At 42.3% G+C, this 72,089-nt stretch overlaps 3 protein-coding genes across 14 annotated transcripts in view; 2 read left to right on the top strand and 1 right to left on the bottom strand.

The window, feature by feature from the left end:
* Positions 1-10,880, top strand: part of ggt1a (gamma-glutamyltransferase 1a) — an 11,830-nt gene extending 950 nt beyond the window's left edge. For 4 of the 5 annotated variants that reach the window (XM_048243717.1, XM_048243716.1, XM_048243715.1 and 1 more), the window contains exons 3-14: positions 668-844; positions 1,329-1,459; positions 1,835-1,924; positions 3,294-3,486; positions 4,121-4,281; positions 5,041-5,190; positions 6,564-6,700; positions 7,748-7,935; positions 8,208-8,335; positions 8,678-8,790; positions 9,548-9,661; positions 9,951-10,880. In XM_048243717.1, the coding sequence (XP_048099674.1) occupies positions 668-844; positions 1,329-1,459; positions 1,835-1,924; positions 3,294-3,486; positions 4,121-4,281; positions 5,041-5,190; positions 6,564-6,700; positions 7,748-7,935; positions 8,208-8,335; positions 8,678-8,790; positions 9,548-9,661; positions 9,951-10,097 (1,729 nt within the window). In that variant the 3' untranslated portion in view covers positions 10,098-10,880. Of the gene's footprint in view, positions 1-667; positions 845-1,328; positions 1,460-1,834; positions 1,925-3,293; positions 3,487-4,120; positions 4,282-5,040; positions 5,191-6,563; positions 6,701-7,747; positions 7,936-8,207; positions 8,336-8,677; positions 8,791-9,547; positions 9,662-9,950 lie in introns of those variants that run through there. The other variant, XM_048243720.1, reaches the window with a different exon arrangement.
* Positions 10,881-12,971: 2,091 nt separating this feature from the next.
* On the bottom strand, positions 12,972-31,100 carry ggt5a (gamma-glutamyltransferase 5a). Of its 2 annotated transcripts, XM_048243555.1 has the most exons (12): positions 30,846-31,098; positions 30,134-30,261; positions 29,891-29,986; positions 28,931-29,117; positions 28,041-28,201; positions 27,002-27,148; positions 26,000-26,130; positions 22,358-22,542; positions 21,629-21,720; positions 19,329-19,441; positions 18,326-18,436; positions 12,972-15,059 (listed from the first exon to the last, which is right to left on the bottom strand). In XM_048243555.1, the coding sequence occupies exons 1-12, from the start codon at positions 31,013-31,015 to the stop codon at positions 14,913-14,915; spliced, it is 1,668 nt and encodes a 555-aa protein (XP_048099512.1). In that variant the 5' UTR covers positions 31,016-31,098; the 3' UTR covers positions 12,972-14,912. The 2 variants fall into 2 exon arrangements, with proteins under 2 accessions (XP_048099512.1, XP_048099513.1); XM_048243556.1 differs by lacking the exon at positions 18,326-18,436 and having other exon boundaries at positions 30,846-31,100.
* A 5,272-nt stretch (positions 31,101-36,372) lies between these two features.
* Positions 36,373-43,317, top strand: asphd2 (aspartate beta-hydroxylase domain containing 2). Of its 7 annotated transcripts, none has more exons than XM_048243563.1 (5): positions 37,164-37,607; positions 38,891-39,121; positions 39,402-40,576; positions 41,165-41,278; positions 41,957-43,317. In XM_048243563.1, the coding sequence occupies exons 3-5, from the start codon at positions 39,688-39,690 to the stop codon at positions 42,064-42,066; spliced, it is 1,113 nt and encodes a 370-aa protein (XP_048099520.1). In that variant the 5' UTR covers positions 37,164-37,607; positions 38,891-39,121; positions 39,402-39,687; the 3' UTR covers positions 42,067-43,317. The 7 variants fall into 7 exon arrangements, with proteins under 7 accessions (XP_048099515.1, XP_048099520.1, XP_048099519.1 ...); XM_048243562.1 differs by having other exon boundaries at positions 39,227-40,576; XM_048243558.1 differs by lacking the exon at positions 37,164-37,607 and adding an exon at positions 36,373-36,628 and having other exon boundaries at positions 38,891-40,576.
* Positions 43,318-72,089: the final 28,772 nt, after the last annotated feature.

The following is a 72,089-nucleotide window of genomic DNA, read 5'->3' as shown; positions in this document are numbered from 1 at the left end:
CAGAAAATTAATAATGTCTTGGACATTTCTTTGGCTCAGCACTCTGACGCACCAAACCATAATTTCCCTCTAAACGCATGTTATGACGCTGGTGGTGGTCATGTCTCTAATTTGTCTGACCGAGCGTAGACACCAGGTGTTCAGACTAAAAAACAGAGCTGTCAAGCTGTCACCATACACCCACACAAAAATGTTTGCATGCAGTTAGAAAGGTTGAAGTAGTGGCACCTTCATCGAAGAAGACAGTGATGGAAACTTTCTCAAGGTAGGAAGCCAAATTTCAACAGATTTCGAGGGTTTTTTTTTTTTAATTTGACCCTCTGTTCTCCTATTCTCACCATGACAGCGTAACAGAAAATGTATTTTCTCTGCAATCTGTTTGACTCTCATGAAGCTTTAATTTATTGCCAAACAAGATGGCAACAGATTGAGTGAAGAATAACAAAATGGGACTTTGTGTGCAAAGAATTCAGTCACAAAGTGAATTATAATTGCACACACTATAAGATACCACACACACACACACACACACACAGACGCACACATATTCACACATACATTCACACATACAAGGATGAGATTGACATAGTAAGAAAGGGGGAAAGGATGCTTCATAGACTGGCAGGCTATATTTTTCACCCATCTTCCTTCTATTCCTCTGTCACAGGAAAATGGTCAAGAAGTCCCTTGTTGCTGGACTGGTGGTCTTACTGGTGGCTGCAGTGGGGTTCTTCTTGGGCGTTTTTTTGGGGGTGGGGAACAAGCGGCCGACAGGCCCCTTGGACCATTTCTACTCCAAGGCAGCAGTGGCCGCAGACGCGGGGAAGTGCTCGGAAATCGGGAGGTGAGCAAAGATCGCAGGAATGTCTGTATAGAGAAAGTACGCTACACTGTAAACAATGGTTAGTAGTCACACTGATTAAATGGCTTGCCCTTGTGAAGCATAATTTTGAAAGAAAACATACAAGGTTTATGATTAGTGTCAATTTATTGTCACATCCAATTTATTCACGTTGAAATAAAAGCTGTTAGGCTATTATCACGTTTAACTGCCAGCGTTTATATCAAAGTGATGCATTGCTTCTCGTAAAAAAGTAAATAAATATTTACATAATAAATAATACATTTCGGTTTGAACTCGGTTTGAACACTTTGGTGCCTTGAGCTGTAAGATTATCTTCTCTCAGGATTGCCTCTACAGTATGTTCAATATGTTCCTTGTTTAGTCCCTCTTGTTTGTCCTATGCTGTATGTCATGTGATACCCTCCTTAATGTCTCTATCGGTCACTCCTAATCCATTGCCTCTGTAAATAATGCCGTTTGTCAGGGACATCCTGAAGCGTAACGGCTCGGCGGTGGATGCCTCGATCGCTGCCCTGCTCTGTGTGGGACTTCTTAATGCACACAGCATGGGTATCGGAGGCGGCCTCTTCTTCACCATCTACAATGCATCCACGGGTGAGTCTGATTGTGGTCCAATTAATCAATCAATCAATAAATCAATCAATCAGTCAATTAGTCAGTCAGTCAATCGATCACTTTAAAATCAGCCAAATAAATAAATAAATAAATACTTATTTATTCATTCATTCATTCATTCATAGACTCTTCCATTAATTTATTCAACCGATCAACTTATTAATCAATCAATCAATCCATAATTTAGTCAGCAAAATCCCTAAATACATTCATAGGCGTATCCTTGTGTGTTAACAGTGACATTGAATTACTGTGTCGACACATAAAATTATGCAATGGATTATCACTTGTAGTTAGTTACAGTGCCACGCCACTGTCATGCAATGAGTCAGTGAAGAATATTGTCTCTCATAGGAAAGGTGGAGACCATTGATGCAAGGGAGACTGCACCCATGAATGCAACAGAGGACATGTTCGGTAACAACACCCAGCTGTCTCGTAAAGGTATGGCCCCCATAAGCCTCATCTGGCCCTGAGTGACTGACTGAGCTCTGAATGTGTCTCCACTGATAAACAAAGGAGAGATTGATGCATGGCATAGTTGCTGTTGTCATTTGTAATCAACTCCAGATAAGAGCAGCGGGAATGATCTGCCAAGGAGGGCACTTCCTTTGCAGTCTGATAAAGAATGTAATTTAATAGATTCTCCTATGATAACAGAAATGCATTACCTCACAAAGTCTAAAGTCCTCACTGAGTATGTGACTAAAGCCTCATACTTATAGACCTGGAATGAAACTCTTGCAAAATAAGTGTGTATTAAGACAGTTATTGGATTTATGAATGTATTAGATCAGATTTAATTGCATTTGCAGTGGTTAGGATTGACAGTTTAATATATGATTTTGTAGGCCATTTAAGAGCTGCATTAAAGGAACATGCCAACTTTTTGGGAGCTTAATGGCTTGGTTTATTAGCTTATTTGCCGCCAACCCCAGAGTTAGATAAGATGATAGATATCCTTCTCTTCTCTGTGTGTGCAATAACTCAGTCTGACACGGTTAGCCTAGCTTAGCATAACTCACTTTAAGTGGGTTAGACCAGTTAGCCTATAGCTAAAAATGGTAAAGGTTACAAACATATTATTATTATTATTATTATTATTATTATTATTATTATTATTAAGCATGTGCATTTCAGCTGTTTCAGATGAGCCATGAAAAGGCACAGTGTGACTAGTCCCTAACATGAGTCCTGTTATCTGAGGCAAAGTAGTCACATGTGTAAGTACCACACTGGAACTAAAAAGGCTGGTTAAAGCGTAACTCTCGCCACAATGCATCCTAGGATGTTTTTGTGAATGTACAAAAAGTCAAACTTTTGTTTAAAAGCATAATTACATCCGAAGCGGCACTTTTAAGTCCGCATTGTTGTTTTCGGGTGAAATGGCCTTTTCAATTGGAATCCTAAGGGCACTTCTATTTTGATACATGAACGCGTCAAAATCACTATTTTAAAAACGCTAAGAAGGCTTGCCACAATATGATACTTTGATCAAAGTATCATCAGTGTCTCTACACATGAACTCGAGCATTGAGAATATTTTTCGTGTACACATAGTACAAAAGAAAGGTTTTGAAAAACTCTGCTCGCCGCCATCTTGCCAGTGAAGGAGTAAGTTGCCCAAAACCTTTCTTTTTAGTAAACTATGTGTACACGAACAATGTTCTCAATGCTGCTGCTTTCAACACACACACACATGCATGCACACACACACATACACATAGACACACACACACATATACACACGGAGACAACACACACACAGTCAGTGAAGCGGTGTGTACTGTACGGTGGGTTTGTTCGTGAACAGGTGGACTTTCCATTGCCATACCTGGGGAGATCCGGGGCTATGAGATGGCCCACCGGCGGCATGGACGGCTGCCCTGGCGGGAACTGTTTGAGCCCAGCATCGCGTTGGCACGTTACGGCTTCCCTGTGGGCACAGCCCTGGCCAACGCCATCGCCAAGAACGGGGACTCCATTCAGAGTGATGTGGCATTGTGGTGAGTCAGGCAAAAATTATCCAGCGGTGTCTCAAAACCTTTTGAAAGACGAATTAGTAATGTATGGGAAACGCTGGGAAAAAAACAGATCAATACTTTTTTTACATTCAGGTGGGATATTGAAAGAAACTCACTGCAAAAAATCCTAGAATTCAAAATCTGAGTGAAATAAATACAGTAAGCTTAAATCAAGGGAATATATCATTATTTTTCTAATATTTGCTTATAACAAGACACCGTTTTGACCTTGTTATAAGTGAAAATCTTTTTGTTCTGCTGGCAAATCTTGCAAGTGAAAGTTTTCTTGTTTTGTGGAAATACTACTTAAATAAGCATAATTATCTGGCAAGATTTGCCAATAGAACAAGAAGATGTTAGTACAAGTAAGGCAAAAAAAAAAAAATCAAGTGCAAAAATGTCTTGTATTAAGCAAATATTAGAAAAATAAGTACATATTTACTTGATTTAAGCTTATTTATCTCATTTAGATTTTGAATTCTAGGATTTTTTGCAGTGCTGTTTAACTGATTATAGGAGTCAAACTCAGTTCCTAAGTTATGATCTATTTCAAGGAAACTACTGGATTTCTGACATTCTTTCTCTCTGCTTTTCTCCATTTCCCTTCATGAACCAGTGAAGTGTTTTGTGACTCACAGCAAAACCTCCTGAAAGAAAATGATATCATAAAATTTCCTAAGCTCGCCGACACCTATGAAAGGATAGCTGAAGAGGGTCCTGATGTCTTCTACAATGGCTCCATGGCTCAGAGCATAGTGGACGACATTCAGACTGCAGGTCAGTCAGCTCACTGTGCCTCCCAGACATGTATAACCTTTAGAGAACCATAAACTAACATTCCCAAACGTTCCCTAAACGTTCTGTGTTAGTGGGGATCTGTAGTAGAGACTATGATAAAAGATGACAGATGATTTAAAAAGTGATTTTGTTAGTTAGTAAACTGCAAAAAGAACACAGAGGACAACATTTAAGGAGTTCATGTTAAGGTCAGTTCATTTGTGCTTCTCAGACATCTGCAGCAAAAACTGTGCAGCGCATGTTTGCCAGTGGCCTTCCCTAAGTTGATTATGATAATAATATATTGAAGTGTGTCTCCATTTTGTTTTGACTGAAGCTACCATTTCACTGATTGCAGTGAAGAGGGGACAAGCTACAGAACAACAGGCCATCTGCAATAGTTTTGAGCAAAAGCTGCTCTAAAATGTCAAGTGAAACATACCCTATGATGGCGGTGTAGTTACATCAATAATAATAATAATAATTAATTAATTATGATTATTATTATGATTATTATTATTATTATTATTATTATTAGTAGTAGTAGTAGTAGTAGTAGCCTAACCATAATAGCGCAAGATGAGACTCACGTTAAGGCCATGAGTTAAGGCCACGAGAGAACAGATATATTGCTGAAAATGTACTGTACTGAATTTTTTGTCCCTGTAGTTAGGTCACAGTTAAGTTGCTCTGGTCAGCTAACTGACAAATTATGTAACATCATGTAACTTAATGTAACGTCTTTCATGCCATGTCCAGGTGGGATCATCACTCTAGAGGATCTGCTGGAGTACCAACCGGTGCTGAACGAGAGTCCCCTGAGGCTGAGTGTGGGCGAGTACACCATGCATGTCCCCGACGCGCCCTCCAGTGGCCCTGTGCTGGCCCTCATACTCAACATCGTAGACGGTGAGGAGAGGGGAGGACTATAGGGGCACCCCCCTGGGGGTTATAGTGGCTAGTGGCTATGGGGGCACCCCCCTGGGGGTTATAGGGGCTATTGGGGCACCCACCTGGGGGTTATAGTGGCTATAGGGGCACCCCCCTGGGGGTTATATAAGTATAAGTATAACCCCCCTATATATACTCTTTTGATCCCGTGAGGGAAATTTGGTCTCTGCATGTATCCCAATCAATCAGCACACAGTAAGGTGAAGCACACACTAATCCCGGCACAGTGAGCTGCCTGCAACAACAGCGGCGCTTGGGGGGCAGTGAGGGGTTAGGTGCCTTGCTCAAGGGCACTTCAGCCGTGCCTACTGGTCGGGGTTCGAAGCGGCAACCCTCCGGTTACAAGTCCGAAGTGCTCACCAGTAGGCCACGGCTGCCCTAATAGTTCCTCATGTGCTCGGCAGAGCAACGCCCTCTCAATAGTGCTAAGGAGGGGATAATATATATAGGGGTTATAGGGGCTATGGGGGCACCCCCCTGGGGGTTCATCTCAGATGGTGAGACATGACAATAGGGTTCATCTCAGATGGCGAGACATGACAATAGGGTTCATCTCAGACAGAGAGACATGACAATAGGGTTTATCTCAGATGGCGAGACATGGCAATAGGGTTCACCTCAGATGGCGAGACATGACAATAACAGAGAAATGGTCATGTTTTTATTTACATTCACATTTATTCATTCATGCTTTTATCCCAAGTTCATTAGGATGGCCCCATTATACTTTAATTAAATCTCAGACCGTGCTCATTTCTTGAGAACCATGTGCTCTGAATAATGCACATCCATCCGTCCTCCTTTCTCTCAAGCGGTTTTCATGGCTACACACAACATTATTTATCCGGTTATCTGAGGCATTCAAATGCAAGCCTCTTGATTATTCAGGAAGGTTTTTGTGTTTTGATCTTCCACTAATTGGGCTGTAATGGTGGAGTGGGTATACTGGAGGACACCTGTCCTCTTCTACCAGAACCGAATGTCAATCCCTGTTTATCGACCAGACATTCTACCTCATGATGGGTTGGAGTGGGGAACACAATAGTGTTCATTTGAGAGATAAAACACCACGAAACAAATCTGTTCAGACCTCAAAGGAAAGAAGAGAAAATCATTGCTTGAGAACCCCTGAAAAGGGGGTTTACATTATTTCCTGTGTAGTGTTTGCTGACAACACACAACAAACAACAACAATAGCTTCTCTATCAAATAATACTGGTGATAAAACAATGTTTTTAAGTAAGACTGTTGTTTGTGTTTTTAAGTTCTAGACTACTCTAAACTATTTTCTTATTTTCAATGGAATCTACCTCTATTGCATTTACCTACAGGTTACAACTTCTCAGATACGAGCGTCTCCACATCTGAGAAGAAGACCCTGACCTATCACCGCATTGTGGAGGCTTTCCGCTTTGCCTATGCCAAAAGAAGCAGGCTTGGAGATCCACGCTACCTCAATATCACTGATGTGAGTCAGATCTATACTCTCCTCTCTTTATATCCTGTTTATTCTATTCTATTCTATATATGTTGTCTATTTTTATACTATTTTATATTCTGTCTATTTTCATTATTGATCATTGATATTGTATTGACATTATTGCTATTAAATGCTTTATCTCCCTTAAAGCGTAACTCGCCAAAATGCAACCTAGGGTCTTTTTGTGAATTTACCCGAGTCAAAGGTTCAGTAAAAGCAGTAATTAGGACGGAAGCGGCACTTTTAAGACTGACCATATTGTCGTTTTCGGGTTAAATGGACTATGGCGTTATTTTTAAAACACTAAGAAGGCTCAACACAACATGTTCTTCTGCTTTGTGATAGTGCTATGGAGTGGATGACAGTCATTGTCCAAAATGTTGATCAGTTTGTTCAGGGTCCTTTTACAAACCCTTTATTAAGTGATGCACTCCTGTCCAGTCGCCCAGCATCCCTCTTCTTAGTGCTTCCTCCCCGGCATACCACAGCATAGAAGAGGACGCTGGCAACAGACTGGTAAAACATCCAGAGGAGCTTGCTGGAGACATTAAAGGACTGCATCCTCCTCAGGAAGTACAACCGGATCTGCCCTTTCTTGTAGAGTGCTTCAGGGTTGGCTGACCAGTCCAGTTTAGGTGTATCCCCATATACTTGTAAGTGTTTACCACCTCCACATTGACCCCCTCAATAGAGACTGGCAGCAGAGCGGGCTTTGACCTCTTTTAAAACCTCTTTTTAGTAAACTCTGTGTACACAAACAATGTTCTCAATGCTCGAGCTCATGTGTAGACCCTGGTGATACTTCAAGCAAAGTTTCATGTTGTGTCGAGCCTTCTTAGTGGTTTAAAAATAACGATTTTGGTGCGATCATAATTCTTCTTCTCCACCCCTCTCTCCTCTGACATGTCCTGCTTATTTGTGTTGTCATTTCCCTTCCTACTTCTCTCTCACTTGTTCTTTCTTCCTCTCTCTACTGCTCACACCCTTTCTTCCTCTCTCTACTGCTCACACCCTTTCTTCATTTTGTTTCCTCAGCTTATCCATAACATGACCTCAGACTACTTTGCAGACGGGATCAGGAGTAAAATCACAGACGACACCACTCACCCCGACAGCTACTATGAGCCTGAGTACTTTGTCCCTGACAACCACGGGACTGCACACCTCTCAGTTATAGCTGAAGATGGCAGTGCAGTAGCTGCCACCAGCACCATCAACCTATAGTAAGGAAACATTGAGATTTATATGTGCCCTATTACAAATGTATAAAAAATAAATAATATTAGGCTACAGACTTCAAGTAGGTAGGACACATATTGTGACCATATATTTCTAACCTCAAACTAAATTTAACAGCCTATTTCATCCAAGATTTTCCCACTTTACGACAGGGATATCACACCAACCTACTGTATATCTTTACATTCTCCAGAATATATCTATATTTGAAACTACAGGCTATTGTAAATAAGGTCATGTTTAATGTTTCACCTAGCTTTGGCTCCAAGGTTATGTCCAGGTCGACTGGAATCATCTTCAACGATGAGATGGATGACTTCAGCTCCCCGCATATGACCAATGGCTTTGGTGTCCCTCCCTCTCCCAGTAACTTCATTCAGCCAGGTACACCTAATAGCCCAGTGACCCACTAACACAATAGTAGAAGGAACAAGGAATCCTGAACCTCAAGTGACTGTGCCGTGCTCCCATTCCAAGCCTCCTGAGATATAGGCTACACTGCAGGCTAATCCTGTATAAGCCGGCCTCTCTTTTAGTGAAGGAGTTTATTCGGCAAACTTGACCAGGAAGAGTTCAGGGCACCGGCTAATTTTGAATAAGAGATTTTCCTCCTGATTAGGACCACTTGTGACTAGTGTGATGGGTATGGCTGGCTGGTTATTTTTCCCCTTTGGACTAAACTGTATTTATGCAAAGTGCCTTTTCTCTCTTTTGTTTTTGAACCAGGCAAAAGGCCTCTGTCTTCAATGTGTCCCACAATCATCTTTGACAAACACAACAAAGTCAAAATGGTAGTTGGAGCCTCTGGTGGGACAAAGATCACAACAGCAACTGCCCTGGTAACCATGGATGACTGCAAAGACTTCGAGAAGCAAACTCGAGAATACCTCACGGAATCTCAAATTTGACATTTGCTTGATATCAATCCTTTTTTACTTCCATTTTTGCTCTAAATCTATATAAGCTGTGCAACTCCTTTATTAAAAGCTTAATCATTTTTGGCTGACACTCACTGCAAACATGGAATGTAGAATTCATCAAAAGATACATAACCTTTATTTTAATACACTGCTTGGTTGAATTTCCGATTGGCATGTGTTCTTTAGAACGTGAAATAGCCGTAGGTTATTTGCACACCTAATAAGTAGCTCCAGTTTTTTGGCCGTATCACACTTGTATATTAATTTGCCAAACTTGAAGTATAAAAATGAATTGTCACGTTGCATCAGAGCTTTAAAATACAGACATTCAGAACATAGCAACTTAATTCCCAATATATTATGTATTATTTTCTTAAATCCTAACAGCAACTCCTGCCCAGGGATGACCCATGTAAATTGGCTTGACCATATACTGTGTATTGTCTCTATAAAATAAATACTTTATGTAGATTTTTTTTTAAATGTCTGGAGAGCTGAACATTTTGTGTTCATATCCCATCTGTCTCTCCAAACTATGTTGACAACATCAACAACAGCAGTGTTCTGTGTCTGTTCATGGCCTGTGTCTGTTATTGTATCGAAACCCTTTCATTTAAAACTGAATGTGATGTATGGCTCTGATGTGTCTGTTTTTGTTCTTGTTGTCTCCCTGCAGGTAATTCTGAATTCTTTGTTTTTTAACTATGACCTGAAAAAAGCTGTTACAGAGCCGAGAGTTCATAACCAACTCAACCCTAATATGACAGTGGTGGAACAGAACTTTGAGAAGGTAGGACATTCTGAGTAGATTGTACAGTAGATTGAACGGTTAGGCTTCTTTCATTTTAGTTTGGTTCTTCATGTGTGTGTGTACTGTATGTGTGTGTGTGTGTGTGTGTGTGTGTGTGTGTGTGTGTATGTGTGTGGTTGTGTGTGTGTGTGTGTATGTGTGTGTGTGTGTGTGTGTGTGTGTATTTGTGTGTGTGTGAATGCACAACACACACTCAGGCATGTACGCATGCTGCTGTGTATCTAATATACCCTAAACATATTGTAAATGAACTCACAATGTATTGCAGAGTGTTCTTGATGGACTGGCCCAGAAGAACCATGTGACCGAGTTGCTCAGGACTCCGGGGGCAGTGGTCCAAGCCGTGGTACGTCAGGGAGACCGGATCTGTGCAGAGTCCGACCCCAGGAAAGGTGGCTATCCGGCCGGCTACTGATACTGCTCCTCCCCCCTCTCGTCACTTTTTTTTTTTTCTTCTTACTATCTGAATCGGCCTAGCCCAGCACCTCAGAGAGGAGAACAATATCTCAAATGGAATTTGGGCCAGGGATGACATTTCCAAACACCTTCAGGGGAGGATGATGAATCAGCCTTTTTAAACTCTGCATCTGCGAGTCTCCTCATCATTTGAATCTAATTTGTTTTGCTCCTAATGTTAGGAAATCAGCAATGGCCTTTGCAGGAACAAGTTGTTCTTCTTTGTGTTTATTTTTAGATTTATTTTGTATTTATTTTAATTCATTCCTCCTATATTGATAAATATTTATCAATAATTTTATTGACATTTATTTAATGTGTTTGGAAAAGAAGTGAAGTACTGGACGAACTGAGAGTGGTGTAGTGCGCGTCCTCTGTGACTGACGTGTTTGGGAGACCCTTATTTGTCTGTGTTGACCATTGTGACCATAGACATAGAATCACAATTCTATCTCTATAAATGTGACCCCCAACCCTCTGCAAGCCCTTGCTACATCGCGCAAGAAAAACGTCAGATCATCATGGAACAACACACATACGTTTAGTGTACACAAACAAGAGCAGAGAAAATAGAACAATAATGTTGCTGCAGAACTTTCAAAATTATTTGAATTACTTTTCAACTATGTATCACTCAACTCCAAAGTTATATGTTAAATAAGTGATTTACTGTATGCACAGGTAATGTTCATAAGAGGGCTCTTCACTGTTTTTGAATACATAGATACTTTTTGTACAGATTATGGGATTTAAATGAAAACAAATGCAACTTTTCTGTTTTGAGTTTGAATTTCTTCTCACTTGGACACCTCAAGCCCCTAGTTACACTTGCAAAATCTACCGGACCTCTGCTACTTCATTTCATTTGGCTTGAAAACGGGACCATAAACCACAGTTGCCTAATCTACCAAAGCTAATACAGAATGCTGCAGAGGCCAATTCTGCAAAACTATAATCCTGACACAACATATGGTGACCCAATAAACCCCCTCCTATTGAGGTACACTGCCGTTCAAAAGTTTGAAATTCCCTTGTCACTTTAAAATTTCCTCGTTTTCCATGAAAAGATGCATGAAACGAGTTTGAACAGAAAAGAGCTAAATGAATGGGAAACATAATAATCTATGAGACTAGAAATCACTTTCTTTTCACTGGAATAAGAACTGTGTCCTTCAAACTTTGCTTTTGTCAAAGAATCAACAATAAAACAATGAAATTTGACCCCAAACTTTTGAATGGTAGTACATATTGGTGTATTGTGATACATAGCCCCATGTTAGGGTCAAGCAATGATGGGGATCTTGAGGACTATTGCTGTTGTTGTGTCTTCAAGTACCTACCTGAGGCAAATCCTGTCTTTTTAGCTGATATTGTACATTTCTATGGAACACTAGTTATCTCCACCACAGTAATGGATTACCACTCAATCTTTGCAAGGCAACACGTCTCCCCTCCATGTCTGTTAGGTTTCTCTGTCAGGAAAGCCTCAATACCTTATATCTGCAATAACACGTTTTCTTCAAATGGGAATCGTCTGTTTCAGGTCACTTTGAATAGATCAGACCCTGATCTGGCATGGATCTATGATCTATCAGACCAGACCTGGAGTCATCTGAACATATACTGTATATGAGTATCTTATATGACTACATCTTTCACTGTACTCCTCACATCCCAATGACAACAGTGGCAGCATACGGTGCAAAGAGATCGATTTAGTTGTGTTCTTGTGTGCATTGCAGTTTGAGAAACATCCTGTGTCAATAGATGTTTTTTTTTTCTTAGGGGTTTGTGGGTGAGGGCAGAGGGTGGGCAATAAGAAATGCTTATTTCTCCACCCCATCCCCTACCTCGAATGTGACTGCCTCTGTCATGAAACATAATATGTGAAAGTGTTTCAACTCTCGAGAAGTGTGGTTAGACTGACGAGGTCTACCATCGACAATGTCACTCCTTGGAAAATACATTTTCTTTTTTAATGTGGGACTCGTGTGAGTATTAGTCTTATGCGCTAATAAGCTCCCTCGCTCTCCTCTTGGCTGGGAAACCCTTCGAGTCCTCAGACAGTACGTGGTGCATCTACCAAGGCAGCTGCAGAACTGACTCAATCACTCAGATCCTTTTTTTTTTTTAACCCATAGGAAGTACAACTCATGTTGACTCCAGGAGGTAATATGAGACATAAGCTGTCACGATACATTATGATTGGCTAGGACTTGATTTTAATGCATTCATGCAAGTTTCATGGCAGAGGGCATTGTTACGGAAGTTTCAGTGTTTAATATGGAGTAAGATGGGGGTGGTTCAGTAAATGTATAGTATCTTGGGAAAAATACATTTCCATATATATTTTTTTAAACATGCATTGTCTTTATGCTATGCTTGTTGCCATGCTTGTTATTAAACATTTTGAAACAAATCCTTTTTGTGTGTCCATATACTACAACAGCACACATAATGTTGCTCATCTGAGCAGGTTCTGTACACTACAATTCAGTTTTGTTTTGAGTAGAACTATCAGCCATTTCTGAGAAATACGCAGGAATTCTCATGGTAGTACAGATTTCAAAAAGAAAGAAACATTCATCGGTCTACTTTTACATTTTTAATGAATGAAGTAATAATATTAATAACAATATGATTAAGTCACAATAGGTATTGGCTTAAATAGATATTGTGCTACATATACATTTTCACATTCATCATATGTTCATGTTTAACAGCCGGCCATGGTGGCCTTAAAGAAAGACTTCCTTAAATACTGATTAAGTCCCATTATGAGAATATTTTATTTAAGAAAGAGAAAACCCCACACACATTCAAAACACCCCCATACACACACACAACCTTACTCACTCACAAGACGTAAGCAGAGGAGTGACAGTCACACTCTCCAGAAATCCACGAGTGGAGGAAACAGCTTGCAGCTAAGCCTGCAGTGGTGACTCACAGGCTAAATCCTGTTCTCCAGGCGTCTCGCAAACACATGGCACGACTTTCTCCCTCTCCCACTGTGTGTGTGCCTGCAGTTATACTATGAGCAAGTGATGGGACTGAATGCTGAGTAGAGTTTAAGAGCAAGAGAGCAAGCTGGTGTGTGTGTGTGTGTGTGTGTGTGTGTGTGTGTGTGTGTGTGTGTGTGGTGAGGAAGACAAGGATGGTGACAGATTTTTTTTCTTTTATTTTTTGTTTAAAACAAGGATGCCGCACAGGTGGCAGGCTGTGTTGATTTACTGCCTGCCTGTCAATCAGATTCTCATATTTCAGGTTTTTACACCTGCGCCCCCAACCCACACACACAGAAGGGGAGCGAGAGAGAGACAAGCTGAGGCCTATTCCGTGTGGCCCAAGGGTTAAGAGACAAGTTTGCCCCCACGCCCACCCCACAATATGGCAAACCATGTCTCCTCTCCCTCAAATGAAGGATCGGCAGTTTGAGCCTAAACATAGCTATGACTCAGTCAGGACAACATCCTGAGGGACGGAAAACCTCAAAAGACTTCACCTTCACACCCATGACTTTTCAGTCAACAGCCCAACACATTGGTCAAGCAATTTAAATACACAAATGTATCATCTCTCTATTCTCTGCATCTACAAGTAAAGGAGTATTTGTGTGCGGTTGAGATAAGAGTTGATTGCACAACTTACAATGATAGACTGCAATACATATAGATGTTTGCATCAAGGCAGTTCAGATATTTTACATACAGATCTGGACAGGCTTAATTACCTGCACTCACATACAGTACCTAGCCTTTTCTCCAAACGATCAATCATATTTCAGTTATTTCAGTTTCATGGCCTTACGATATATTTCACTCATTCACTGCATAATAAAAAAGGTACTTTTGTATCCCACGTTTACAAAACCAGTCATTCCACTGTCCTCTTCAAATCTGGAGTGGTTGTAATCTTTTCTTATGTCCTAACAGTGCATTGGTTCAGACAAATCATACATTAAACTATGGTTACAAGACAAAATGGCCGCATGGGTGCACACTAGAAACTTAAAATAATTTTTACCCTTGTCCGATAGTAATGCCACGATGATGAGGGATGTCTTGTCCTTTAAAGGATAATTCTGGCGATTTTTCATAGATCTCTGTTGTCAAGGTCACTGTTAGGCTGCTTTAGCTGTGACAAGGTCACAGCTAAAGCAGCCAGGCAGCTACAGTGCTACACTCTGCGGGCATCTTTAACATCATGTCTCAAGAGTATTTTCTTCCTTTTATTTCGTATCGACAGTACTCTGTGACCTCGAGAAACGGAGATCTATGTGAAAAATCGCTGGAGTTTTCCTTTAACTACAGGCTGGAATTTAGTGATCAGATATGATATAAACCTATTCTTTCTTTCCCACAGTGAAGGCACAACTGTTACTGCCAGCTGCTTCCCTCTCACAACCTCTCACTGTTAACAGGAATACAAGAGCATTCACTTTGTTCAAGAGCATTCACCTCACACAACCTTTCAAGCATTTACCAGGTTGGTGGTGGTGGTGGTCACTTGAAGTGATATGATCTTGAAATGGATTGAATCTGTAATCTGTGCCACGCGATTCCTGAGGTAAATTAATGTGCCGAGTGATTTTCTATCACGTTATTCTGCACCAAGGCTAGTCAGAGGACAGTAGTGTTTTGACTTGTGCGTTAAATCCCAGAAGCCTCCTTGGGTTTATCTTTTCCTGGTTGATAAATTTGCTCGCTTAACGAGAACGCTCAGCCCTTGGAATGTTTTTTCTTTTACTAATCCACGAGTGTGTTGAGAAGAATTAATATCCAGCCGCTTTTCCCTTCTTCCGATCGTCCGACACTGCAGTGATGCATCCATCCTTTTTGGATACAGCATTAATCACATTGAAGAACATCTCCCGCTTCTCCACCTTGTTGCCAAAAGATTTAAGTTTCTCCACAACAACCTGTCAAGGAACATGAAGGTACATGAGGAACATGTCAAAGAACATAAGGAATAATTTCATTTTTTCATTCACTGTTAGTGTTTATTACGGGTATATTACCAAATGAAATGTTTCTTTTGAACTACCAAATACTAAAGAACTACACTCTACATAACTTGTATTGTTTTTAACACATCTCTATGTCCAGATAGGGACGACACAGTTTGTGTTGTTTCCAACAGATTCGTTTAAAGAGTGTACATTAACCAAACAAAAGGATTTTGAGTGGGAATATGCAGTGTTAAGAAGGTCCAGTTCTTCTAAATGTCTTTGTCAAGGAGAGGACAGAACATAATGACAGCACATCATGCTCACTTGGGTGGGAACAACAACAACAGCAGAATTGTAAATCAGGCCATAGTATAAACCCATTTTCTTGACTAGTCATCCTGACATTGTGAAGTGATCAAGTGATAATGTGATCTGGACTATGTTTTTACATGCTCACTTGGCTGGGAACAATAGCAATAACAATCCCGACCTGGGTATGAACCAAATAGTCATCCTGACATTGCAAAGTGATCAAGTGATAATGTGATTTGGACTATGTTTTTACATAGCTGCTCACTTGGCTTGGAACAATAGCAAACAGCAGAATTGTAAATCAGGCCATAATATAAACCATTTTTCCTGACTAGTCATCCTGACATTGTGAAGTGATCAAGTGATAATGTGATCTGGGGCCTATTGCACAAAACTAGGATAAGGGATTAAGCCGGGATATCTTGGTTATCCTGGCTCAATTTATCCGTGATCTAGTTGCACAAAAGCGGGATAGGGGGCAGCAGGATATGTTATGGTATAAGTTACCATGGCGATTTATTCTGTGGAGCTAGCCTGCTCCAGACCAGGCTAAGTTCCAGGATCTATTTAATCTCATCCCTTATCTCAGTCAGCAGTCACCACAAACGGAAACCAATAGTTATTCCACTGCCCACTACACATTGTTATCACATATACCTAGACCCACTGTCATTATTTAAACGTTTGTGATCATTAATTAACTTTTACATACTCGCCATTCCCCGACCTGTCATGCGACAATGTGACGCCACGGAGTGCCTAACCATTTTCGCGGCGTGGTGGTCGCTGCACTAGTTGCAATATTCTCCTAAACAGAGGTGTTGCTGTTTGTTGCTGTGGTGAAAAGGCTGTCGCTACCTACTTCACACCGTGAGAAGAAGCAATGAAGCCCCTCTAGTTGCCATGGTGAATCAGTGAATCTGTGATCGGGTGGCGGGTCTATTTGAGGGAGCCGTGAGCGCGCACTTATCCAGGATAGGTTTCACCTGGCTTGGTGAGTCCATGGACTCGGGACCCAATCAGGGGGACGCTCAAGAAATCTGGTGACCTTTGACCTCTAGGGGGCACTGTAATTAAGAAACATGCCTTTTGGCTTTAAGGTCCTTAGGCCGACCCAAGCCAACTTGTGATGTCATAAGTAATTGATTAAGCCATACCATATTGGATTTAATCAAAAACATTACAAGTTTTCTTGAGGTCACAAATTTCAGCGGATCCTCACCAAAATTGGCAGAGACCATCTTCAGACCATGCCTTATCAGTGCATTGCTTTCTGGAACAATTGACAGAAGCATTCGGCTGTAACAGCCAATCGAAATTTGCGGTCAAGCCGCCAAACAGGAAGTGAGGTCATATCTCAGCAACCCTTGCATGTATCAAAGCCAAACTGGGTGCATGGACTCAGGACCCAATCAGGGGGACACTCAATAAATCTGTGACCTTTGACCTCTAGGGGGCGCTGTAATTAAGAAACATGCCTTTTGGCCTGTAGCTGCTGTTGTGTTTGGGAATTAAAATGTACTAGTAGTGTCTGGTAATACTGTTGGAGGTCCTTAGACCCGACCCAGGCCAATCCTCTAGGGGGCACTGTAATTAGAACCTTTTGGCCTGTAGCAGCAGTTGTGCTTAGAATTAAAATGCACTAGTGGTGTCTGGTACTACTGTTTAAGGTCCTTAGGCCGACCCAAGCCAACTTGTGATGTCATCGTAATTGATTCGCCCGCCATATTGGATTTAATCAAAAACACGTACAAGTTTTCGCAGGTCACAAATTTCAGCGGATCCTCACCAAAATTGGCAGAGACCATCTTCAGACCATGCCTTATCAGTGCATTGCTTTCTGGAACAATTGACAGAAGCATTCGGCTGTAACAGCCAATCGAAATTTGCGGTCAAGCCGCCAAACAGGAAGTGAGGTCATATCTCAGCAACCCTTGCATGTATCAAAGCCAAACTGGGTGCATGGACTCAGGACCCAATCAGGGGGACACTCAATAAATCTGTGACCTTTGACCTCTAGGGGGCGCTGTAATTAAGAAACATGCCTTTTGGCCTGTAGCTGCTGTTGTGTTTGGGAATTAAAATGTACTAGTAGTGTCTGGTAATACTGTTGGAGGTCCTTAGACCGACCCAGGCCAACTTGTGATGTCATCGTAATTGATTCGGCCGCCATGTTAGATTTAATCAAAAACATCAAAAAGTTATCACAGGTCGCAAATTTCATCTGATCTTCACCAACATTGGCACAGACCATCTTCAGACCATAACCTATCAATGTATTGCTCTCTGGAACAATTGACAAAAAGCATTCGCCCGTAACAATAATCGAAATTGGTGGCGAAGCCGCCAAACAGGAAGTGAGCTCATATCTCAGCAACCCTGCCATGTATCATAACCAAACTTACTACGTATATTCATGACCCCATTAGGAGGACGCTCAAACAATTTGGTGACCTTTGACCTATAGGGGGTGCTGCAATTAGCAATATTGCATTTTGATCTGTAGTTGCTTGTGTTTTATCAATCTTTTATTTTTTTATATGAAACTGATGACAACATGTTCCATCCAGTTAATTCTAATGCGTGCGTGCAAGGGCAGGGCAGGGCAGGACCAGTCATCGACTAGTCATCCTGACATTGTAAAGTGGAAAGGCGTGACCAGTAGTGTCTGAATTAACAGTCACAGTGTTATCACTGGTAGGACAACATTCTTTCATTCATGTGGAAAGAAGTTGACAGCTTAGAGCCTGGAGACTATTTGGCACCTAGACACTAATGCAGGGCTTTCCATCAAAGATTCTAGAGACCTGCGCTTTGTTGCGTTCTCAACGGCAAACTTTCTCAAAAGTTCTCGAAAAGGGAAAGCAGCAGACACACACAATCAGCATGAAAGAGCATGAAAGATCCATAGAACCTTTAATTACCTTGTCAAATGTTGGCTCAAAGCTTAGTTTATTTTTGGAGTCCACAAACACCACAGGAGCAGAAATAGCGTCCTTGAGGCTCTTTCCCATCCAGAGATGGTTCATGATTGTCTGGACAGCACAGAGAGCAAGCACGGGAACTAACTTTTCAGACATAAACCATTAAACATTACTCAAGTTACAAGTAAACATTACTCTCTAGATATGCACTGATCTAATAACACAAATACGATCTTGTCTAATGCTAGAAACATTATAGGCTGATCTAGTAATACTAAAGGTTAAAAGCTTTATCAAAAAAGCTTTTATACGGGTTCGAGTTCTAATCACTCTGTTGCCTTTGGGACTGCTTTGCACATTATTGGCATTATCATAACCAGCTTTGTGAGATGATCTAGAATTCTTCTCGGATAACATGAGTTAACGACATGTATGGGAACTTCTTCAGGACTCTTTGAAAACCATTCCCAGTGTCTAACTAAGTATAAGTATACTCTTTTGATCCCTGCATTTTAGTGAAACACACTCAGCACACAGTTAGGTGAAGCACACACTAATCCCGGTGCAGTGAGCTGCCTGCAACAACAGCGGCGCTCGGGGAGCAGTGAGGGGTTAGGTGCCTTGCTCAAGAGCACTTCAGCCGTGCCTACTGGTTCGGGGTTTGAACCGACAACCCTTCAGTTACAAGTCTGAAGCGCTAACCAGTAGGCCACGGCTGCCCTAACCTACGGTGGTTGAGAGAATGCCAAGAGTGTGAAATACTGTCATCACAGCAAATGTTCACTGATTTGAAGAGCTTAAAATATAAAACATGTAGCTGTGTGCACCCTTTCTTGTTTACTACATAACCCAAGGTGTGTTATTTCATAGCTCTGTGTGTTATTTTCAGTTTTGTTCTACAATGTAAAAAATAGTCAGAAATACAAAGACCGATAAAAGAGAAGCAGTCTCCAAACGTTTGACCTGTAGTGTACTTGTAATGTGGTGTTGATGAAGTACTCACCAGAGCCATACCAGTGATGATCATGCTACCCCCTGATCCCCCGACTACCATGGTGTGATTCTTAGACTTGGAGTAGAGGATGGTAGGGGACATGGAGGAGGGTGGCTGTTCACCTATGAAACAGGCACTAACACTAAATTATACCACACAACACACACAATATATATGCAAACTTACTTTGACAAAATAGTAAGTATATTCCACAGAGCAGATAATTTTTCATATGTCAAATAATGTATTGTCTTTCTCCAATGCACTACACTCAAGTGACACACACAAACACACATACACACACACAGACATAAGTAATATAATCTAGTAATAAGTACACGACTCCACACAACTGTATGATTGAAACATGGTACATCATTGGCACTTTATACACAAATAATGTGTTGTCTTTCTCCAATGCACTACACTCTGCTCTACACTGGTACTGTGCTGATTTCCAGGACCAAATTCCAAATTAAAGCAACACCAAAGAGTTTTTGTACCTTAAAATAATGTTTCCAAAATCATTTCAGTGGTTCATCACCTCGTAACTGGGTGAACGGCACTTCTGCATTCGCTTTGAGGCCCTCTATCGGCTATAACTGCGCTATGTAAGTTTGCCAGATCGGGTTGCGGATCTGTAGTTCGATGGAATGAGACATAAGAAACTACAAATTTGACTTGCTTCTGATGTCGCAATACATCATGCTTTAATAGCACGAAGTGTAGACATTCTATGTGTGTGTAGAGGTTAGTGCTGAAGTGTCAGCTTCAGCCACTGTGTTCAGTCCTTCTCATGTGAAAACGATATTGGGTCAAGACGTGTCTACCTGCGTGAGTCCACGGAGCAAGGCCACCGAATAAGGCAAACCGGTCCTATCTGCAAAAGCCCAGGTTCCCTCTCACTGTTCTGATAACTCTCACCTCATCGGGTAATTTACCTGATGAAGGTCTGAGACCGAAACATTGTGTTATATTCTAAGAAATGTTTGCATGCGGAATGGACAGTGTGCGGGATCTCTTCTAGAACTACTCAGAAAGGTTTAACATCCCAAAAGGCATCGTTAACCAGCCAACCTCTGCTCACTAAAGCTAGACCTCGCCTGGAGCAACAGGAGCCTCACAGTTGGGTTGTGGAACTTCCCATACACAGTAAAAAAGCTGATTTCATTGCTGCTCATGCTAACCACTTATCTCTGGAGATCTTGGCTCTCACTGAGACCTGGATTAAACCAGAACATACTGCTGCATTACCCACCAACTACACATTTTTCCTTACTTCCCATTTGCCTGGATGAGGAGGTTGGATGGGCCTGTTAATTTCCGGAAAATTAAAATTTACTCCGCTGCTAACCTCGAGAAAATATGATTGTCGAATGCCATGCCATCATGGTCACTGCTCCAGTCAAAGTCTATGTGGTTTGTCACTTAGCTTCCACTAGGAAAACTACATGACCTTGCTCACTTCCATCCCCACGCATGGCTGTCCCTGTCCTTGGTAATATGAACATCCACTTACTTATCACCTACTGCATCTCCATTTCATGAAATGTAATTTGTGTGTGTGTGTGTGTGTGTGTGTGTGTGTGGGTGTGGGTGTTTGCACGCCTGCATGTGCATGTGTGTGTGTGAGTGTGTACTGTGAGAGGAAAATCACAAAGGGGGACTCTTCTGAGTTTAGCCTAGCTTGTGATGTTCCGTATAATTGATACTTCTAATGCAGTGTGAATTCACTCTTTCTGTTTGACACTAATCTAGTTCTTAAAGTTCTTATTAGTTCTTATTTTTTGATTCAATAACTAATGGTCCGATGGCAAATCCTGTATTGTATGACGTTCTTACTGTCCTTGATTCTTAAATAACCCATTGTATTGACCAAGTCATGTGTATGTGCAGAGAGGGTGTAATGATACAATTATACAATGAGATTATGATACTGTGCGAGGTATAAATGTGTGTGTGAGAAAACAACTGTTTTGTTTCTTGTTTCATTGTTTCTTGGGTGCACAGACTTTGTCTCTGTATCCTGATAGCCTGATGCTTATGAGACCTCTCTGCGCAGAGATTAATAAACTACTAACGAGAAAGACAAACCTTATTTCAGACTCTCAGTATTTATACATCTTTAAGCTAAAAATTCTTCCACAGTACATGTGTGTATGTGTGTGTGTGTGTGTGTGTGTGGGGGGTTAGTTAAACTTGGGGAGTACTTGAAAATCAAAACAATGCTGAAATGGAGATGCTTTTTCGCTCAAGAACTAAAGAGGAAAAACATGGCAGTAGGATGAGTCAGCCTTTCAGCTCATTACCTGCCTGAATGCTGCTGGCCTTGCCACAGAAATCCGACAGCTCGTTATTCAGAATGATGCCAGTTTTGGGAGAGAAGACTTTGGACCCAAATCTGAATAGACACAAACAAAGGCACAGAAATTACAGTCTGCACGAGTTACAGAAGATGGGCATTGCTTGTTCTTTGTTCTGAAGTGCCAATGCACTTTTAGCTATTTGAAATGAAGTGCATTAGGCTCATATATGGCCCTAACAGTTAGTTAGGGAAAATCTTATCAGTCTGTCACATTGAAAATCCCAAAATCTAGTCTTTATTGTTAGGAAATAAAATACATTACAAGAAAATCCATATTGAAATAAACAACTAGCATTTTAGGTTAGGTCATAGGGCTAACCATCAACTTTAATGACTGCTATAATACAGATAACTATTAACCAATAAAAGCGATTACAATAAATATTTTAAAAGAGCTGCAGAAGTGCAATAAAAGTTGTTTCCTACAACAGATAAACTGAGCCACTTTACTGTTAATGGAATAACTTATAAGAGATTGACATTACATAACTAATTTCCTGTCAGCTAATGTTTAGGCAGACTAGACTAGCTGTTGGAGTACTGTTGGTAATGACCTTAGTATGAGTGTGATTACTCTATGAATAATTACACATAAGCTGTTGTTGTTAGTAGATATATGGTAGAACTAGGGCATAGTTGGCACTTTTGATCTAGCCTGGCTGCTTTGACTCACATGTGGTTGATGGTGCTAGTAACAGACACAGCTGTGCCATCCTCAGCCAGCACGGACACGTGAGTGGTGCCCATGGCATCCATAGAGGGCGTCACGTTGTAGTACTGGTCATCATGGGTGCGGTCATCATGGATCATCGCTCTTATTTTCTCCGCAAACTCTTCCTTACTTGCCGCCAATGCTGGCTGCACATCGAAACAGAAACCGCATGTACATATTTGATAGCAAATCAGCAGCATTATTGCACAAGTAATAACTCAATGTATCTCTATCAGTGGATTGCACAAGTAATGACTGATGTCAGCTAAGCATGTTGTGACCAACCCATTTAGAGTACATCTTTTGGCTCATTTAGGACATATTTCATAGCAAATCAGTAGCTAGCTACTACACGTGTAATTACTGGCTTATCACTGTCAGTTGCTATTACACAAGTCATAACTGAACAAATCTACTTGTTATTGACCCTAACCCACTTCTAGTGACCAATCAATTCAGAGTACAGTGTTTGGCTCATCAAAGTCAAACTAATGTCAAGTCAAGTCAAGTCAAATTGTATTTCTACAGTACATTTCCAGACGGCTGAGCCGCACCAAAGTGCTTCACAATAAAGTGCTAAGTGCAATAAACAAAAGAATGACCTAAGGCAGAAGGGACAAAAAATTAAAAGGGCAACAAGACAATGACTGAAGGAGTTAAAAGATGTCTTTGCGGGACTGGTGTCTCATAAGGAGTGTTGCAAGAGTCAGGGAGGCAATCATGAAACACATTTCCAACCAAACAGCAGACAGCCAAAATGATAGACTATGAATCAATGTTTCTTCTTAATCTAATGCTGGTTTGTGTCAACAGACTCTTCTTATGCTGGGAAATTATCTTCTTTACTGATCACATAGAGGTGAAACAAGATTTTGTTGACAAAAACACACTGTTTATTCTGATAAACAAATCTGCTTTCAGATGTATTGAGAGGTGAGGTGATTTTGATGGTATGATAACAAGACGGATATGCAACACCATGTGGTTTTTATCTTACAGGAAATTAAACACAGTTTCTTCTAGATTTCTTGCACTGATCTACATTATTTAAAAAACTAAATCTGAACTCTGAAGCTGAAAATAGACCACTGTAGGTATGGGTAGAAATTATCATTTCCTGAAGAACCGCTGGCTTCCATATGATTTGTCTAAACAGTGTTTTTTTTTGGCACTTTCAACATCTATGTTTTCCCTCGCCTGAGGGTTTTAGTTTCTGACACCAAAGCAGAAGATACATGCAACCTCTTTTAACATCCTCTTCCTGCAGCAAATTTGCACAACCACCACACTTAAGAGTAACAAATTCAACCCATCCTCCATTTTTTCTCCCGGACAGAAGCAAATTGCAATTGCATTGCAAACATCCTGGCTAAATGACAGGTGCCTTTGACAGGTGACAGGTGCCTTAGTGCCTTTGACTGGTGCACACTGCTAGAGAGTAAGTGTTAATGCATTACTGGCTGACCATTTAATATCCTCTTAACTGCACTAATCACTTAGCATTATCGGAGTGATTGAGAAGGGCAGTTTCATGGTTTCCCAGTAAAATAGTACCCATCTGGGTGTAACAGCAGCTTAGGATGGCAACTTGTTGATACTGATGAGTCACTGTGCTAGAGTCTTCAATGGAATTCATTTAGAGTGTGATAGGCTGAGAGTGAAATATCATTATGAAATTACACTGCGTGAGCAGGAGTCAGCCTCGGGACAACAGGAAAAGAACAAAAATGTCAATAACAAAGCAAAATCGCAAGTGTGAAATAAGTAGTTGTCGAAATTAAGTAGTTTTAACACATAGGTCTCTATCTTACACCCGGTGCATTGTGGCGCCAAGCGCGATGCAATGATTGTCAAAGGAACATTGTGCACCCATGGGTGTGTCAGTGAAACATAGGTGTGGTCAGACGCACAATCAAAAATCGCTATTTTAACATCACTATAAAGGATAACGCCACTGACCAAGAAAAACCTAATCTAGAGTGAAAGATGCATGTAATCCACAGTTATCTTAACAGTCCTAGAGTGCCAGCAATCTAGACCTTTGTAGATGATTTTTGTACAGCCACAGCATATTCTGTGTTATAGCTATGAACACATACAATGGCTCGTTTGAAAGGTTAGACTTTAAGCTCTCAGTGGGTGCAAACCGTGTATTTCTACACGCCTCTGTTCCTGAGAAATCCCAAGCTAAACAGTGGCTAGTTTTCATCAAAATCCCTGTTTTTTTTCTAGAAATGGAGATATTGTGTCTTTTATGAGTCACTATCACCGACATATTCGGCACTCTGTCAAGGGCGTGCCCTCTTGCAAGCGCGACTCGGCCTACCACCCACTCCGCTAGGCCCGGCTTGTGGTGGAGATGGAACTCCCTCCTCAGCACGGTGTTCAGTCACTCCTTGTAATATTTTTGACCTGTCGTGGTCAGAGTAATCTGGTCTTAGTAGAAAGGTGGACTCATCCAGCGTTGTCTGGCGAAAACGCACCTGCTGCAATATCTTTTTCTTCGACTTTTTCATTTCTCCCTTCAGCACCTGAGAAGTGTTGCCTGCAAAGTTTCTGGGAAGAGATCTAACAAGACCTGCCACCTAGTGATAAACCCACGAAAATAAATTACCTGATTTTGACCTGGCGTGCATGTCACAGATAGGCTAATCAGTGACTGATTCGAAACAAAGCGGCAACCATCAAAAGCCGAGATAAGATCAAACGTCCAGATAAAATGTCCAGATCTTGCGTTTTGATGAGTTTTCGATCGTCATATATTTCATTTCCATTCATCACAGAGTTCCCAAAATCACATATAAGGTGTGTTAGAGTGTCTAGTTTCGTAATTTAACAAAAAAGCTAAAAACGTAATATTACGTTTTTGGCACTCAACGCATGGGAAGGAAAAACGTAATATTACGTTTTTGGCACTCAATGAGTTAAGGGCACACTGGCATGAAATGTAACAACTGGCGAGAACTTAGCAACAAGTCCCAGGCAACAATAGTGAAAGTAAATAAAGTGTAAGACTTTGTTTTGTTGTTGCCTACGAGTTCAAATACTAGGCGAGTGCAGATGCGTGAAGCCAACACTCTGCTTGTCACGCACGTTTTAGCAAAGCAAGCTTTAGTGGAATCCTGCTGTTGCATACACAGTCTTATGTGAAGTTACACTCACTGGTCGTCAAAATACCAACACACTGATTTTGCGCTCCTTGCTCTTAAAGGGAATGACAGGTGCCACTCTCATTGGTTTAATGGATATTACGGCCAAAACATACTCGTGACTAATTCAGAAACATAACAACAACCCTGTTGAACTATGTACCTTGCACAGAGACAGTTTATACCATTGTCAAGATGGTAAACGTACATGCACATCGCGCTTCAGACTTTGTGCTAGACTGCTGAAATAGAGCCCTTAGTCTAATCGAACCATATAAACTCTGAGTAGTGCTAAAAATGCAACTCTTGAAGAGTTAATTAACCAAACACAGTTGGTCTTGTATATGGGCGAATACTTTATGTCAAGCCTTTTTAGTCAGAAATATTGGAAATGCTAATTGAAGTTTTACAAAACTGCACTTGAAATTATACTTATGAGTGAAGATATACACACCTCAGGTGGTGTGAATCTTGGATCTCTGAGAAATCTCCTCAGTCCATTGGCAAATTTGGATGTCTCCACGTATCGCTGAAACGTAAGCATCTTCTGCTGCCCTTCGAGAGATGCTGGTGTCAAATTGTAACCTGTTGGGGTTGGAATCACCCATGTTTTATTCATGCATTTCTAGTGACATACATTATTCCAACAAAAAAAAACACTCCAGTAGATGAGACCTCCAGACATCTATCATGTCTTAAAGGGATATTCCACCAAGATTGGCTTGGTAGTGTATAGGTCTAATTGAGTGCCTGTCACTTTAAGAAGTTTGTGAGGGCTGCTGATGTGTGGATGCAATTCATAACGTTTTCTAGGTAGTTAATTAAAATAAAGATTCGTACTTCTCCTTGGGACAATCACAATTTGAGTTTTGGAAAACACTTTTCCCATTTACATCGGGATTTTGCAAATATTCAGTGTCAGAGTCAATAAAATGAGCCCTGCATGAGTAACGAAATTGACAAGCAGCTGTAAGTAAGCATGCTAAACTCGACATCCAAACAGTATTCTAAGCTTTGAGATACTGCTTGATTGCATAACTTAACTTAGTTTAGTCTCCTTAATGTACTATGTTGTGATAAAACCTTAACAGTTAACTTGAATGCAGCAGTTTTGAACAAATTTGCGCAGCATTGTCACGATGCTAAGCGGATTTAGTAGCAATTTAGCCCGTCATCTTCTATGCAATGCGTCTACAGTATGTGGCAACAACAATCCTTTAACAATATAATGTTTTGTTAAATGCACATGCAGAGGAGGGGCAGCGGGCTCGTTACGAGAGAGAGCGGGGCGGGGTGGGGTAAGGAAAGGCTGCGTGCGTAAAAAGCGCAGCTCAATAAAAGGATTTTTATCTTATTTTTAATTTAAATAGTACAACATAGAAGATGAATCTGTGGCGGCCGGTTTTGATTTCATGGCGCCTTGCCACAGATTAGTCAACGTATGGGTCTGGCTCACCTCTCATGGTGTTCAGTATGAAGCCCAGAATAGCGCCTCCAGCTGGTGGAGGTGGAATGTACATGTCATAGTCTCCTAGTGGCAGTTTCCACGCATCCAACACCTGAACTCTAAACGAGTTAAAATCTTCCTGGGACAATGACCCACCTAATCATTCAACATCAAATGAGATCAGGGAGAGAAAAGAGATTGTTTGAACAAAGCCTGCACAGCAAGTGTAGCATGAGTTGAAAAGTAGGCCACAAGCATAAATAAATGGATTTGGTAAGGTCTCATTAATAGCACCAGAGCCAGCCCTAAACAGAATTTGATTTGGGGCCCCCTGCCACCTTATCGCCACCAGTAATATTGAATATTGTCAATGCTTGACCATTCACATCACTGGCCATCCTAGTGATATATATATACTGTATAAACTACCGTTCAAAGGTTTGGAGTGACCTTGTTTTCGTCATTAATGTTGTAAAAGACTGTTGTAGAAAGAAATGGCTGATTTTTAATGCATTATCATTTTAAAAAGCTAACTGAGAAAACATTGGAGATCCCTTTTGCAATTATGTAAGCACATAATGTAATCTGAAAACTGCTGCCCTGATTAAAAAAAACAATGCAACTGATCTAAGCTGGTATTCTGTCTATGATGGAGTGGAATGGAAATTTCTAAGTGACCCCAAACGTTTCAACGGCAGTGTATAATATATATATATATATATAAAGTCAGTCCAAGTTCTCGTACATGAAATAAAGCTATTGTGATAAGTGAGAGCTTCAAGCTGACCCTCAAATGTTTGTGCTTGGGATCTTGCTCATGGTATGAAATTCACAAATAGATTTTGCACAGCATTTAAATTAGGGCCCGGAATGAAAAATAATTACAGTAAACTAACACTAACCCTAACCCTAGAGACTACAGTCAAGGGTTTATGGCTAGCTGTGAGGATTTGTTAGAAATCTGTAAGATATTGTACGGACAAAATTCTGCGGGTTTAGATAAATGCCCTTTACCATTTATAACACAATTTCATGGAAGAGTGTTCACCTGCTTCCTTGATGTCACTGATGAGGTTTCTTGCTATTTCTCCCTTGTAGAACGCTTCCCCGCCTTCCTTTGCAATAATCTCAAGAGTATCAGCCAGTTTCTCAAATCTCAGCGTATCTCCTTCCTTTAGCAGGTTGCCATCTTTGTCAACAAATAATTTCCTAAAAAAAGGGAAAAAACATAAACAGGTCACTTATCTGTTGGATGATGACAGTAAATTTGCAGGTGGAGTGTTGTACTGTTAATAAATAAATACTGTAGGGTTTGTGAGAGTCTGAGAGGGGTGGAGAGTGAGAGACAGTGAGAGCAACGATTATACATGACAGAGCAAGATAGTTCATCGTAGTTCATGTCTACTGAGTCATGTCTGCATAAAGATGCGTGTCGTTGACGTATTGATGAGCTTACGTAGCAACCGACCAACAGCAGCAGAATAAATAACAGGCGCACACCTGAATAAGGTTGATTTTCTCCAGACTTGAAGGCTCAAAAATGCTAAAAAAGAACTCACTATACTAATACTAATACTAATACTAACACTATACTATATAAGAAAAGTATTCACTTTTGCGGATTCACATTCTTAACTCTATAGAACCAAGATCTAAGCATATGTGGTGAAATTCTGAGCTATGGCCATAGACTTAAATGAAACAGTCGCCTCTGCTCTGCATAAAGGGGGATTTTGACCCCCCCACCCCCACCACCCCCACCCCACCCCCCCGTGCAATCTGTGTTCCCAGAAGTGGTTAAATATCTTGCTCCGCCATGTATAATCTTTGGTAAGAGCAATAAATAGACAAGAAGAAGAAGAAGAAGAAGAAGAAGAAGAAGAAGAACACAAACAACAAGGCGGAGAGACAGATTCTAAGCACTTATGTACATCTCACCGTATGGGCAGTGTCTTGTCCTTGTCTAGCACCACTAGGAAACGACCCAGCACATAGGGAAGGGGGAAGCCCTCTCTGGCCATCTTGATGGTGGGCTCAAACAGACTGGCCCAGGGCAGCCTCCCATAAAGTCTGTGGGCCTCCGCATAGCCACGGATCTCTCCAGGAACTCCAATCCAATCAGTACCTTTTAGGAGAAAGTGAAAGAAACACATCACGACAGACAAAATGGTTCTAGGAGACGTACAGTGGCATGAGGACAAACCTCAGGCAGCACAAAGAAAGACGAATATACATAAAATACAGCGAATATAGAATTGTGCCTATAATGTCTATATAATGGGCTACCTGTATGTTTAAGTTCCAAAAACAATAACTGCTATTAATGATTAGCTACCATAAAATGTGACTGTAGATCTGGCCTTATTTGAGACATTGACATTCAGAGACCTGAGCTCTGAAATTTTAGATTTACTTGCTTCCTTTCTGAAATCGTATTTTTTTTTTTTCATTTTGACTTTCTACAGTTCTCTCTCTTTCTCTCTCTCTCTCTCTCTCTCTCTCTCTCTCTCTCTCAAGACTGTTATACCCAACCTAACCCAATGTTATACATTTCTGTGATAATGTGTTAGCAATTTTCCACTCTGACCTGGTGAAACATCAGTATGGTGAAAGAGTGTGTGGACTGGAATGAGGGTAGCTTCCTGTTGACATTATAATGGTGTGTGTGTGTGTGTGTGTGTGTGTGTGTGTGTGTGTGTGTGTGTTTATGTGTGTGCCTAGCCTATGTGTCTAATCGGAAAAAAAATAGAGTGATTAGGTAAGTTAGTAGTCGCAATTATTTGTTCACAATGCTGAAGTTGACAATAATATTGCTCAATATTATTGTCAACCCTAAGAAGGTCATTCCTGAATTTGTTTGGGTCAATGGTTCATTTGGTTTTCATCTTTCAGACCTACCTGACATTGGCTTGACGGATGTTGGGCATTTTGACATCAAGTTAGAGTTGAACACTTTAGGAACAGTCTCACGAGAGTTAATGATTTTCACTTTTCCTGCAGAAAAAAAATGACCAGCTTAATTCAGCATCAAGCTATTCTGAGTAGACTTAAACATCCAACTAACTGTTGGAACAAATTAAAACTTAAAAGACATGTTACACAGACACCCCTGGAAGGCGGCAAATTGTTGAAACCCCTTACCGTCTTTGTCACGAATAGTAAATATTGAACCTCCGCCGATGCCCATACTCTGGGGATGAATGATGGACGTGCAGATCAGAGTAGCAATAGCGCCATCTACCGCTGATCCACCCCGCATCAATGTATCCCTGGATACCGTGGATATTGCGGGAGCAGAACAGTGGATTAAGATGTAGGCAACCAATGTGAGGTATCTTATCTATACTAAGACATATCAATGGTTATCAATATGATAGTGTAAATAAAAATCTCGTATGCCCCCTTTTTTTAACTGTAAGCAAAAGTGCCACAAAAGTTGTAGGCCTAGAATCAACTGGTCCTCTATTGGTCTGAAGAGAATTTTAAGCTGCTTATAACCAACGATACATTGAAGCTAATTGCGCAATGGTCATACCACCTATCATCCTGATAAGCAGATCATAACTTCTCTAAGACACATTAGCGTAATATGTTGACAGGCTATTGAATGTAGAAAGCATGTTACGGTACGACCACGTTTGAAATTAAATGAACTCGTAATTAATAAAAACAATATTTAATCTCATATTCTCAATTGGCACAAATAGCCTACAATTTGACTCAAACGGTTAAAGGACTCACTTAGCCTGATGACAGCGTTTTCGCGTAAACTTTTCAGTTGGTAGTGATCTCGTATGCTACTTTACAATTATGTATGGCATTAAATCACCCAGCAACATCACCATACACTTACCGCCCTATCTTCGAACACATGTCTGAGTCGGCAGCTACAGCAGCTTTTCGAAAATCATCGTCTGAACATCCTTGATTATTCAAGACAGCCACGCACAAAATGCAGATGAGAACTATGCTGTTTAATACCAAGCATAAACACATGCAGAACTTTAACGTAGGCTTTGCCATGGTCAAGATGTACTCCCGCAGGCTACCCCTTGTCTAATCGCTGCCGTCTGTTCTGACAGACAGTAAAGACCGTCAAACTCCTCCCTTACAATTTAACAGTTTCTCCCACGCCGCCCCACTCCATTTCTACTGAAAATGTAAATGGACGACTAGTGTGTAGGTTACTCTGACGAGCAGTTCAAACAACGTAGGCGTGATGCAGTGAGGATTACGGTCACTAGGTCTGTAGCCTTTTAGTCCAGGCAAAGTAGCGTTTTACGCAGACTAATTGTAAAATATTTTTTTGCAGCACGCAGGTGTCCAGAACAACATACTAAAAGTCCTAAGAAATTCTAGTTGAGGAAATAATATTTATTCGAGATGTGTGCCAAGAAGGCCAGGCAACAATACTAAAAAGGCAAAATAACTCCTATCAAAATTAAACTTTACACAATGAAAGTACCCATGAAAAGTAAAAGTTTTTGTATTACAAGTTTATTTGAAAATTAATTTTAATATGCAAATGAACTATACACTAATCGAATATGCCCGAAATACACCCACATAGGCTTACTTTTTCCTTTACTCTTACCACAATAACACTTTACATAGTAAGAGTAGGCCTATATATGAAAAGTAATTGTTTTTATATGACAGGTTTCTTTTGAAATTAATTTGAATATGCACATGGCTCCACACTTATTGAATATGTCCTAATTTGCATATAGACAGAAACACCATTCATATGTATGACAAATACATAGGCCCAATCTTCATCCAACCATCCTACTGCCAATGGGTGATGGCAATGCTGCTTTTAGACTGGCCTCTAACCTGAAAACTGGGTCACGGAGGCACACATAAGCCTCCCCACCACGACAAGGTAGCAACAAAAGGGGAGTTTTCTTTTAAAAATCCAACCTGGATCCTGGACCCCTTCTCTGTGGATCTTGGTTCTGGCACCCCCCCGGTTCCTAGTTTGTTCTTTGCTTAGTCTCTCCCCTCTGGGTCATATTCATCTGATAAATCAGGCAACTGTGAGTTTGTAATGACTAAGATGGCTATTCTGACTTTCTTCTGATGTTATCTGTGGGGGAATGTCATTAAGGCTTGTTTACAAATAATAATAAAAAAAAAAAGTTTAGAAATTTAGAAAGCAACTGGAGGCAAGATTGTGCAATCAATTCTTAAGGTCAATATAAGTCTTTTACTTACTGAATGGACAAGAATATGTTAGTTATTTGGTCCCTGTTTTTTCTTCTTGTGACTTTATGGCTTCTTGGCCATAAGTCAGTTACGCCTAGTGTTGAGCTCATTTGCATATTTAAAATTAATTTTTTGATATTTGAGTATTAGACTTGACTTGACTTGACTTGACTTGACTTCACTTGACATGACATGACTTTGCTTTGGTGAAAAATGTGTCAGCCAGACTATGCAAATTACACACATCGAGGAGTCAGTTTAAAGGAACCGTATGTAAGATTGTGGCCAAAACTGGTACTACAATCACTTTCAAACTACTGTAGAGCGGTGTATCCCCTCCCCCTCTCCTCTGACTGGCAGAGCTGGCAACCCGGATGCCGAAACACTACTGACTTTGTGATTAGTACTGTAGATAGGTGGAGGGTGGCGCATCAGGCCAAAACACAACATGACAACATCAACATCAGTTAAGGGCTGCAACTTCACTTTTTAAATGACAATATCCTGTCCAGACTACTGTTGTCATAGATATAAGTATTTGAAATTAATATGATTTCTTAATGTCTAGTGACATATCAGAGCCATTTTATGATTAATTGAAATACATTTCTTACATACGGTTCCTTTAAGCTTTGTACATTTGTGTTTCTCTTGTTTGTGGTAATAACATACAAAGCATGTGAAAAACATTCCAGACATGGACGGTGCTTGACTGACCCAAGAGCTTCTCAAACTCTGGGTGAGGCGACACCTTAATATTAATCTTGATAAGATCAACATGTAGGAGATCATGTTCAATGAACTGGCCACACAAGGATGATGAAGGAGGGAGCATAGTGTCTCTAGCTGTTTCTGGAGCTCAATAGTGTCTGCACCAACACTTCCTGTAGAGAAGGTCAGAAAATACAGCTACATGCTACCAGGTGTTCCTTCAGCTTAAAAGGTCCTGAACTGTATTATTGAGGTCTTTTAGGCTCCATCTTGCCCATACAGTGCATCACATCAAATAAGCACGAGTATGTCATGTAGGGAATTGAGGCATCACGCCAAATGTACAGTGGGTAGTTTCTATTGAATATTCAAATTCACATACAGTATGCATCATCCAAAGTGACTTCTAGTGTGAAAAATGCACAAAATACACTTCATATTTTTAAAGTATTTTTGCACGATCTGTCATTTAGCTCATGCATTTATACAGAGTGATTTACAGTGTACAAACAGAAGCAGCCCTCAACTCAGGGTTGATTATTTGTTTCTTGGGTATCAGTGGCATGACTGTTTTGTTACTGAGCACCATGCTCTGTATCAGTTCCATGAGTAGAGCGGCATCAGGCACAGTGTTCAGACAGGCCTACTTCAGCACAAGAAGTAACAAGACATTGTAATAAAATGCACGGTACGGTGCACCAAGACAGCTGCATAGTCATAAACAGATCCTGAAAATCATGTAAATCATGAACTAGAATCTCATATTCATAAAAGGTCAGTATTGTACTGACCACAAGTTTTGCATTATGCAATTTACAACATTTGCATTTGTCTGTTTTGAATATTCTATTAACATTTTGAAGTTTTGCATTTATTTTTGTGAGAACGTATAAGTTATATATAACTAATAACTGCAAGCACAATGCAGGCTCCACATATATGAAGGGATAGTTGGAACCGTTCTTGGTTTAGCACCAGAACCATGACAAATGAACATGAACATGAACAAATGACACTAATAATGACACATTTGCAAGAACACCACAAACCTTGATCTGATGTTACATCCAGGGTGTTCTTTTGCTACAACCTACCCTACCCTTGGGGTAAACATGCTGGGGTACAGGGTTGAAACAGCAGCCACGACGGCCTTGGCGACGCAATTTAATTTAAAGGAACCGTATGTAAGAAATGTATTTCAATTAATCATAAAATGGCCCTGATATGTCACTAGACATTAAGAAATCATGTTCCTTTCAAATACTTATATCACTGACAACAGTAGTCCGGCCAGGATATTGTCATTTAAAAAGTGAAGTTGCAGCCCTCAACTGATGTTGATGTTGTGTTTTGTCATGTCATGTTGTGTTTTGGTCTGATGCGCCACCCTCTACCAATTTTTTAATCACAAAGTCAGTAGCGTTTCGGCATCCGGGTTGGCAACCTCGAGTCAGAGGGGAGGGGGAGGGGATACACCGCTCTACAGTAATTTGAAAGTGACTGCAGTACCAGTTTTGGCCACAATCTTACATATGGTTCCTTTAATCTTTTACCCAGTGGAGAAAGTTACAATGCAAAGACAAAAAAGAGTGTCCTGGGCAGCCGTGGCCTACTGGTTAGGGCTTTGGACTTGTAACCGGAGGGTTTCCGGTTCGAACCCCGACCAGTAGAAAAGGCTGAAGTGACCTTGAGCAAGGCACCTAACCCCTCACTGCTCCCCGAGCACGGGATCAAAAGAGTATATATACTTATACCTATACTTAAGTGTCACCATCTTCTTCCCACTTCTGATCAAGGCCGTAGCCAGGATTTTTCAAATACCGAGGTCAAGGGGCGTCGGTAGAAATGTTGCCCCCCCCCCCCATTTTGCCAACAACCATATATTTGTTCAGATTATAACATGTTTTGTTTATAACTTGAACCAACACACTTTTCCACAATATTATTTTTTTTAGATGCACCATCTGAGCCTTTTCCCAAATTGGCTTTGGATATTTATACTGGACCCTGCTCCATCTGTTATTAAGAATGAGCTGCTTCTCCTCATCAGTGTAGCAAATGTTGCATAATTTGCAGGGTCATAGGCTGCAGATCTTGTAGGCTACCTTCTGACACAGTCATGGCCGTAGCTACCATAGAGGACACCGAGGTCATGTCCTCGGTATTTTTTCGTTTCATTTATTAAGTAGGCCTAGCCGACGAGACAATTATCTTTGCATCAACTTTGCATGATAGCCGACTCGACTCTACTTTCGTTTTGACATGTCCTAGGTAGGCTATCGCGGAGTGTGTCCTAAACTAATTAAAGGAACCATATGTAAGATTGTGGCCAAAACTGGTACTGCAATCACTTTCAAATTACTGTAGAGCGGTGTATCCCCTCCCCCTCCCCCCTGACTCGAGGTTGCCAACCCACATGCCGAAAGACTACTGACTTTGTTATTAGTAGATAGGTGGAGAGTGGCGCATCAGGCCAAAACACAACATGACATGACAAAACAAAACACAACATCAACATCAGTTGAGGGCTGCAACTTCACTTTTTAAATGACAAAGCCTGGCCGGTCTACTATTGTCAGTGATTTAAGTATTTGAAATGAACATGATTTCTTAATGTCTAGTGACATATCAGGGCCATTTTATGATTAATTGAAATACATTTCTTACATACGGTTCCTTTAACGAACGCAACGCAGCTCACATAGTTTAAAAATAAACTTCAAAATAAACTTGACGTCTTGTTAATTTCTGCCAATAGGCTAATCTTAATTCACCTGACCTGAACAAAGGCTGTCACAAAGTTAACGTTTTGGAAAGCCAGCAGAAGAGCAGACATAGAAGGAGGGAAGGTGAGACATGTAGGCCTAGGGCTACCAATGAGATGCTAAATAATGAAAATGTACAGTATGTTGAAATTCAGTGGAGATGCAGTTAGCTAACCTGCATTGAAAACGAAGCTATATGAATGTTATATAGGATGGATAATGTTGTGAAGGATATTATCTCATGGCAGAAATATTAGGCTACCTTTTGTCAAATTATATCAATTATTGTTCAGTAATTTAGAGACTTGTTGTTTTAAGAAATCCAACACAGGAGACAGGGGATAGAAATCAGGCAGTTGAGAAGAAAGAGGAGAAGAGGGAAATGATAGGTGAAGGGCCTTCCCAAGTGAGAGTCTCTCTCTCTCTCTCACACACACACACACACACACACACACTTCCACCAATCCATGTTTCTTGAGAACTTTACCACAAAATCGTCAGTTTTTTCTTGAGAACTTGACATCATCCAATCGGAATACATGGAACCAATTATGTTGGGGCCTTTCTGCCTTCAACATATTTCTCAAAAAGTTGCCTAATGCATAAAGGATTTTCCCGTAGGTTTTCCTCGGTGCCGCTCTCTCGCAAAGCATCACGGGATCTTAGGCTCTTCCTTATTTCAAGTAGCTTACAATTGTTGCAATGGTCACTTGTTACATTGTACGCCGTCTATGCGTAATCGTGACCAAAATCGTCAGAATGTAGGCTAACTGTGTAGTAAAATGGGTTAAATGTAGCCTATTGAAACAGTTTTACCAGCAAGCTAAGTAATACACAATGTGGTTCGGCAGTTAAAATGAGTTTGCACCAGTGTACCAGTGTACGATGATCATTCCCCGCGTGTTGCACTGCGGCGCTTACTAGCCGTTGCAGTATGTGGTCAGCAACACAGGTATCGTAACACCCCCAATTATCACCACTTTTGTTCAGAAATTCTAAAACAACGATGTTTTTTAACACTTCAAAATAACATTTGCTAAATTAACCTGACATTTTTCATTAGCCATAGGTGTGTAGATTTGAACAAAATCTGGTTTGTCAACGGGAGCATTTACTGCCTGAAATATCCGATTTTGTTTACCACGCTCGGAGTTATAGTGCTGGCCTGATGGGTTGCCTATTTACACCGTTTCAACGGCACATGAACGGTTAGACCGAGAATTCTCGTCGTGAAATTAAAATTCCACTGGAGCTCCAAGCGGTTGTGTACACGCAGCCTTACAACACTGTCTACAGCTCTTTGAGTCACGGTAAAATGTCATTTTTGGTACATAGCTAATTTAGATACACCTATGGTGTGGGTGGTTGCGTTTCTTTAGGAGTCTGCTGTCTTGGTTTGTATAGAAATTGATATTAAGTGACACATACACGCAAGACGGTGGAAATACGGGACCGACGGTAATAGGGGGAGTTACGATAGGTGGAAAGGACTTGACTGACAGTGTGGTTGACCCAGTAAGCAGGGGAAGATTTTCAAAATGAGTTGACTAGTTTTCTGACATATTCACCAAAGCTATCACATTTTGAATTACTAGGCTACTACTTTTTTTTAATCGGGCAGTTGCATAATAATAATAATTATAATAATAATGTATTATTATTGTTATTATTATTATTATTATTATATTAATCATAATGGCATACAAAGGAATTTCGTTAGGTAATCTGATTTATATAATATCACACCGTGTAATGTTATGGGATTAAGATGAGAGTGGGCCGTGGATCTCGGAGCATCTGTCGTGTTTTTTGATTGTGTCATCGACACAATGGACGACGAATGACAGCGTTTACCATGGCGAGAGAGACTGGGAGAGCTGCCCTGCGTGTTCCAGTGGAGAGGAAAGACGTGTTGATGCAAAGATAAGAAGGTGAATGCAGAAACCATTCGTTTTTGTTTATGAAAGTCGTTCGTTCTGTTCGGTGAGGTGAGACGCATTTTCTTATTTTATCGTAACGCGTCTCCGAGTTGGCTTGATTTCTGCAATCGTGGCTTTCCGCTTTGCTCTTCTTTTGATGGCCGCACAGACGTGGAAGTTGTTGTATAAAGGTGTCTTGGACGTTGCTAGCCAGTATGGACGGGCGGGGTACACTCAATGGTTGTCTTGTTGTTGGTGTTGGCTTTGAATCCATTTTTACTGTAAAGTTAGCTCGAGTTTATCTCTGTTGACTTGGCCTTTGTGTGATATGCTTCCCAGGAAGACAACAACACGTCACAATCGATTAGCCATACCGTCTATCTGTCGATGATTTGCGTTCATTAACCTACAGTCATTGTTTACCCTCTTGAGTGTTGCAGTATGATGGCGTACACGGGGTCTGGTCTAGCCTACTGGATTTATCGATGTGCAGAACGCCCGGGCGTCTGAGAGTGCGTGGGAGTTCCCCCTGCCGTTTCTATGTATTTGGCCTGTAGGCTATTTGTACCCATTGTTTACCCATTTGTAGATGTTATGGTGCCTTTTTGTCTCAGTCTATTTGATTTTTGTCTTGTCCGATGTTGAGTTTGAATCATCGTTAGATGTTTGATTGTGGTTGAGCCAATTTGCTACGTTTAATTGGTGTGTGTGTGTTAGGTTATATGTCAGGTTGTGTTTTAAACTGCAGCACTGATAGTCGGGTGACTCATGATATTGTACTGTGCAGTGCGGAGGAGGCAACTGATTTTCAAATGTAATGTCAGGCTGTGCTGCAGTCCTTGTCTCTTGTCTCAGTCACATATTTAAACTGCTGTGTGTGTTGACTGTCAAAGGAGGGTGTGAATATCACTGGTTGTGTGTGTGTGTGTGTGTGTGAGAGAGAGAAAGAGAGAGTGCCTTCAATAGGTCACTTCATGTGTATCTCCCTCTTTTTAGTACACCTCAAGAGCTCTATTGTGTGCTGTTTTCTTAAATCGCTTTCTTTTTCTCCCACTCTTTGCTGTTCCTCCTACTCAACTCTATATTTCTCTCTCTGTTTCTCACCTCCTTCCCACACACTCTCACACACACACACACACTCACACCCACACACACACACTCACTCACTCACTATACTCCCTCTTTCTCCTTTCGCTCACTAACACACTCCCTCCCTCAACCCTCTCTATTTCTCCCGCTCCCTTACTCCAACATCTCTCTCTCTCTCTCTCTCTCTCTCTCTCTCTCTCATGCAGAGTTTGATGCCCTGTGGTCTGCTGTCCCCGCACATTTGTCTAAACGGGCAGAAAGGGAACAGCTGAATTGCCACAGTAGTTCCCTGCCTGACACTTCGGACCCTCCTGGACTCTAACTCTCCTGTGTGTCCCGTTTTCCTGCCGATGGGTCACATTCTCCTTCTGTTCGACTGACGGCATCTAGTACACTCTTCTTCATCTGACTCTGTTTGGAATCAACCCTCTTCTGATGTGAGCAGCCACACCGCGTATGGGTGTATAGGTGTGAGTTACAAATAGTTTATGTGTAGTGAAGGAGTTTGACTGTGGACCTTCTGTTGAACGGTCCCATTCCAGGACTTTCCTCAACTGGATCCAATAACATTATCTACCTGAAGTCGCTGTGCTTCCCATTGTTAGGGAAGATTGGAGCTTCTCGTCTTCCTTCCAGGAGGTTATATCACCCTAGAGGGTTCTTCTGTGTGGTCTGAAAGTGCAGGAGAGCTCAACACAGGCTTCTCTGGTCTTCCAGGCTGAAGATTCGCTCACTGCCTCCGAGGAGGAAAGATGAGGGCATCATCAGACTGAAGTCCCGTCAGCCATCCTTGGGGATTGGAGACTGCGGCAACCTTTTCAGCTCGTCTTTGCCAGCTTGTGTGTGTGTGTGTGTGTGTGTGTGTGTGCACAGGTGAGGTAGAGCCAGCTAAAAATCCCAGCATGAATGTATGAGTTGCAGACATACAGAACAGTACAAGTGTGTTTGACTGAGCATGTGTGTATGTCTCTGTGTGTGAGCGTTCTCCTCGCTCTCTGTGAAAATGGACTGGTCACTGGAGAGGATGCGTGAACTTGTGGCCGGTGGCATGCAGTCAATGCGTGAGTGTGAGTCCAGCGTGCTGGGCACTGTCCTGTGCCTGGCGCTACTCTTCGTGTGGTACTGCTACCGCGTCGGGCGGGAACAGAGCATGCCAAGCCTGCGAGGCGCCTACGGTGTGGCCGAGAACCGACGCGGCAGCCTGGCAGTGCCGGGCCGCGTCGGCTCCCTTATGCCCTCGGACGGAGCTGGTCTGGGGAGGGGCACCAAGGGGCGGCAATGCTCCGGCGAGGAGCTGAACGGCTTCGCTTACTGCCAGTCGCCCGAGTGCTTCCGCTGCACGCACGCCGGTGAAGGGCTCAACCAGAGGCTCTACCACAGCCTGCAGGACTACGCCAAGCGCTACACCTGGGCGGGCATGGGCCGCGTGCACAAGGGCGTGCGCGACCAGGGCCGCTACCTGCTCTCGGGGCGGCCCTCCATCCAGAAGCCGGAGGTCTTCTTCCTGCCAGACCTGCCCTCGGCGCCCTTCTTCTCGCGCGACGCACAGAAGCACGATGTTGAGCTGCTTGAACGGAGTTTCCCTGCGCTGCTAGCAGAGTTCGAGAGCGTCTACCGGCTGCCCCCCACTGCCACGTCCTCCTCGCTGCCACCGGGATGGAAGGCCAACAGCACGCCACGGGGCCAATGGTGGACCTTCTACCTGGTGAACCAGGGCACGCCTCTCGCCGTCAACGCCCGACGGTGCCCGCGCGCCTGGAGGGTCCTGGGACAGCTGCGCACCTTCGTTGCCAACAACGTGTTCGGCAACGCTTGCTTCTCGGTCATCACGCCGGGGGCCGCTATCGCTGAGCACTATGGCCCCACCAACGTGCGCCTGCGCTGTCACCTGGGTGAGTCACACACATACACACACACACTGAGGTACCAAAGAAGGAGATAGCCGACTGCATGCATGCACCGATGCCTTGTTTAGCTTTCATATGATTTAGAACTATAGTAGTGTTACTGACACTCATCTCTGTACACTTACATGTTCAAAGCCAGTCTGAAGAAACCCCATTGTTATATTACGCCTATACCAGACATACTGGGGCGTGGCATTTACTCTCAGAATCACCATAATGTTGATGAAACACTCCAGCTTCAGTTTGTGGCTTTGGAATTGTTTTGTCTGATCGTACTACACATGACATGACAAACCTTTTGCCTCCTTCTGCACAATCCAAATCCAAGATCTTTCCAGACAGACAGAAAATGCTGCCTTGTCTCAGAGTGCATGTTCTTGTTAGGAGCTTGACATGGCAGCTTTCCCTGTTCTGAGCTGTGGGCTGAAGAATGTGATTGTGTACATTCTGCTGAGCTCACTCCCAGATTGATATGGAAATGACTGCCACTGGTATGAGCACTGCAGGGAAGGTCTATGGAGTGTGGATACTGTCCCGAGCTTTGTGGGAGTGACTCTGTGTGTGTGTGTGTAGGTCTGAAGGTGCCCGCTGGTTGTGAGCTGGTGGTTGGGGGAGAGCCGCAATGCTGGTCGGAGGGCAGCTGCCTGCTGTTTGACGACTCCTTCTTGCACACAGCCTTTCATGAGGGTAAGACACACACAGTCACACACTATCCCTCTCTCTCTGTCTCACTTACACACACATTCACATAATACTTTCATAAACACACACATACATGTTTCATAAACATACTGCGCACAGAGGCACACTCACTCACACACCTACACACACACACACACACACACACACACACACACACATTAGTAGCTCAAGAGGGACACGTATAGCAACATTTCAGTTCCCCCCTGTGCCCACACACACTCTAGCTGTTGAAGTACTGAGATCATCTCACCATACCAGTACAGCTACAACATGGTATTGGAACACGCTAGAGGTGGAGAGATGGACAGCATCTAACAAATTCTTAATTATTCTTTGGTAACTGTACCAGAAAGATTATGTACATGATTTGTTTGAGTGTGACAGAGACAGGGAAATTAAAGTGCCAAATGATGATGACTGTTTAGATATGGAAGTGAATAAAAACCATCAGTTATAGAAAGCATCAGATGCAACGTCATTGATTTTTATCAGCCAAATTGTTTATTGTCTAAAAACATGCTTATAAGCTTGGCAGTTGAATGAAAATGACTTTCCTTGTTTTTGTTTCCATGTATGTATGTATGTGTATTTTTCCTCTTTTGTAATGTTTTGACATTGAACAGATGTCATCTATTCTTTTTCATGATCCAATATTTATTTTAGGCACCGCAGAGGACGGCCCAAGGGTGGTCTTCATGGTGGACCTCTGGCACCCAAATGTGGCAGCTGCTGAGAGGCAGGCCCTGGACTACATCTTCAGTCCTGGACACTGAGCGAGAGAGAGTGAGTGAGTGAGAGTGAGAGGGCAAGAGTGTGAGAGAGAAAAGTAGAGAGAGAGAGAGAAAGAGAAGGTGAGAAAGAATGAAAGAGATGGTGTAAAAGCCTTGGTGCCTCATGTATGGGTGAGAAACTATAAAACCTGTGAGAAAGCCAAAAAAGCATTTATAGAGGTCAAAAAGAGAAGGGTTAGGAGAGATTGTAAGGAGGGAAGTTGTGAAAATGAGGCCAGTTTGAAGGGTTATGTTTGTTATGCGTAGTCCCACCACCCACCTCACCCCCACTGTTTATACTGCAAGTGTACATAAAGTATCCTTCTCTGACATGATATACACACCCACCTGCTGTGTCCATCCCTTTGGCCAGGGCTTTTCGGAACAAACATTTTGTACTGAATGTAAATGTTTGCAGATTGACCAATCAAAAAAAGTGTTTTCATCTGCCCTGTGGTATACCTTTAGTTAACCCAGAGAAGCTAGTACACAGCTCAACAGTGCTGTTGTTACATCGTCCTACTAGCTGACCTGTTTGTACAGAAATGCTTGGTGCAAATTAGCTGTTTTCTGGTTCCTTTTGTAAGCAGTAAATAAAAAATAAATTGGCAGAACACTAGCACAGGTGATCCAGTGGTACATTTTATGACAGGCGAGTTCAACTGATGATGAACTACTTCTTCAAGACCAAAACATGGCATTCAAATGGTACTTTACAGGATAGCGTGGTTGGATTTGGCACATGGGGGTGTGATTTTTGTAACCCTGTTTAGACTACTGGGTAACCTCTGTATTTTCTGACCACTTAGTTATTGAGCAAGGTTACAAGGAGTGAGGGTGGGTCTGTGTGTTTGTGCGCAGTTTTCACTGCTTTCTACTTTGGTACATTTAAAATGGAGCACAGCGTATACTTGACACATTTTTAAAAGTTTACAATTGTTACAGTTCTTAAATGGGCTAGATTTTAACTCTTAATTGTTCCGTATTTTGATCAGTCTTCTCTAAGTACCAGCTGATTGCATCTTTTTGTGGTATTGATACATTCCTTTTGTAAAAAAAATAATTAAAAAATCAGTTGTTTGATGATGTGGTTCAAGTAACAAGTGATTTTCTTTTATTTTGTTTTGTGTTTCTTTGCCGTTGCAAATCAATCCTCAGATTTTTCTCTTCAGTCAGTATTGTGCCATAATCTCACTTGGAAAAAAGTCACAGTTTTATCAGTAGGTTGAATAAAAAGTGTTGCCTTTACACTCATTTCAGGATGTGTTTCATTTGTTGTTGTTTTTATTTGTTGTGTCAGACTACAGGAATACCAAAATCAGAAAAAGGACCAGTCACTCTCTTATTAACAAATACAGAAGGCATTACGTTTCTGCACATCAGAGACCACATTATGCAGGAACATTTGTTCATAACAGAAGGCTATATCTACTAGCAGCCTCTTAAATGAGAGAAAAACATACACCAAGACACGACAACAGCAGAAGTTTCCCGCTTCATCGGTGGTACGAAAAGATCAGAAGATCAGCTCAGAAGTTCTCTGAATGTCTTGTAAGCAATAGTGCAATGGTGACTTGAGAAGTGCATAATAAGTGTCAATAGCTATTGGTAACCAGGATTAGCCTTTGCACACACACTATCCTGATTTTGTGGCCTAATTCTAAATGTTAAAAGTGAGGCTTTCCCCAGGCAAAGGCATGATGTTATTATAAGACCATTGACCCTGTTACTTTCTTCAACCTGTACCCTGATTCTGTTGCTATTGCCAGATAGACGGAGACCAGTAAGTCAAGTTGGGTGCATGATTTTAATGATCTTGTGTCCTGCGGTGTTGAAACGAGATCTGTTTGAGATGTGCCATCTTTTTTATCTGCTTAAAAGAACTGCAGCTCTTCATTAGATGACAGCTTGCTTCTGCATCACTTTGGAAACGATTGAAGTTGTCATTACAGCTGCATGCTTTGATGCCCCCCTTGTGGTATCTGCCTAATCAGACATGGGCAATACTGATTGCACACTATCACCTCTAGTATTTTAAATATCTCATCTCACTGAAGACAGGCAGTGTGAGACACCAAAGCCAGTCATTTTTTTCATATTATATTGTCATAATTATTTACCTAATAGAATTTCATGGCATTCATGTGATCTGCCCAGAAGGTATTTAAACGGTTAGGAGACACTAACTTTTGAAGGCAATATCCAGGTCATTTGTTAAAACATGCCTATTGTTTTTTTTTTTTAAGATTAGGCTACTGTATTAATTTAGTTGTTTTATTAAAAATTGAAGAGAAATTCATCACAATGTATGGGACATTCCAGGATTTTGGTACATTTCAGGGGTGGCCACTTCTGAAAAATTGATCTTCAATTTGATCATTTTTAGTCATATATTTATTAACTACAGGTAATAGACTATCAAAAAGTTTGATTCGTCAAGCTCAGGTATCAAAGCAGTTTTTTTCAATTAGATGCTTAAGTTGGTACTCTACAGTAACAGGGTTGCGAGTAACAGGGTTGCAAATCTAGGCTAAGTTGTGGTTTACCCCAGGAACAGATGCTAACTGTAAAATTTAGCTATGTATACAAGATCAAGGACAAACATGGTTATATAAGTATATAAAGTAAATTTCGACTCTACTCAATATTAGTCGTACAATATGAGTAACAGAGTTGCGTTCACTGAGTGACAAACGCAACTTGGACAAACATATTTGGGAAAAAAACCTGAAAATTGTTAGAGCACTTACCTTTGGTCTTGCCATGTGAGCAGAAAATGTCCTTGTGTTGTAACTTCCTTTGTGCCAGTAGACAAATATTTTTAGCTCTTTCTCTGCCAGGTAAAATTCCTTATGGTAACAGGGTTGAGCGCATGTTGTGGGACACAACTTAATAGCATAAAACATTTGAGATTTAAGTGGTGGGACAGGAAATGTATCAAAATCCTGGAATGTCCCGTATAGGAATGCCTTTTATTATTGATAAAACATGGACAAACAACATTTGAACTCACAAATATTCCACATCCACTATAGATGAAGAACCTATAAAAAAGAACATAAGAAAACAAACTTTTAGTTCATTTACTCGAAATAAAAGTTTGCTATATCACCTATGAATGCAACAAATGGGTAAATGGACATCGGCTAACATTAGCTAAAAGCTAACCAACATGTGCTGCTATGGTTAGCTAAACTGTCTACAGACAGAAACACCAATTTCAATGATAAAGTCTGAATTAAACTAAGTAGCACCAATACAAGTATATTTACACGAAAACATATGTGATATTGTTATAATCTGCCATACACACCCATTGGAAGCTACCATGAGCTAACTGTCCGAAAGACTACTAGCATGCTAACAACAAAGCTAATGTTACCTTTGTTTTCTCCGGTTGTAAGTTAATCACGTAAACAAACATTCAGCTAACTATTGGTCAAACTGAACATAATTTTCGGTTATTTCATCAGAATTTTAATTTTTCAACAAGTTCATCAGAAAGTTCACCCACCATTTAATGTAGTAGCCTATTTGTCACAGCAGCAAGACACAGTCATTCATGTCTGTGTGGACTGAGAAGCAGGAGGAATGGTTGGGCAGAATTTTTATTAGACCCCTCCTCTGCCTTGCAAAAACATAACATTTATCGTTGTCTCTGCTTAACATGATCAGTGCACTGTAAATTTCACTTAAACAGTACAATCAACTCATTTCTTTTAGTTATGACATAGAGTTTTCACAAAACACACAAACATTAGTAGTGACCACCTAACATATTTATTACAACTAAATCTGGGTTTAGAGTGTATGAGATAATTTAGTCCAAATTGCATGCGTCACAGCACCTGCACAGTAGGCGTACATTTAACACAGTACCAGATGAGTTTATCCTTAACACCGTATTGACTTGTTTTTGTATCACCATATGATACAACAACATGAGTCACATAAAAACCCTCATGACTGAGCCTTGTGGTAAAGTGAGGTGTATAATCAGATGCTATCTGTCAGAATATGAATCACTTGAGCAGATTCCAATGTGCTGCACTACCCGATATAAACAAAAGAGGGAGCTAGTGAGTCACAGTCCATTGGCATGTGTCGCTATGGAAGCCTGCAGCCATAGGCATTCTGATTAGGAGACGCAGCACTCAAAATATTCTCCCATAGAAATGTATGGGGTGATCATAGACTAAAAAATATCGTGATTCGTGAAGCCTTGCGCAAACGCTGTTCTGCCCGAAATAGATGTCTGATACGTTCCCAAAAAGTGTTACAATATGGCCCTTTGGACTTTGCTACAGCTAAGCAAGCATTTACATGTATTTTGCTTGCAGTCTTGAAGACTGTTCCAAGTTTTCTGACAGGCAATTGTGTTTTAGTATTTAAAATCTCTAGAATTGCATAGCCTACATATCTATCATCTCTATCTGAGGTATAATAAAATGCATGATAGAGACTCGATTTCAATCATTGACTACCAATAGGCCTTATTTATTTCAATGTTTTATAAAAGGGTTAACAAGTTTGGGACTTGATTTGAGTAGGCCTATTAGATTAGATTAGATTAAACTTTACTGTCATTGTGCAGAGTACAAGTACAGACAACGAAATTCAGTTTGTGTCTAACCAGAAGTGCAAAAAAGCAGAAAAGCGCAATGTGATATACAAAGCATAGACAAGTGGTGCATAGACAGGACAAGAAATATAGTGCAGTGTAGACAGTATACAATTGTTTTGCAGAAGGTGCGAGTAGTATAAATTAAATATAAATATGTGCAGTGTTTTAGCAGTTACCTTATAATAGCAGAATAAATATGGCTATGTAATATGAACAATGTATACACTGTAGTGGCAGTACCATTATTAGTAAGAACAATACAGATATATGCATGTACAGAATATATTACAGAAAAACTGAATAAATATGGATATTTAGTATGAACCATATAGACAGATATGTACAGTATGTACAGCTATGTGCAGTGTGGTAGCAGTACAATTGTAGTGCAGAAACAGTAACATTATAATAGTATTAAGAATAAGAATGTATGTGCAGGATGAAAAACTGTAGAATATGGCTATGTATTAGGGGTGTGAATCTCTCATGTAAAAGACGATACGATTCGCATCTAGATACATGGGCACGATTCGATACAAGAAAAGATACATGTTTATAAAAAACGATTCGGTGCGATGTGATTCGATGCAATTCAATGCAGTTCAAGAATAGAAAGCATTCTGAAAGATTTTTTATCATTTGCTCATGGTGCACATTAATTTTATATTATCAATTATCATGGTCATGGTTGTCAATTAGGCAAAAAAATGTGTGAATATGATTATCTAAACTGAGGTTTGTTTCATATACTGTATTGAAATGAAAAAAAGAATAGTCTACATTTCAGTCAAACACAGCAGCCAAATACAACATAAAAATACATTTTTATAGACTTTACAGATTTTATAGAGTTATATCTATATGCCACAAGTCTGAGTGAATAAGAACAAAATCATTGCCTAGTAATTTGTGCATCGTTTTAGCAGCAAGGGCCAAAGAGAGCTGTTCTAGAATCTTTGATTGGAACCCTTCTTGGTTTAGCACCAGAACCTGAACAAATGACACTAATAATGACACCTCTGCAAGAACACCGCAGACCTTGTGATCTGATGTTACATCCAGGGTGTTCCTTTGTTACAACCTAACCTACCCCACCCTTGGGGTACACATGCTGGGGTATGTAGCTAGACAAAAGAAGCACAAACATGCCCCACAATGTGATGTGCTTTATAACGAAGTGTACTGACATAAAATAATAATTCAGAACACGGTGTCTCACTCTCTCTGATTACTCAAATGTACTTTCTGTTTGATTGAGGAGTTTCCCCAGTGTGTGTGTATTCACAGGGATAGACAGTACTTATGATATATGTATTTAAGATAGGTATTTCAAATACAAAATAGTATTTTGTCATTTGTATTTTACTGGGTTGAAGAAAATGGCTTCATATTTTGTATCAAAATACTTTATAGGTGTGTATTTACCAACATATTAAAGTAAAACCAATACTATCATGACGTGATGACATCATAAATGTGCAAAACAATGAATGTAGCCTCTGTCTGGTGCTGATTTAGTAATGTCCCCAGACGTGTTGTGATCAGAATATTGAGATTCATGAAGATGAGTATGCAGTGATGGGCAAGCTACTTAGAAAATGTGGTAACACTTTTTTTACGGTAAGGGGACATAAGTTATCATGAATTCATTCATTATTTATGAATGACTTGATTCCTAATTCATAATGATGTGCCCAATGTACCTAATGCTTAAGTTGATATGTTGTTGTATGAGGTCACGAATGACAGACTATGAACTTATGTCAATTTCTGATGATTCATGAGATATAAGGTATGAAATACATAAATCATGAATTCATTTATGCATGATGAATTCATGAACCCTTACTGTAAAGTGTTACCGAAAATGTAGCTTAAATTAAGCTTTGAGGAGAAATCCGGCAATTTAAAAAGTACTGTGCAAAAGTCTTAGGCACTTTACATGTTTTGCTTCTGTAATGCCATATTGTTTATTTCTCACTCTCACTCATAATTAAAATATGATTAGGGAACACAGGAAATATGTACACAGTATTTAAATAGAATTAACTACATTTAAATGAAATGTAGTTTTTGTTCTGATACTATTGTTCTGCCTACCTGTTCTGCCATTGGATTTGTTGTTTTAGAAGTGTTATAATGACCAGTCACCCAAGGGGGAAGCTCTTGACGGAGCTGTTATCCGAAGTGGAGACAAAGTGGATGAGCCTCCTTAAACATACTGTACAGCTTGCCTCATCCAGGCTCTTTGAATAGAAATCTTTGGCCATGCTTTTTCCACTTTAGGTGCAATGAACTCTTCCAGCTGTAGCTTTTCAATAAGATCTTCGATCTGTCAAAGTGTCATCATCTCCTTCCCACTTCTGATACCAATGTGTCAGAGCAGAACCAGTACCAGTACCAACCGGCTTCAGTTAGAACAGCCAGGCACCACTACACTCTGGGGGCTTGAACATGGGGGCTCAACATGACCCCAGAGAGTAGCACTGTAGCTGCCTGGAAGCTCTAACTATTAGCTGCAGTAACTCGAGCTAGGTAAAACCGATTGTTTTCGGGGGGGGGGTTCGTACCGACAGAACTTGTGACATCAAGAAACTTAGATCTAAATGAAGAATCACCAGATTTCTCCTTTAAAAGTAGCTCATAGAGTAGCTTGTAGCTTAGCTCATTACATTTTGCCCATCACTGATGAGATTGTGCAATATGTGCAAGATGCAAGATGAGAAAACGCGCTATATAAATAAAAGTGACTTGACTTGAAAAAGGTGAGTAGGTTGCTCACAAAGACTCAATACACTCCCTCTCTCACACCAATTTCAAGTTTCTTGAGAACTTTACCACAAAATCATTAGTTTTTTCTTGAGAACTTTAATCATCCAATCGGAACACATGGGAACAGTTATTTGTTGGACCTTCAACATATTTCTCAAAAAGTTTCCTCATGTAGGCCTATCATGTTTTGACCAGGCGCAATGGCCACAACATAGAATGACAAAAAAGTCAATTGGGCTCGTTTTGTCTAGGGGTTTATTTAAACAATGGGGTAAATTACAAAACAACAGAAAAAGGGAGTTTAACTATAACAGAATAAGACCAACACAAGAAGACCAACAATAGGCGTGGTAGCGGAACACAAGTCTTTCTCGACTGCATGCATGGAGGTATTAGGCGTGTTCGACTTCGACTGAGTCTGACTTGGTCTGGCTTACTACGTAAACGTGATCTTCAGAGCCTAGCCTGGAGGAGCTACAACAGAGGGCAGCTCATCCCGGACAGACAGGCTACAGTCTGCCTGACGTGACTCGCGGGAGACATCGCGGAATGTTGTTTGCAATAAACACAGCAGAACTTTCATTCTTACTCATTAAAATGATGACTGACGAAATAAATTCTTATGTAGTTTAAATAAACCACTGTTGTCATACAGTTAACAGGCCTGCATTGTAGCACATAAATTCAATATCAAGTGTTTCCCCTTTATGTGTGTCTATCTATTTAGCCAACAGCAGAAAATAACAGAATATCCAAACGTTTTCAGTAGGCTAGCCTACCATTGTTGCAGAAATCACGTATGAGAAGGTATCCCTTCGATTTCTGTTTATTTTCGCATATTCCAACATAAGGAAGCAGCATGAGACTCCCGTCATAATCGTCATGAGGACATTCCTCCCAAATGGCCCTATCCGTCTTTGAACTGGCGTCATGAGGGCGTGTTTCAGCTCGTGCAGCTTCGTGGAAGGCAACTGCAAGATCTGTCTGCAGGCTAAGACTCCCTTGATATTTTAAGGTCATGTGACATGGTGTCCGCGGTGGTAAGTCCCTCCCGGCTGACAGAAGTCGGACAAAATTTCTAACCAGTAAGCATTGCGTCCATCCCAGTGTGCATTGTGTTCAACCCAGCATGCATCACATCAAGTCAGATCTGCACAGATCTGCCGCAAGTCGAACTCGCCTAATATATATAACTGGAGAGAGTGACTAAATCCCGCCCTCCATACAAATAAATGGTGGAGGCTAGGCTAGTAAATCCGGCCAATTCATAGTCAACGCCATCTTGAACACTGGGGTTCGGATCCAGCGCCAGTCGGCTCTGACCATGCGCCAAGTTACAAAGCTGGAAATGACGCATGGACCAACGTCGTGGCGATAATGCACATAAAGTCCTTGCCTCATAACACGAAGAAGAAAAAGTTGCTCGGGAACGCGCATGGAGTCCAAGTGGAGTCGCCCTGAAGCGCAACTTAATTTCATTCATAACACAGCGGCTCTAACTAAGAGCGGTCTGCCTGCTGTCCTGCTGCAAATATGCATTCGAACATTACCTGAAATATCCGTAGTCAAACTATAAATAAACTATTCGGTTTTTAGTGCCAAATGTAGCGCATTTTTACAGTCTATGATTAGTTTGTTTTTTATTTTATTGTTTGCCATCTCATAGCGGGTGCTCTAAACATATTCTAGCGTTGGCCCATGACCAAATCAAGCCAATAATAGCCAGTAGCCACAATAATGACTGGAGCCAGAGCCCTCAATAGCCACCCTGTTTTGAATATAATATTGAAGATATTCAATATTATTGAAGATAGTATTGAAGATAACGCACAGAGCGGTCAGCCTGAAGCGGACAATTCGTCCCCAACTTCGTCTAAAATGTGGTGTCTTTACTTTGAGTTGTACACGGCGGCAGATGGTAGGCTAAAGTAGCGGTTAAAGAGAATGTTGTCTGCGGACTCAGCAAAAACAGTTTACTTACGCATCCACGACATCAATCTTCGCGCTCACCTGTGGAGTCACCATCCAAATGAGGCAGCGGTGTCAGAGGCACAATAGACGGCCAGAGCATCGCCTGGCGTCCAACATCGTATGATTGCATACTTTCCATAAATCCTAAATTATGTCCAGGGTCTGCTTTGGCTGCAAAGCACAGGTATTTATTTGAGGTAGGCTTATTCGAGGCAGACCTTTATTTCTTACATTATGCGTTATTGTGAGACATGCGTTTTGTTTGGAAGCGGCATACCAGGCTATCAAAGCATGAGCGATTTTCGGTTTTGGTATGGGATTTAATTTACTTTTTGACTTTTATTATATAGTTAAATGTTGAGACTGATGGGCATTTAAATCTAGAGGGTATTTGATGATTACTGTAAAGTTTCGTGTAGTTGAAAAAGTGTTGGGATTTCCAGCTGTTTATTGCGAGACAAGGCCTTTCCTTTATTCATTGAACGTGCGCTGTGGTCTAATGGAAACCTTATTGCATTGCTAAGTAGCCTAAATTGAGTTTTTTTAATTATGCATGGTTCACTTTTTATGAAATTCGTAGGCTGGAATGCCTCGCGGCAATAATTGTGTTTAAATGTAGTAGCCTAGTGCTTCAGCCTCTGGTAAGCTCTAAAGGGGGCGGCTATACAGTAGGTTCAGAGCAACGTGTTGGAGTCCATGGTGTAACGAGACAAGGTCTTTATGCCGCTGTTGTGTAATTTATTGTTTTTAATCATGTTTAGGCTATGTTTGTTTGGGACAAACAACAACGAAACAAGATCAATACAATTTTCTTTATTTGTTTATTTGTCATATGATGGATAAACAACCATAATATGCACGTCTTCTCATAGGATCCTCAAGAAATACGCACTGAATAACGTTTGGCTGTAGCCACCGGATAGGTACCCGCCCACCAACATGTACGCGCATGAGAGCTCGTGCCCAACACGGATTTTCGTGCATGGAGCTGGTTCCAAATGCTCCATGCAGCGCCATATTTGAAAATGGCGTATGCTAACATGCCGAAGCTAATCTGCACGCTCTTGATCCCCTGACTGCGTGGCTGCACAGATATTTAAAGGGGTGGCTAGGCCCACTCCTAACAGGTCACACCTGCACACAATTAAGGAGACAGCAACAGTGAAGGAAACAGCACCACCAAAGGTAGTGGAGGGACGTAACAATCACTAAAGGGTTTTCCAACTGGGTTTTCCCAGGTTTTCCTCGGTGCCGCTCGCAAAGCATCACAAGATCTTGGGCTCTTCCTTATTTCAAGTAGCTTACAATTGTTGCAATGTTACATTGTACACCGTCCATGTATAATTGTGACCAAATTAGTCGTAATGATACCGTAGGCTACTGCATAGTAAAATGGGTTAAATGTGGTGTAACCCAGGTGGACACATAGGAATTTCATTATATTCCATAGTTTTCTTACTACCTTCATTAATGCAAACTATTTTCCTCTATACTACCTAACAACAGTCAGTAAGTAAGGCGTGTTTTTTTCTTATTGGTCAGAAAATAAAAAGACCGCGCCCACCCTGAGAGAGTCTAAAATTTTTCAGAGGGATTACGTGAAGACAAAAACAATAATTACTAGCACAGATTCAAAGTAAAGAAATAGCTTCATAGCAGTAGTTGCTACTGTAGTTCTAAAGAAGGGGACTTGTAAGGTGTGGATCTGTTTCGACCTCACTCTGACCGTCACTACAGTCTAAAAAAGGGAATGATCACCTTCGTTCTGCCTATCACCGAGACCATATGTCAACAAAGTCATGCCCATGACCTCCGGAAGCAGAACGACTTGAGCTTGTAAATAGCGGAGATTGCTCCCGGTTCAGTCTCTCACCTTGATCGCCTCATCTGAGACCTGTGATACGTGAGTCACGATACTTTCACTGCTTTCTTGCTTTGACTGTGTTTGTTAGTCTGCATGTGGCAGTAACCTGTTTTTTTTCAGGAAACCGTTTAACTTTGTTTAACTTTGTTTTAACTTGTTGGACGCCTTTCCTGAGTTCACCCCATACCGCACGGGCGGAGGGGCTAGTGTGAGCCTGCTGCCTGCGTTCGGCGCGACTGCGGGCTGCCGCTTTCAGTGTTATTTTGCTTTTGTGTGTGCCAGGTTTCCGGGTTGTTGTTTGTTAACTACTGTGTACCTTATCTGGCTGTTCGCGGCTAGTTGGGCTTGGTGTGAGCCTGCTGGGTGCGTTTGCGACCGGCGTGGGCCACCGTTATTATTTCTGTTTACTGCTCTGGCAGCGGAACCTGTGTGGGCCTGATCAGCGTTTGTGCTTTCGGCCGCTTAGGGCGCTTAATGTTACTGTGTGCTTCTTGTTAGCTTTGTTGTTGTGTGCTAGGCTACTTGCAAAAGGTAAGTTTAGCTGTTTGTGTCTGCTAGGTGCAGTCTTGCACGAGGTGCGGGCTGCTGTGTGTATCTGTTGTGTACCCCGTCGCTGCTGTCCGCAGCTAGCTGGGCCAGTGTGAGCCTGCTAAGCGTGTCCGCACGCTGCTTCAGGCCACCCGTGTACTGTATTACACCACTGCTGTATCTCTTTAGGGGCTGCTGCTTGCAGACCCAGTGCGTTGTACGGCCAAGGTAAGTGCCTTATTGTATTGTATTGTGTTGTATTGCATTGTGTTTTTCTGTGGTAGGCAATGGCGGCACACTACTGCAGAGTCTGTAGGGCCACGATGGCCCCCAATGACGGGCATAGAGAGTGTCCCACTTGCCTTGGGGCCGCCCACCTCCTGGAGGATGTCGACAGCCCCTGCAGCGCAGCCTGTGACCTTCCTAGGGAGGAAAGGCTCCGCCGGGCTGACCAGGCATGTGGCCACGTGCGTGGACGGGACAGGCGGCGCTCACCTGACCGACCATCCCACTCTCATAGGCATGGCCGTAAGCATACTGCCCTGGCCGCAAACGGCAACATGAGTCCCCTTCCAGGCATGATCAGGTGGAGGTCCCTGGACCTGCTAAGCTTCGGCTCCAGCTGCCGTGACCGAGGGTAATGGCACGGAGTCGCTTCAGATTCTCTCAGCTCTCCAGGCTCTGGCTAGGAGGATGGACAGGCTGGAGGGTCTCCAGGGCACGTCATCCCCTTCTCTGCCCCCTGGCCAGGAAGGTCTCTCCCCATCCAGGCCTGAGAGCCATGGTGCGGATGTTGATCTGGGTGATGTGGATGTGCTGTCGCTCCATGCCCCTCGTTCTCTGCATCGATGGCGTGGCGGGGCGGCCTCCTGGATGAGCTACATTCAGACATGGTGCAGCCAACTGATGAATCCACGGTGCCAGGGGAGGTCCCCGTCGGCTCCTTGATGTCACGGGTGTTGAGTGCCTCCAAGATCCTGGGTCTTCAGGCCCCTATGCCAGACATGGCTTCCCTTGGGGGCGTCTGGGAAGGCGTCTGCGCTGGCGCCCTGTATACCCGTGGCAGTGGATTACACGAAGGTGCTGCAGACGGCATGGGGTAAGTCGCTACAGCGCCCCCAATTCAATCCAGGTTGCCGTCAGCTGGCAAAGGCTGCCTATCCGGCCGACTCAGGGCTGGGGATATGCCACCCGGTCGAGCAGTCCATCGCCGCCTGGACTTCCCTGGGGCCTGCCAATGCATCTCCCAATCCACGCTGCCCGCGTAAGGAGTGTGCCAAGACAGACCGTCTCATCAGTCACTGCTTTGACCCATCAGCACGGACAGCCCGTATGGGCAACGCCCTGGCCATCACTCTGGCGGCTCTGCGAAAAACGATGAGCCCGGAGGACCATGATGCAAGGGCCCTGGTGGATGCCGCACTGTCAGCCCACTCCCAGCTGACGCGTGATGTGGGGAGTGCTATGGCCTCTGCGGTGCTGTGCCGTAGACAGGTGTGGCTTGCCCAAACCTCTGTCCCTGATGCCATCAGGACAGACCTGTTAGGTCTCCCCATGGTGCCTGGGCATGTGTTCCATCCAGACTCCCAGGGGGTGCTGGACAGAGTGGAACAGGCTGGCGCTTCTAGAGAAACTGGTCAGCGTGTGTGCCACAGGCAGGCTCTGGTTCCCCACAGGGCAGCATCAGGTAAGTATGGGCGGTGGCAGCCCGCCCAAACACCACAGGTAAGTATCAACTATGCTGCCCCACGGGACCGGTGCTTTCATGCACCAGACCAGAGCTCAGCCCCAACTCCCTGGCCCAGAGGACAGCAAAGACCTCGACGGGGCACAGGCAGAGTTGCAGGCCGCGGTGGCGGTCCTGCCTAGGGATCCGGGGCTGCCCGTCAATTGCCCTTCCCAGCTGTCCAGGACCTCCTGGGAAGGGATTGTGCCAGACTCTTGGGTTGTGGCTACGGTGACTTACGGTTACCGCCTACAGTTTCGACGGCAGTCCCCTACGTTTTCAGGGGTCAAAATGACGTCTGTGAAAGACCCCCTTTTAAATTCCGTGCTTGTCAAGGAGGTCCAGGAGTTGCTTCTGAAAGGGGCCATCTCAGAAGTACCGCTGCACGCACGGCACACTGGGTTTTATTCCAAATATTTTATTGTGCCCAAAAAAGATGGAGGTTACTGGCCGGTCCTCGACCTCAGGCCCTTGAACCAGTACCTCAAGGTGCTGCCATTCAAAATGGTCCACATTGGAATAGTGATTCGTTCCATCCAGGAAGGGGAGTGGTTTACGTCTCTGGATCTAAAAGACACATACTTCCACGTCCCTATCTGCCCAGCACACAGGTCCTTCCTCCGCTTCGCCTTCCAAGGCAGGGTATTCCAGTTTCAGGTCCTCCCATTTGGCCTTTCACTGGCCCCAGAATTTTTTACTGGCGTGGTGGCAGCTGCGCTAGCCCCCTGCAGGTCCAGGGCCTTAAGATCCTACCGTACCTGGACGACTGGCTAATTTGTGCCCCATCTCAGGTGCAGGTGGTGCACGACACCAACACGGTTCTGACCCATATCCAGGCCCTTGGTTTCACGGTCAACTGGAAAAAGAGCAACTTGCAGCCCCGCCAGCAGGCGGATTTCCTTGGTGTCCTCCTCGACTTCGGTCAGCATGACGGCGTCTCTCTCACTCCATGGAGGGCAGACAGCTTGACCCGAGGCTCTGACAGGCTTTCGGGCTGGGCAGACTGGTCACCGCCCACAAAGTCCAGAGGCTGTTGGGCTTAATGGCGGCAGCAGCTTGCGGGTACTGCCATTGGGCCTGCTGAAGGCAGCCCCTGCAGTGTTGGTTCAATGCCTTTCAGCTCCACCCGAGAGACGACAGGCATGTGAAGTTGTGGGTGTCACCTGCTTGCATCCGAGCCCTGCGTCCTTGGATGGACAGGAGGTTCTTACTCCAGGGTGTTCCACTGGGGGCCTTCCTCACAAGAGGCAAGTCATCTCGACAGGCGCTTCTCTGACAGGCTGGGGAGCTGTCTGGGAAGGGCTGTCAGCGAGGCGTGTGGCCTCCCTCCTGGGCGTCAGAGCACATCAACGCCCTCGAGCTGAAGGTCATCCATCTCGCCCTGCAGAGGTTCCTGCCAGGGTTGCGAAGCCAACATGTTCTGGTGAGGTCAGACAGCACCTCGGCGGTGTATCATGTCAATCACCAAGGCGGCACGAGGTCCTGGCGGTGCCTCCAGGTGGCGGAGGAGTTGCTGTCATGGGCATGGCCGCGTCTGGCTTCAGTGAGGGCAGTACGTTCCAAGTGTGGAGAACAGGGCGGCCGACATTCTCTCCAGGACCGGGCCACTCCCGGGGAATGGAGATTGAACCCAGAGGTGGTCAGCCAGGTCTGGGCTCAGTATGGGACTGCACAAGTGGACCTGTTTGCGTCGGCAGAAACGACTCACTGCCCAGAGTGGTACTCTCGTGGGACAGGGGGAGGCAGTTTGGGCCTGGATGCTCTGTCACAAGACTGGCCGACAGGCTTGTGGTGCGCTTTTCCTCCATCCCCTCTTGTACCCTCAGGTCCCTGGAGGATCAGGGAGGGCCAACACACAGTTCTGCTGGTTGCTCCACGGTGGCGGCGCAGGCCTTGGTTTCCAGACCTTTCTCCGGCTCCTGCGGGTCAGCCATGGCAGTTACCCTGCCGGGCGGATCTTCTGTCACAAGCAGACGGGCAGATCTGGCATCCGAACCCAGGTGCCCTGCGCCTGTGGGTTTGGCCCCTGCAGAGTCAGTCATTGAACAGCTAGCTGAGTCTGTGCAGGAGACTCTGAACAACGCCAGGGCTCCTTCTACTAGAGCTTGCTATGCACTCAGGTGGATCTTTTCGGATTGGTGTGCCAGCTTGGGTCTTGAGCCAGCGGTTTGCCCTGTGCCACAAGTTTTGCGCTTCTTGCAGTCCTATTTGGATCAAGGCAAGGCGGTCAGTACTGTGAAGGTTTATGCGTCAGCCATTTCAGCCTTTCACCAGGGTGCGGATAACAGGCCCTTGGGTAGGCATCCACTGATTGGTCAGTTTTTAAAAGGGGCCCGCCGGTTGCGTCCAGTTCGCACTTTGCGGGCACCAAACTGGGATTTGCCCACCGTTTTATTGTCTCTTACTGAAGGCCCGTATGAGCCCATTTTAGATGCAGATCTGCGATCTTTGTCTCTGAAAACTAGCTTTCTCCTGGCTCTTTGTTCGGCCAGGCGCGTCGGGGAGCTGTGCGCCCTCTCCGTTAGCGAAGACTGCCTGAGGTGGCAGGCAGGGGGCACTGGCGTGTCACTTTGGCCTAATCCAGCCTTCCTGCCTAAGGTTCTAAGTCAGCAATCTATCAACCAGGTTCTGGAGCTGACCCAATTCCAGCGGTCTGCTGCCTCACAGGCAGAGCGCGACAAGTTGCTCACTCTGTGCCCAGTCAGGGCTTTGAGAGCTTATCTGGCCCGGACGCAGTCGTTGAGGAGGGAACATACTCAACTTTTTGTCTGTTATGGGGCGGCGAAGCAGGGACTACCGCTTTCAAACAGCGGCTGTCGATTGGCTGGTTGAGGTTATTTCCCATGCCTACCAGGCTCTGGGAATGCCGGTCCCGCCGGGTACAAGGGCTCACTCCACCAAGAGTATGGCTACGTCTTGGGCTGCCCTTAAGGGGTACCAGCAAAGCGATATCTGTGCAGCGGCTTCATGGGCGACGCCTTGCACTTTACCAGGTTTTATAGGGTGGGCGTCCACTCGCCCAGCTCCGGTTGGCGGCAGCTGCCCTCATGTCATTGACCGAGCAAGGTTTTAATGGTTAGCTTAGAGCTCCTCGCGACTTTTTGGTATGTGTCATCCCTTTTTAGAGCCGTGAGTGGCGGTCAGAGTGAGGGTCGAAACAGATCGTAAGTTACGCGTATGTAACTATGGATCTAATGAGACCGAGGGATGACCGTCACTATCCTGTCTTTCGGACCATCCTGAGGCTCAAGGTAGGAGACTGAACCGGGAGCAATCTCCGCTATTTACAAGCTCGAGTCGTTCTGCTTCCGGAGGTCATGGGCATGACTTTGTTGACATATGGTCTCGGTGATAGGCAGAACGAAGGTGATCATTCCCTTTTTTAGACCGTAGTGACGGTCATCCCTCGGTCTCACAGATCCATAGTTACATGCGTAACTTACGATTCTCTTGTTAAAGAAGACTTTGGTTATGTTCTGATTATTGAAGTCTCGGTAAGTGTAGCTATCTTAGTCGCTTAGCCGACCATATTAGCTAAGAAGCTAGTCCTGGGGTTCATACCAGGCTGGATTCCGTGTTTATCACATTTCATGTAATACATTTAGTGATGAGATTCGAATGATAGAATGTTAAGAACTTCCAAACATGTTCCATATAATGGTGTAATGTATTTGAATGAGTTATTCTGTATCCTATATTCACATAATCAGTGAGTACATGTAGTTGTTGGATGTATATGGCGCTGATAATTCACATAACCAGCGTGTAGTTGTTGGATGTACATGTCGCTGATAACCACTTAAATTTGATGTCATTCATCTCTTAATGATACATTTCATGTTCTTGCGTATTTGTTACTCAAATTAATGTATTAGTTTACTAGTAAGTTAATTTTGTAAGCCCTGTGTACATGTATGCAGGCTGGGTTTTTATGACACTGGAACTCTTCCCTGCGCGGAGGATGGCGAGCCACTCAAGACTGAATCGCCTCGGAGGAAACCCTTCCGTGTGCATCTTCTGATTTCAAGTGTGGTAGGACTGATAGTTAACCACGCAATTGATTGAATCTTCTTTCTTTTTTTTGAATTTTCCAACCGGATACTATCGGGTAGGACTGAACTGTAAACATACACTTGATTGAAAAAACGGTTGGATTCCTCATCTGGACTATTCTATTTTTTTGTTTGAACTTTGTTGCAGTTGCGAAACCATAACTTTTATGGGTGCACCCTGTTCTTTTGGGACTGTTGGTTAATAGCTCATTAATAACTGGAAAATACCAGAACACACATACACTGATATATAGCACAGAACCAACTTTATTTTGGGTTATTGAGCATTATGAATGTAAATGATTGAGAATACATTTTATGTTCTACTTACCTTGGTGTTTCAATTCAGTCATTGATTCCTGGTCCATTACTGAATTATTTGAGCCTATTCTAGGTGTTTCTCTTAAATGGGTTACAGTAGCCTAGAAACAAACCAGCAAGATAAGTAATACCAGAGACTTTCTAATGAGGAGACACAACACTCAAAAAATCCTCCATAGAAATGCATGGGGTTAGCAGAGACTTTCTAATGAGGAGACACAGCACTCAAAAAATCCTCCATAGAAATGCATGGGGTTATGGTTACAAATTAGTTTGTAACGCAGTTGTCTACACACATCCCACCCCTTCCGTAGCAAAACATTGACATGTGAATACATTGAGCCAATCATGTGGTGCAGGGCTCGAAATTAACGATGTCCCGATGTCCCGGGGACCATAAAAAATGCTTCCGGGACACAATAGAATGATGTCTGGGACAACTCTGGGACAGTAAAAAAAATGGCAAAGCAAATTTCAAAATGGGCACTTTTTTTCCTAAACTGTTCACATTCCAATTATTATGGATGTTATTGAGGCCTATTAAAAGGAAAAAGCTTAACGTGATTCAATGTAGGCTACCTAAACAACGTTCAGTGATCACCAAATTTCTCCGTAATGGGCAGCTGGAAAAAGCAGCGTTAGCCAGCTGATCTGTAAAGCGGTTTTGTACACGCAGCCTTACAACACTGTTTACTGGTCTTCGAATCACTGTAGGCTACAATGTCATTTTTGGTACAAATATAGTATAAGATACCCAAACGGGATGGGTGCTTGCGTTTCCTTAGGAATCCGCCGTATTGGTTAAATGAATATTAAGTGACTCATAGGCCGACACAACTAACTAGCAGGCAGGTAAATGGCATTTGTTTTCATGCCATTGTGAACATTTTTGACTGATAGTGTAGGCCTAAGGTTATACTGGTGTTCTAAACGAGATGACAGTCCTCTCTGAGTAAAACGCTGCGTGTTTTCTGTCGGTGACAGACAAAACGTCACCAATATCATGCTGAGCTAAATAGCCTAGGCTACTGCAACTGCGATTTGACAAAACGATAGTGTTGCAAGGTAGCCTGTTAACTATGAAAACAGTTATTTAAGTTAGCATTTGACATTTCGCTTTGGCAGTTCTAAGCTATAGGCTATTCTTGAGAAAAAACGAATACCGGAGAGTAGCCTATCCGACAGCTTCGTGGTAATTTCCCACACTAGGCTACTTATTGTTTTCAATGAGATCTGTGACCATGACATCACACTAAACTGACATTGAAATTAAAGACACGTGAAAATAGATTATTGACGGAATGTTTTACAAACCTGTCCGTCAAAACGACGGACAATGAGAACGTCTAGTGCAATCTCAAAAAAGAGCCAAAAGCGCAATCTCTGAAAATGAGTGTTGTGTAAAATAAGCAGATAATGTTAATACAATGGTGTTTAATAAATGAAGTCTTCAGAACTTACGTTAATTACGTGATGCAAGTTACTGTTTATTATGTAGAATGGGAAAAAAACAAGAACTTGAATTTGGGACACTAGTGGTTAAGTCCGGGACAGTGGCAAGTAGAATTCGGGACAGCTGCGGGACACTGAGAAAAAAAGTTAATTTCGAGCCCTGATGTGGTGTGTTCTGAAGACATCGTGCCAATCATGTGTTGTGATCTCGCTGCTGGAGCAAGGTTGGTGTTGTGAAGCCTTTTGCGTGCGCATTTCTGCCAAAATAGATGAACCAATAAGTGCCCAAAAAGCGTTGCAATATGGATGCCAAGTGGAGGGACTTGCCTAAAAGGACTTTGGTAAAACACAATGTGGTTCGGCAGTTAAAATGAGTTTGCACTAATGTCGGATTGGGCAGACCCCTGTACAGGGATCATTCCCCGCGTCTTCTGTTGCACTGCGGCGCTTACTAGGCATTGCAGTATGTGGCCAGCAGTGTTGTGTGTAATTTGTTACGTGTTACAGTAACATAACTACTTTTTCGGGTAAAAAGTGTCATGCTACTATACTGAAAATTTGGTAATGTAACGTAGTTCCTTTTTAAAATCGGCGCAACGTTACTTTTCCCAGGGACAGATTTGACAGCGATGCTACTTTCTCAGCTGCAGGCTTGCGCATTAAAGTGTAAGTTCATTGTAAATTGACCCTTAGCCCTAGCCTGGCGGGCCATCCTATATCATTGAAATGTATAGTCTGGAATCGAATCATTCACCTGCTTAATCCAAGGGGCGGGCAGAGAATTGTCTTTCAAACTGCCTAGGCATGCAATAGGCCAGCGCTACGACCATATCCGTATCCGGTCGGCAAAGCGGCAAATACATCCTTCTTGAAAGGAATGACTTAAGTGCATTGTGTTGCTCTTCTTTCAAAGAAAAGCACAAGTCCAACTCCTCAAAGTTGGCGCCAACGCCGATTCAAACAACCGCTCTTCGTTAAGCCATAGCCACCTTCCTTGTTGTTCACCGTCGCGGGATGTCGTTATCCTGTTAAACCCATTTAAGACTCTCTAACGAAATAGAAGCTGTGATTGGAGAACATCCACGGTGTTAAGCCAATAGAAATTCCTATGGTTCGATACTAGACGTACAGGCTGAGCAAATTAATTTGCCGCCGCTAGGGTGCGGATAGATTTCTAGGCTACCTTAGCCCTGTTGTATAAGCTCACCACATGCAGTCCATCAGAAAAAGAATGAGACAATTTGGGGACAACGTAGGCCAAGTTATGGACAGGTAGCTTAAAGCAGACCCATGTGGGCATCAAAACTGAAACTGAAAGTAACTCCACACTTCCCCCAAGAAGCTGCATGTGATGAGCTTGAACAGGACTATGGGTCAATTTACACTGAACTCCACACGGCAGTGACGCTGGTAGCATGAAGTGCAATCTTAGCTCCACACAGTACGTGACAGAGGCTGGTGGCAATGAAGAGCAATTATAGCAAGCGAGACGCAGCCAACGCTAACTTCTGAGGGATGGGTGTATTCACATTACTTTGAAGTTTGAACTGGTTGAAACTAAGGGGAGGAATGTGAGTGTAAGTTGTAGCCTACACTGTGCCATGGTGAGAAACTTTTGTCCACTCAACTGCCAGCCTATTGATATGATTTGCACTAGCTTTGCACCAAATTTCGGAGGAGCACCTGTTTAATAAGCCCTCATGTATTTTGTGTTCACCTATATGCCCTTAAGATGTATCGAGGCTATGTTATTTGATATTGTTTCATAGGGCTTTAGTGGTGGTGTTGAAGCCTATAAAGCCAAATTTTTTCTTGTCAAGTGCTCTGTTTGTGGCATTTTTTTTATAATAAAGAGCACAAAAAATAGGCCTACCTGTTATGTCCTCCATAGTAGAACTTTATGTAGGCCTACACATTTAGGAACAGATATTTGGTTCTGCCCAAAGTCGAGCAACATAAAAGTAACAAGTAACGTGAAAAGTTACTTTCCATAGAGGATAACTAAGTAAAGTAAGGGGTTTCTTTTTAAAGAAGTAACTAGTAACGAGCAAACACTACTTTTTAAAAGTAACTTCCCCAACACTGGTGGCCAGCAACACAGGTAGGTGGTAAGGACATGACTGACAGTGTGGGTGACCCAGTAAGCTGGGGAGCATTTTTAAAATTAGTTGTCTGAGATATTCACTAAAGCTATCACCTTTTTAAGTACTAGCTCATTTTTAATCAGGCAGTATTATTATTATTATTATTATATTATTTTAATAATTATTAAAATTAATTAATTTAAATAATTAATTAAATTAATAATAATTAATGTATTGTTGTTATTATTATTATTATTATTATTATTAGATTAATCATCATTATTATTAGATTAAATATAATGGCATACAAACAGATTTTGATATATTATCACACCTATCACATAGTGTAATGTTGTGGGATTGTGTTTTTTGATGTCATCGACACAATGGACGATGAATGACAGCGTTTAGTATAGAGATTGCGAGAGCTGCATGTTCCAGTGGAGAGGAAAACGTGTAAAGACAAGGAGGTGAATGCAGAAACCATTCGTTTTTTTTATGAAAGTCGATCTGCGTGGCATTGGGTTCTGCAATCGTGGCTTTCCGCTTGGCTCTTTTGATGGCCGCACCGCACAGCCGTGGAAGTTGTATAAAAGCGTGTTGTATAAAGGTGTCTTGAACGTTGCTACTAGCCAGTATGGGCAGGGTACACTCAATGGTTGCCATGTTGATGTTGGCTTAGAATCCATTTTTACTGTAAAGTTAGCTCGAGTTTGTCTCTGTTGACTTGCCCTTTGTGTGATATGCTTCCCAGGAAGAAGACGTCACTATATCGATTAGCCATTCCGTCTATCTGTCTGGCTTTGTAGCGATTTGCGTTCATTAACCTACAATCAACTATAACCTACAACCCATCTGTAGGTGTTATGGATGGTGCTTTTTTGTGTCAGTCTATTTGCTTTAGGTCTTGTCCAATGTTGGGTTTGGATCTTTGCCAATTTGCTACGTTTCATTCGTGTGTGTGTCTTTTAATATCTGTCAGGTTGTGTTTTAAACTGCAGCACTGGTAGTCGGGTGACTGATGATTTTGTACTGTGCATTGTGAAGGCAACTGATTTTCAAATGCCAGACTGTGCAGCATGCAGTCCTTATGTCTCAGTCACAAATTTAAACTGCTGAGCACGATGACTGCCAAAGGAGAGAGGGGGGAGTGTGTGTGGGTAAGTATCAGTGGTAGCATGTCTGTGTGTGCGTGTGCGGCGCATATGTGTGTGTGGGCCTATCTCCCTCTTTTTAGCACACCTCAAGAGCTCTCTTGTGTGCTGTTTTCTTCAATCGCTCTTTTTTTTCTCTCTCTCCCCCACTCACTCTTTCGCTCTTCCTCCTACTCAACTCTATATTTCTCTCTCTGTTTCTCACCTTCTCCCCCCGCCCACACACACACACACACAAGAAAAAAACTGAAGTAATTATATTTGGTAGAAAGGAGGAAAGACTTAGGGTTGCCACTCTCCTTGACACAGAAGGGTTGAAGGCAAAGGATACTGTTTAGAATATTGGTGTATTAATTGACAGTGATTTAAATTTCAACAGCCACATGAAAGCAATAACTAAATCAGCTTTTTACCACCTCAAAAATATTGCCAAACTCAGAGGGCTGATGTCAAAACATGACTTAGAAAAACTTATTCATGCATTTATGTCCAGCAGGGTTGATTACTGCAATGGACTGTTCACAGGCCTTCCTAAAAAGACTATCAAACAGCTTCAGGTGATACAAAATGCAGCAGCTACGATTCTAACAAAAACTAAAAGAACTGACCACATTACTCCAATTCTTAAATCCCTGAACTGGCTTCCAGTAAGTCACAGAATTGACTTTAAAGCACTATTGCTTGTTTATAAATCAGTAAATGGAGCAGGACCTAAATACCTGTCAGACATGCTTCAGCAGTATACACCTTCTTGTCCTCTCAGGTCCCAGGTGAAAAACCTGCTAGTAAAACCTACTGTTAGAACTAAACATGGTGAAGCAGCTTTTAGCTGCTATGTGGCTCAGCTGTGGAACCAACTTTCAGATGACATCAAAAAGGACCCAACTGTAGCCAGTTTTAAATCTAGACTTAAGACCAAACTGTTCTCAGATGCTTTCTGCTAACTGTGCCGAGTTACAAATTCTGAATCTGCCTTGATAATTATTCTACCTTGTCTTTTATTACTTTTTTACTACTTTTGCCTTTGCTTTTGCTTAAATGATTTTACCTTGTGTTTTATGTTTTCTTTTTATTATGATCTTTACCTTTTAACTATTCTTTGACTATATTGCCCTTCTATGCTTTTATTTGTTATTATTGTTTGGTTTTGTTTATGTAAAGCACATTGAATGACCTCTGTGTATGAAATGTGCTATATAAATAAACTTGACTTGACTTGACTTGACTAGACACGCACACACACACACACACACACTCCTCTTTCTTCTTTCGCTCACTAACACACTCTCTCTCTCTCTCTCAACCCTCTCGTTTTCTCCCGCTCCCTTACTCCAACATCTCTCTCTCCCTCTCTCTCTCCCTCCCTCCCTCTCTCTTTCTCTCTCTGTTTCCCCCTGTCTCTCTCTCTCTCTCTCTCTCTCTCTCTCCCTCCCTCCCCCCTCTCTCTTTCTCTCTCTGTTTCCCTGTCTCTCTCTCTCTCTCTCTCTCTCTCTCTCTCTCTCTAAGAACCTTTGGAGCATCATCAAGCAAAAGATCTATGAGGGTGGGAGGCAGTTCACATCCAAGCAGCAGCTCTGGGAGGCTATTCTGACATCCTGCAAAGACATGGAAGCAGAAACTCTCCAAGAACTCACAAGTTCAACGGATGCAAGAATTGCGAAGGTGATATCAATGAAGGGGTCCTATGTGAACATGTAACTTGGCCTGTTAAGATGTTTTTGATTTGACTTTTGATTTAATTTATATGACCTCCTAATGCTGCAAATTCAACAAATTACAATTTTTAGTTCTTAACAACCTATACAATGTCTTGAAACTGTGTTGTGCATAATAATTCGGAACAGTGATTTTTGAGTTTTTTATTTTTGAAAAAAATACTGTTATCATTGTGAGGTTTGTTCAATAAAATTCGAATTATACTCTAACGGTTGATGACTGGAAAACTGTCATTTGCATCAACTATTTAGGAAAATGGAGCCAGCGAAAAATCTCAGCATGAATCACTGGAGAGGATGGAGAGGATGCGTGAACTTGTGGCCGGTGGCATGCACTCAATGCGTGAGTGTGAGTCCAGCGTGCTGGGCACTGCCCTGTGCCTGGCGCTACTCTTCGTGTGGTACTGCTACCGCGGCGTGCGGGAACAGAGCATGCCCAGCCTACGCAGCGCCTACGGAGATGGCCTGGGTAGGGGCACCAAGGGGCGGTATAGTGCTCCGGCGAGGAGCTGAACGGCTTCGCCTACTGCCAGTCCCCTGCTTCCGCTGCACGCACGCTGTTGAAGGGCTCAACCAGAGGCTCTACCACAGCCTGCATGACTACGCCAAGCGCTACACCTGGGCGGGCATGGGCGGCCCTCCATCCAGAAGCCAGAGGTCTTCCTCCTGCAGAGTTCGAGAGCGTCTACTGGCTGCCCCCCACCGCCACGTCCTCCTCGCTGCCACCGGGATGGAAGGCCAATAGCACGCCACGGGGCCAATGGTGGACCTTCTACCTGGTGAACCAGGGCACGCCTCTGGCCGTCAACGCCCGACGGTGCCCGTGCGCCTGGAAGGTCCTGGGACAGCTGCACACCTTCGTTGCCAACAATCGTTGCCCGCTGGTTGTGAGCTGGTGGTTGGGGGAGAGCCACAATGCTGGTCGGAGGGCAGCTGCCTGCTGTTTGACGACTCCTTCTTGCACACAGCCTTTCATGAGGGTAAGACACACACAGTCACACACTATCCCTCTCTCTCTGTCTCACTCACACACACGTTCACATAATACTTTCATAAACACACACATTTCATAAACATACACACACAGAAGCACGCTCACTTACACACACACACACACACACACACCATACTGAACTATTTTGTGTTACATTAGTAGCTCAAGAGGGACATATAGCCACATTTCAGTTCCCCTTGTGCCCACACACACACTCCAGCTGTTGTACTGAGTTCATCTCACCATACCAGTACAGCTACAACATGGTAGTGGTATTGGAACACGCTAGAGGTGGAGAGAGGGACAGCATCTAACAAATTCTTAATTATTCTTTGGTAACTGTACCAGAAAGATCATGTACATGATTTGTTTGAGCGTGACAGAGACAGGGAAGTGAAAGTAACAAATGATGATGACAGTTCTCAGATAGATCTGGAAGTGAATCAGTTATAGAAAGCATCACATGCGTCATCATTGATTTTTATCAGACAAAATGTTTATCGTCGAAAAACATACTTGTTTATAACACAGAGTTAAGCTTGTCAGTTGAATGAAAATGACTTTTTCCTTGTTTTGTTTCTATGTATGTATGTGTATTTTTCCTCTTTTGTAATGGTTTGACATTGAACATCTGTCATCTATTCTTTTTCATGATCAATTGCCCCTTAACCTAATATTTATTTCAGGCACCACAGAGGACGGCCCAAAGGTGGTCTTCATGGTGGACCTCTGGCACCCAAATGTGGCAGCTGCTGAGAGGCAGGCCCTGGACTACATCTTCAGTCGAGAGAGAGAGAGAGAAAAAAGTAGAGAAGTGGTGAGAAAGAATGAAAGAGATGGTGTAAAAGCCTTGGTGCCTTGTGTATGGGTGAGAAACTATAAAAGCCAAAAGAAGGGTTTGGAGAGATTGTAAGGGGCGAAAATGAGGCCAGTTTGAAGGGTTATGTTTGTTGTGTGTAGTCCCACCACCCACCTCACCCCCACTGTTTATACTGCAAGTGTACATAAAGTATCCTTCTCTGACATGATATACACACACATGTGCTGTGTCCATCCCGTTGGCCAGGGCCAACATTTTGTACTGAATGTAAATGTTTGCAGATTGACCAATAAAAAAAAAAAGTGTTTTCATCTGCCCTGTGGTATACATTTAGTAAACCCAGAGAAGTGACACAGCTCAACAGTGCTGACCTGTTTGTACAGAAATGATTGGTGCAAATTAGCTGTTTTCTGGTTCCTTTTGTAAGCAGTAAATAAAAATTAATTTGCAGAACACTAGAGCAGGTACATTTTATGACAGGCGAGTTCAACTGATGATGAACTACTTCTTCAAGACCAAAACATGGAATTCAAATGGTACTTTACAGGATAGCGTGGTTGGATTTAGCACACCTGATCACACATATGACAACAAATGTGTGATCAGGGACTTCAAATCCTCCATGTTTATAATAAATGTTAATACATTTCAAATTAGGGATTGATTTCAAGGGTTGGAAAAAGTAAGCCAAGACCAAAAAGACTTGGTAAGTTAACCATAGGCTACCTCACAGCATTAGGAATCACTTTTGCCTCATGTAGACAAACTGTACTGCAACCTAAACTGGAGAATAGAATATAGGCAAGGTAGAGTTGCTCAGAGGTGACGTGTATATTATTCAGTGGGAAAGATACTCTTCATCAAATACATGGCCATATTTTTTCTGCATTAAAAATGTAATAAAAAAAATATGATATGAGTTGATGAATCGGTTTGATGTGAAAGGATGAGAGAAGCATCTGTGTAGATAAGACATAAATAATTCCTCGAATAACCATGGAATAGATAGCATGCCACATAAGATCTCATACTAAATGTAAGGGGACAGCGAGTTGTCTTCTCCATGAATACACTATCTCCCTTTCCCCTTTGTATTCCAGGCGTGAGAAGCATTTTGGACCGTGGAAATGTCACATTTCATTTGACTGAACCTATTTGGTATTCAAATTTGTCTCTCAAAGGTTGCTCTGGAGCCTTTAGGAAATTATTATGGCTTTTGCTGCTCCATTTTTTAAAACAGATCTTTTTTATTATTAATACATAATTTGTTATGGGGAAGGAGAGACATTAGGAATAACGCCTGATCCATGCCTAATATTCATGACATGGGACTGACCTCCCCATCTATAGGCTTTATTTATTTATTTATTTATTTAATGTTTATGGATATGTGTCCTCTTATCTAACTCCAGGGTAGATGACAAATAAAGCTTGTTTTCCAAAAAATTGTTCCTTTAAGTATAGTAAGAGAGTGTAATACCTGCACAATTTACTCGTTTCACCACCACATCCTCTCCCTCATATTACACTCCACCTGTCCGTCAGTGTGTTCTGTTTAGTGCACAACAACAATCACAACACTGCCCCCTTGTGCCACACCCTCCTCCCTCCACCATCATCCCCATAATTAGACTCCTCTGTTGCATTGTCACCCTGTGCCTCACATGGTTAAAACAGCTTTGCAAGAAACCCAAGAGGACAATGTGTAAATTAGGGCATGACTATGCTCTCTCTAGGTAATATTCAAGACATCACCCATGAGACTCAGGAGCCATGTTTGCCATTGGCAGTTTTGAATTAGACTTTTTGTCATTTTTGTTTGAAGATCATTTTCATGATGAAATCTTAAACCTGGAATCCAGTAATTACCTTGTCCATAAAAAGACCCTCTTTAGGAATAGAGGCGCTTTCACCCCTTAGGTTTGAATTACTGCAAGTAGTTCCACCATCACATCTGTTTGTTTAGAAATCTCAAATTCACAGTGCCATAGCAAATGTAAGTGGATGCATACCAGCAGATATAGAGATAGATGTTAAGTCCTAATAATGATTTCTAATAATAATGAATAATTTATTTAAATGGTACTTTTACTTTTCAAATAGCTTAATGGCAAGTAGACAAGGCACAAAAACGAAAACTTAACCCACATGACGCTAGATCTGAAAATCCATCAACGTTTTTCTAAAAACCCAGAAGACATCTTCAGGCTGTGGGAAGAAACCTCATTTCCACTTTGGATTTTAAACGCTTGACTGTTTTTAAATTGAAAAATGGCTTGGAGGAGTACTTTCAGATGACATCAGGATGTGGAACTAAAGGTTAGAGTTGGGCCATTTCAAAATAACAAGAAAAGTGTATGTTGGAGGAATATGAAAGGCTTAGGGCCGAAGGCAAACGCAGATTTTTACAGAGAAAAGTCCCCACATATACAATGTACATTTCACATCATCTGAAACAGTTGAGCCCACTCAGTGCTTAAACCAATGACAAATAGCATTCATGATCATTTCCGCTACTTGCCATGTCATAGCATAGAGATCAATTGTTCAGGAAGGCTTACAGTTTTTTTCATTTTGTATCATGGGCAGGGCTTGGGGGCAGGGAGGCACCTTCTAGGGGGCCCTTTGCTGATCAAAACACTTTCATTAGGGGTCCAAGCAGAGCTACAATAAGCACATTTGGGTAATATCTCAGGCTCCATATTTTTTCCCCCTCTGATTCTGTGAGCACTTCCGAATCTTGCTACCCATCATCTACAGACCATGTCGACAAAATTCTTTTTATTTTTACTTATAATTTTTATTTTTGATCCCTCGCTCCATTTCAAAATTATATTTCTTTTAAAAAAAATTCAGAAATTGTTTGTAATTATTCCTTTGTAAAATTCCATCCATAGGGTGTGCTTCAACTGCTACATGTCAACATCTTAACCTGTGAAATTTGGTAGACCCATATACTAATATTTGCCAATTGGTTTGTCCTTCAAAATGGCTGCCAACACCAACATCCAATCAAATAGAAAGTATATCAGTGTAAATAAGCCTAATATTGATAATGGTGGGGGGGGGCACACACACAATCCCACCCAAAACCTTTGCTCCAAACAAAACCCTTGCTCCACCCCTGTTCTGTATACAGTGTCTCCAGCACAGAAAGATGATCATGGTTTTTAGGAGACCATGTTTACACTGAGCCTTGACTTTAAAGTCACAGTAATTATGAAACGGTGTAATCATCATTAAGAACTTCTACTATAGAATGAGAGCGTGAAAATGGGCAGTTCCCAAATTAGGAGCACACAACTGTGTAATCTCATCTGCGGTATACATGGTATAAACAAATGAGCGATCATGGAATTATCAAAAAGAAATTACAATGATCAAGGAAGGGATCATTTTAAAAAAAGGATTTTTACAGTAACAATCCCCCACCCATGTTTTTCTCATGCAAATAGTTCACGAAGTCTTTGAATGTGTATGGAGGTCTACTGTAAATAATGTGTATTATCTGTTTTATGTACTCTAGTGTACTGTGTAAGATGTGTTTCAATGTGCTTCATGAATAAATGTTCTTTACTTTTTTACTATATTATTCCATGAGAGTTTTTTTAACTATCAAACAAGAAATTCCCTGGGAAGAAATTTATGGCTTAGTGCTGGACTCAGTACACTACAGTCTACACAAATATTTGCACAATACAACACATGTATTTACACATGTTGTCACTAGGACATTAGAAACCAGAACCTTTCGTAATTTCCACTGAATTACTTTGATGTTTACTTTGTCCTCAGAAGTTTAAAAGAGCATGTGGCTCTTTGTGATGAATATTGCTCCCTTGTGGTTGGGATTAGGGATTGTAATTTCTAGTTTCAGGCCACAACCATCCCGTAGCCCTCTGCCAAGGTTTGGTCCTCCTCAGAACATAAGCTGCCAGAAGAAGTCCTC

This window comes from Alosa alosa, chromosome 5 (genome assembly GCF_017589495.1).
Source record: "Alosa alosa isolate M-15738 ecotype Scorff River chromosome 5, AALO_Geno_1.1, whole genome shotgun sequence".
NCBI classification, from domain to species: domain Eukaryota; kingdom Metazoa; phylum Chordata; class Actinopteri; order Clupeiformes; family Clupeidae; genus Alosa; species Alosa alosa.
This window is presented reverse-complemented; position numbering and strand designations above follow the sequence as displayed.

Excerpts from the sequence above, each read along its gene's own strand:
- ggt5a (XM_048243555.1), bottom strand. The coding sequence starts at position 31,015 with ATGGCAAAGCCTACGTTAAAGTTCTGCATGTGTTTATGCTTGGTATTA. Across the intron at positions 30,262-30,845 it reads ATGTGTTCGAAGATAGGGCG|GGATACATTGATGCGGGGTG; the intron begins GTAAGTGTATGG and ends CACGGTATCCAG. Across the intron at positions 19,442-21,628 it reads GGCCAGCAGCATTCAGGCAG|GTGAACAGCCACCCTCCTCC; the intron begins GTAATGAGCTGA and ends CCTGTTTCATAG.
- asphd2 (XM_048243558.1), top strand. The coding sequence starts at position 39,688 with ATGGACTGGTCACTGGAGAGGATGCGTGAACTTGTGGCCGGTGGCATG. Across the intron at positions 40,577-41,164 it reads GCGCCTGCGCTGTCACCTGG|GTCTGAAGGTGCCCGCTGGT; the intron begins GTGAGTCACACA and ends GTGTGTGTGTAG. Across the intron at positions 41,279-41,956 it reads GCACACAGCCTTTCATGAGG|GCACCGCAGAGGACGGCCCA; the intron begins GTAAGACACACA and ends TATTTATTTTAG.